Raw genomic sequence first — 72089 nt, 5'->3', positions numbered from 1 at the left:
CTTCAATATGCAGGTGGACTGGGTAAATAATGCTGCCAGTGGACCCAAGCAAAGGGAATTCATTGAATGTTTACAGGAGGGCTTTTTGGAACAGCTTGTGATGGAGCCCACGAGGGAACAGGCCATTCTGGACTTAGTGTTATGTAATGAGCCAGACTTGATTAAAGATCTTAAAGTAAGGGAACACTTAGGAGGCAGTGATCATAATATGGTAGAATTCAATCTCCAATTTGAAAGAAAGAAGGTAGAATCAGATGTAAAGGTGTTACAGTTAAATAAAGGTAACTACATGGGCATGAGGGAGGTACTGACGAAAATCGACTGGGAGCAGAGCCTAGTGGGAAAGACAGTAGAACAGCAATGGCAGGAGTTTCTGGGAGTAATTGAGGACACAGTACAGAGGTTCATCCCAAAGAAAAGAAAGGTTATCAGAGGGGGGATTAGGAAGCCATGGCTGACAAAGAAAGTTAGGGAATGCATCAAAGCAAAAGAGAAAGCCTATAATGTGGCAAAGAGTGGTGGGAAGTCAGAAGATTGGGAAGGCTACAAAAACAGAGGATAACAAAGAGAGAAATAAGGAAAGAGAGCATCAATTATGAAGGTAGGCTAGTCAGTAACATTAGGAATGATAGTAAAAGTTTCTTTAAATACATTAAAAACAAATGGGAGGCAAATGTAGGCATTGGGCCGCTCCAAAATGACGCTGGTAATCTAGTGATGGGAGACAAGGAAATAGCTGAGGAACTAAATAAGTACTTTACGTCAGTCTTCACAGTAGAAGACATGAGTAATATCCCAACAATTCCGGAGAGTCAGGGGGCAGAGTTGAATATGTTAGCCATCACAAAGGAGAAAGTGCTAGAGAAACTAAGAGGTCTAAAAATTGATAAATCTCCGGGCCCAGGTGGGCTACATCCTAGAGTTCTAAAGGAGATAGCTGAAGAAATAGTAGAGGCGTTAATTATGATCTTTCAAAAGTCACTGGAGTCAGGGAAAGTCCCAGAGGATTGGAAAATCACTGTTGTAACCCCTCTGTTCAAGAAGGGAACAAGGAAAAAGATGGAAAATTATAGGCCAATTAGCCTAACCTCGGTTGTTGGCAAGATTCTAGAATCCATTGTTAAGGATGAGATTTCTAAATTCTTGGAAGTGCAGGGTCGGATTAGGGCAAGTCAACATGGATTTAATAAGGGGAGGTCGTGCCTGACAAACCTGTTAGAGTTCTTTGAAGAGAATTCAACGTGGGCAAGTGCGAGGTCTTGCACTTTGGAAAAAAGAATAGAGGCATGGACTATTTTCTAAACGGTGACAACATTCATAATTCTGAAGTGCAAAGGGACTTGGGAGTCCTAGTCCAGGATTCTCTAAAGGTAAACTTGCAGGTTGAGTCCGTAATTAAGAAAGCAAATGCAATGTTGTCATTTATCTCAAGAGGCTTGGAATAGAAAGCAGGGATGTACTTCTGAAGCTTTATAAAGCATTAGTTAGGCCCTATTTAGAATACTGTGAGCAATTTGGGGCCCCACACCTCAGGAAGGACATACTGGACCCCCCCTCCCCTTGCCCACTTAAGTCTTCTCTGCTCTCCTTCCCGGCTGCTCTCTAACAACCTCCCCTACCTCCCGAGGCCTGGCCTGCCAGGCCAGCCCTGCGCTTGGCCCTAGCCCGCCCCTCCTCTCCCTGGGGCCCCCTGACCTACGCTAGCTACGTTGACCCCTGCCCTTGGCGCCTGTCTGTCTCCCACCCGAGAACTCGGGCCCTCCCCCCACACACCAAGGGCCCATTAACCTGACTGTATCTCACCGTGCCCTTTCAAGTCCCTTAGCCAGCCCTTAGCCCACGCCCCTCTCCAAGGCTCCGATCTCCCACCAAAAGGTACGAAGCGCAGGGCCCCCTTTGCAGAGCCCCTCTCTCTACCCCCCTCCCCCTCGATGCTATCCCCCCAAAACACCCGACACAATGTGCCCTCCAGCCCCCGCTCTCTGTCCCAGCTGAAAACAATCTTGGATAGAACATTACAGTACAGGAAAATTTAACACACCGCTGCCACACAAAAGCTCTGAGAGCCCAGAGTCCTTTAGTCCAAGTTCAGCTTCTTCTTTTAATAAAAGTTCACACCTAGTCAGAGCAAATTAGGTTAACAGACCGCCGCCACTGTACAACACTGAGAAAGCTAAGTGTCCGTTAGTTCAAGTCCAGCTTCTTTTCTTTAATAAAAGTCCAAACCTGTTCTGGTGTCTCAAAGTAGCAATGGAGTTCCTCAAACGTAACCCAAAGCTTCGCAGGATACAGCATTCCAAACCTTACCTCCTTTTTGTAGAGGGCTGCCTTTACCTTGATGAATCCTGCACGCCTCTTGGCCAACTCTGTTCCCAAGTCCTGGTAGATGCGCACCTCACAATTCTCCCATCTGCTGCTCCTCTCCGCCTTGGCCCATCGCAGCACACGTTCCTGTCAGCCAGCCGGTGAAAGCAGACCACTAAGGCCCTCGGTCAGTCGCCCATCCTGGGCTTCCTTGCAGGGGCTCTATGCGCCCCATCCAACTTCAGGGATCGGGAGATGGCCTCCGGCCCCATCAGCGCCTCGAACATACCTTTCACGTATGTACCCACATCCGATCCCTTGCAGCCCTCGGGGAGGCCAACGATCCTCAAATTCTGCCTCCTGGCTCTGTTCCCCAGCTCTTCAAGCTGCTCCTGCATCCTCCTCTGGTGGGCTATCAGCTCATCCACCTCGTGCTCCAGCCCCACCACCATATCCACCTGGCTGGAGAGCTTCACCTCGACCTACCTGAATGCCTTCTCCTGGACCGCCTGCGCCTCGACCGTTCGGTCCATTACCGCCCTCATCGGGTCCAACGTGCCCCTCTTCAATTCGGCGAAGCAGTTCTTAAAAAACTCCATCTGCTGCTCCCTTGGCCATTGAGCCTCCGCTCCCTGGTCCCTGCCGTCCGCCATGTTTTGCCGTCTGGCCTGGGGTCCCCGCTGCTCCCACTTCGAGCCCTGCTGCTCCACTCGACCACCTCTGGTCCAGCTGCTCATACCCTGGGGGAGGGGAAGCCTCTTCCCTATCGTCTTCTCAACCTAACCAGGTCGCCACGTCCCGCAAAAGTCCGTTTAAAAGGTCCGTTTGCCCATCGCGGGCGGGAGCGATCCAACCTGCGACCTTCTTCCACGAGCCACCCCCCCCCTTGCCTACTTAAGTCTTCTCTGCTCTCCTTCCCGGCTGCACCCCCCAACCTCCCCTACCCCCCGAGGCCCTGAGGCAGCAATGCTAACCACTGTGCCACATGTGAAAAGGATTGAAAGGATTTGGGTTTGATTCTTCCAAATAATTTGAAGTTTACGATTCATGTCGTACATGAATCGTAGGCAGTACACCGGGCAGAAAATGTTTTACGAGCACTGAATGCATCTTTTTTTGCATTGGGATATAGTGTTCATCTTAAACTCTATAAGCAGCTGGTATGCCCACATCTGGATTATGCATCCAAAGTTTGGAATCCACACTTTCATAGAGATATATAGCTGATAGCGAAAGTGCAAAGTCTTGTTACCAGGAAAATGGAAGGCATGAATAGGGTGGCATGGTGGCACATTGGGTGACTGTGTGGAGTTTGCACATTCTCCCCATGTCTGCATGGGTTTCCTCTGGGTGCTCCGGTTTCCTCCCACAGTACAAGAATGTGCAGGTTAGGTGGATTGGCCATCCTAAATTGCCCTTTGTGTCTAAAGGTTAGGTGGGATTGGAGGGATAGAATTGGGGGGAGCGGGGGTGGGCTAGGGTCTAGATAGGGTGCTCTTTCAGCAGGAGCGATGAAGACATGATGGGCCGAATGGTCTCCTTCTGCACCGTCGAGATTCTATGATTTTATAAAGTGAATCTTCCTCCTTAAGAGGAGCATTTAAGAATTCTTGGATTACAATATTTATAAAAGAGATTGATTTTTTATTTTGTTGAAGTTTATAAATTGATACATGGCCTTACTGCCTCGAAGCCTGAAAAGTTCTTTACTCGTAATTAGAGCGTGGTCATCAGTATAGACTACAGAAATTTGGTTCATGTCTTGATATTCGTTAAAAAAACTCCCAGACAGAATTGTCATACTTGGAATGCTTTGCCTGATTCTGTTGTGAATGCTGAAAACGTAGTGACTTTTAGAAGAGTTGTTAGAAAGATCGTGTGATTTTGATGAATGTAGTGTCTGATGTTGTTGCTGATGTTCTTGTTTTTAATATTGTGCTTATGTGCTTCTCACTGTATGGCAGTGAAGATAAATAAAAATAAATAAATAAATATTAATGCACAGAGGATAAGCAACAAATATAAAGAACTTGATTAAAACAGTAAATCTGAAATTTTATTGGGATGGAATACAAGAAAATATAGGTGCCTTAATATTAAATGCTAAGATCAAAATTATACTTACAAGCATTTACGTGTTAAAGTAGTCAACTGCACAATCGCGATCATGATAAACATACAGTGAGAGGCTAACTAGCACTATTAACATTCTTCCAACTTCATTGTTGCCTTATCTATACGATATTGCATGAGTAATTACCTTTGTTGATGTTGAAATATTGATATGGGCCAAGAGCGGTTTGCTGAGGAACCACTGCTAATATGCTCTGCCAAACAGAATATCTTTCTCCCTGAACAATCGTTATGATCCATCCTTTCCTTTCACATTATCTGCTGGGATTTTCTCTTTTCTTCTTATGATTTAGCATATCATTTTGTTAAACATCACAGATGCTTTATTAGCCATCCTGGATAAGTGAAACATTCCTTTCTTTCATTCCAGCAAAACATTATGAAGGAGGCTCCACTGCATAAGATTGTTTTGATGTACAGTTCTAATTCTTCTCAAATTAGAAGAGATAACTCATAGCTACAAGCTGTGGGCCCTGAACAGTCACGAATCAGTAATCCCATTTTACTGTCTGCTTAACACTGTTCTAATATATTCATGCATCTAAATATAATTCTGTATGTAAAGTATGTTAATCACCGTTGCACATTTGAAAGGTTACACAATATATCTTTGTCTTACTCACTTCTAAACAACCACTCTGACAAAAACACATTTCTTTCAGGGACCGGAACCTGAGCAGAAATTTAATATGTATCATGTTTGCTTTTGGACAGTTAACATAAGAATATTAAGATCATGGGCTGGATTCTCCAAAAATGGGGCTATGTCCCACGCCAGCGTAAAAACACTGGCGTTTCACGCTGCACTTTCCATAAATTTTTTTACAGCTATTCACCGACCTTGAAGGGGCTGGCAGGGCCCCGGAGAGTTTCTCGCAGTTTCAGCTGCACGAACGGGTCTCCACTCTTCCGGTTGCGAGTCCGCACATGCACATGGTGGCGGCCTGCGGCGGCGGCGCCGAACGCAATGGCGGACTCAACCGCCGGACCTGGACCAACAAAGAATGTCCCAACGATCTGCCCCACGCCCCTCGATCTATCCCGCCCGATCGCCGCCGTGGCCGCCTATAAGGCCCCCCACCCGGTATTTGATCCCCCCACCAGGACGGCCGTGGACTGAGTCCACAGCCACCACGCGTGAGTCCCAACCGGCCATACGTGGATAGAACCATGCCGTCGGGAATTCGACTGCTCGGGACCGGAGCATCGCTGGGAGGGCCTCTGGCAATGGCCCCCCAGCCGCGCTGCGTAATTAGCACGGGAGAGATTCTCCGGGGACCGGCGGGAGCGGCACCGGGCGATCCTGTCGTAAAAGTGGATTCTCTGCCCCCACACCAAACGCGATTCCGGCGCGGAGCTGCGGAGAATCCAATCCCACATGTCCCTTGTATCCAGCTGCGTCTAAAATCGCTTCGTGGCTGTGTCACGCATTATGTTTCGGTTTTGATATTTTATTCTACATAGCAATCCCTTGAAGCATTCTCTCAATGGATGTGCAGATGAAGCTGAGTAGAATCCTCAGTGAAGATTGCACAGTGTAGCATTGCAGAATCTCAGCAGAAATGAAGAATAGTTCACTGCCAAACCTCCACAATGTAACACATTAGGGAATATCTAACGTAAGTGAAAGTTGTACACTATACGAGAATGCAGCATGATACACATTTTAAGATCCTCAGCTGGCACATCACTGCCAGTATAAAGGTGCTGCTCATTTCAAAATCTCCCTCAGTAATGAACTTTTACTGCATGTCATGTCAATACACAGAAGAAGACAGCGCACTGCAAACTGCACCATTCTGAAGCATATTTTCATCATCAGCAGAGACAAAAGTGATGCGCTAAATACACTGCCCCACTTCTGGGAGATGGTGATTAATTATCTAAAGAGGGGCTTGAAAAATACAGATGTTTTCCCACATACTTCATTTTGTATATTTTGTGACGTCCGAATGCAATGCCATGTGTGACATGCAATAGATTTTGATTCATGAGTCTACTGAAAATGATCACTGAACTATTAATCTGTAATATGTGGATTAAAATGCATGAAAACATGTCTTTATCATGGTGTGTATCCTCACTGTTTAATCTCCTGAAAAATGTACTTCAAAAATATTTCCAGATCTTCAATGATATTATGTCCTCGGTATCGAATCAATCCCTTATCTTCACTCTTCAGCTCTTGCCAAAGACTGTCCATAGAAACCCACTGCCCTAGCAATACAGCAACCCTTGTGTTCCAGAGTATCTCAGCCTGTTCTGTTCTAGTCACTGGTATCCGAACCAATATTTCCTCAGCAGCAAGGAAATGGCTTAGTTTCTGAACAGTGTTTGTCAGTGAGGAGTGACCCGTGAGAAGATCGACAAAATGTTCAAGTACTTTGCTTTCAACCAGCACCAGTAAAAACAAATTATCTTGTCATTATTCCATTACTATTTGTGGGACCTTGATGTATGCAACTTGATGACTCTCTTTCTTAAGTTGTAACTTAAGATTTACCACGCATTTGTTTTATAATAAATTGTTTTAACTAGTCAAGAACTAGACGTTCTGTAGTGCATCATTCCAATCGGCCAACGCACAACTGCATGTCAGCAACATTGCAGGTACACATCAAAATTGTAGACCAGTCGGTTACGTACACATCAAGATGACGTGTGACAGGCTATGACTTGTCAGTAGCGTGGGATTTCTTCCCTAGCAGGGGCAGACACACAGCATCAGCATGTAAGAGCTGCTAAGATTGTTGAATACACCCTTCTGCTTGTTAGTCCCCTGTCGTCAGTCTATATAACGCAGCAACTTCTACATGGTGTCAGGAGCTGACCAAGATGGCACAGGGACTTCGCCGCATCGACCCATTCATCTTCGATGAAAACATTGCTGATAATTGAACCAAGTTTTCAACAAAATGGTGCATCTACTGTCGTGCCAGCCTCTCTGCAAAATCAAAAAAGGTACAAGCATATACACTGTTAAACTTAGTGGGTCGATAAAACTTAATCCTGTGTCTTCCAAGAGGAGGAAGAGAAAAAAGACCTGGAGATATTGCTGAAGAAATTTAAGTAGATATGCATGCTGGTGAAAAATATCATATTGGAGATTCATGTGTTTAACATGATTAACCAAAAACTTGACAAGTACATACAGTTTTATAGTGTGACTTCAAAATTCCTTGCCAAGAAGTATGCGTTAGGGCACTCCCACATAAGAACAAGGTTTTACTTAGAGGCGCCTTCACTAATGAACTTGTGAGAAGTCGCATTGCCTGTGGAATCCATAGTGATGTTGTGCTTAAAAGGTTGCTTCAAGAGAAAAATCTAACGTGAGAATCCGCCATCAGCATCTGCATGCTAAATGAGCAGTTGGAAAGGAGCACCAAAGAGTTCAGATGGGAAACAGAGGTTTTGCGCTACGGAACATGCCCTGCTCCAACTGCAGCGGCCATCACTCACAAAACAGAAGTGCGTGCTCCACAACCAATAAATGCTGTAACCACTGCGGAAGGTGGAACCGCATTGCTCAATGCTGCAGCATTGAGTCCACGTCACAGCCATCTGTTTCTGTAACTGTCGATAGTGCGTCTGATTACTCCTCCAGGGTTCAGAACATGAAGCAGGTGAATGAACTGGAGTTTAATCAGAGAAACCGGAGCATTGAGCCTCTCAAAACACTATATTGCCAGAGAGTTGATTCCATGAAGGGGATAAGCTGAAATCTTTGCTGTTTTAAACGCTGCCTGCAACAATGCAGAACTCAATGTCAAGGTCTACATTGGAGCAAAGTGCAAAGTCCTGCCCAAGTAGCTGCTGGGAGAAATTGACCCATGTGCTGCACCAGATTCCAGCACCAACATGGCATATGGAGGACAAGTCATCCGTACGGAAGGTGTGGCTATTCTCGGTTGCGTGCAGGGTTACTTTCAGTTTCATGTGGTCGGCCATGAGGTAATGCCACGATTGGGTCTCCAGGACAACATTGCACTGGGACTAATCCACCTTGATTCTGATGAACAGGCTCAGTAACACCAGACATCAGAGATGCTAGAATATAAAGACCTGTTTAATTGCAACATTTTTAAAAAATGATTTCATGGATTGTGGGCATCGTTGGCAAGTCCAGCATTAGTTGTCCATCCAAAGTGTCCTTGGCCTGAGTGGCTTGCTAGGCCAGTTCTGAGTCAACCATATTGCTGTGGGTCTGGGGTCACATGTAGGCCAGACAGGGTAAGGACAGCAAATTCTCCCCCCCCCCCCCCCAGCAAGACATTAGTGAACCAGATGGTTGTTGTTTAATGAAAATTAATGAGCCTTTTATGGCCACCATTACTGAAACTAGCTTTATATTCCAATTTATTGAACTTAAATTCTACCAGCTTCCATGGGTGGGATTTGAACCCATGTTCCTAGAGCAATAGCTTTGGTCTCTGGATTACTAATGCAGCAACATTACCACTACACCACCGTTGGGAAACTACTTGTGGTATATCATATGAGCTTGGATGACTCGGTAACACCCGCTGTTTGCGCTCTAAGAAGAGTGCCCACAGAAAGTAATCAATAAACTGGATCGGATGACAGTGCAAGGTGTCATATACCTTTTAGACGAGGCCACAGATTTGGTTTTAGCGATGGTAACTGTGGTAAAAAAAAGACAACGCAATCAAGATCGGCATGGACTCAGTTCACCACAACAAGGCACTGCTGAGACCTCATCACCCTATGAACAGGTTCTGGCTGACACGCCCAATTCCAAGGTTTTCAGTGACTTGGATGTGAAGCTCGGGATTTGGTTAATCTTGAAGCTCACTACGTTCATGTCTCAGGTAGGCATTTCTCTGCATGCCATATGGGATCTCCACTGTCAGTGAGGTCTTCCAACAGTACATGGAGCAACTCTTTGCAGGTCAACCCTGTGAGATCATTGTCGATGACAAACTGTCTGGGGTTTTACAATGCAAGAACATGATGCAATCTTTGTTTTGTCCTCGACAGAATTAGGACTATATAGTTAAAGCTCAACTCTGTTAAATGCAAATTTAGGGTCAACCAGTTTTTTTTATGTGGTTACTTGCCCACAGTGGATGGTGTGAAGCCAGATCCAGACAAGACAATGGTCAGACGGTAAATGCCCATTCCCGAGGACAAGCATGCTTCGCAGCACTTCCTTGGTATGATGAATTATTCATCGATATTCATTCCATGCTACAGTGAGGTGACTGGACCATGCTGTTAGCTTCTCCAGTAAGATGCTGAATGGTGTTGGCAGGAATACCACATTGTTGCATTCAACAAACACAAACATGCACTCTCAGCCCCTCCAATTCTACAATACTTTGACATTCAACACTTGCACTCTTATCAGCAGATGCCTCGCAGCACAAACTTGGCACAGTCTGCATCCAGATTGGCAGACCAGGAGGCTTTGCATCGAGTGCTGTCACTAACACTGCAACGCGTTATGCCCAGGTCGATAAACAACTCCTTGTCCTAGTCTTTGCTTATCAGAAATTCCACAACTTCATCTATGGCCATCCTGCCAATGTTGAAAGTGATCACCAGTTGCTCATAACTATTCTCAGAAAGTCTCTTAAGACTACATCAGCACGACTACAGCGGAAGAATGCTCAAACTATAACACTAAACCTCAATATTCTCTATAAGTGCAGTAAAGAGTTGTGTTTTGCTGATGCCCTCTCCGGGGTTTACTTGCCCACCACTTAACAAGCAGATTGTGAGGAGGACAATGATATCATTGTGTTTCAAGTCCTGTCATCTCATGGAACTGATCAATTAAAAGCTTCCCTCCTGGTGGATCTCATATGCAGACAGCTCCATGATTTCACAGAACACAGAACATACAGTGCAGAAGGAGGCCATTCGGCCCATCGAGACTGCACCGACCCACTTAAGCCCTCACTTCCACCCTATCCCCGTAGCCCAACAACCCCTCCTAACCTTTTTGGTCACTAAGGGCAATTTATCATGGCCAATTCACCTAACCTGCACGTCTTTGGACTGTGGGAGGAAACCGGAGCACCCGGAGGAAGCCGACGCAGACACAGGGAGAACGTGCAGACTCCACACAGACAGTGACCCAGCGGGGAATCGAACCTGGGACCTGGCGCTGTGAAGCCACAGTGCTATCCACTCGTGCTACCGTGCTGCCCTCAAAATTTCATTATGAAAGACTGGCCCAAATCATCAAAGGATCGTCCCCAAGGGCTCCGCACCTTATTTGCTATGAGACATAAGTTAACTATGCAAGATGGACTGCTACTGCATGGCCAGACATTCGTTATCCCCACCTCTCTGCTGAGGTACTAAACCCAGCAACTCTGCTAAGGGTACCAGGGTCGGATGCAGCACGATATAAGGCAAAGGAACCCTTTTACTGGCCCTCCATGTATGTGCACACAGCGAAGGAAGTGTCCAGGTGTGGGCCATGTAGCACGCTCCAGTACAATCAAATCAAAGAACCATTGTACCTACATGAGGTCCCGAACCTCTCCTGGCCTTTCATGAGTGCAGACATATCAGAATGGAATGGAAAACAGCACTTGGTCCTGATTGACTCGAACTCTGGTTGGTATAAAATTGACTACCTGCCTGATCTGAAAAGATACACAGTCATTGGTAGCCTGAAGAGACATTTTGTCACATACGGCATCCCCCAAAGGATAATCATAGAATTTACAGCGCAGAAGGAGCCCATTCGGCCCATCGGGTCTGCACCGGCCCTTGGAAAGAGCACTCTGCACAAGCCTACACCTTCACCCTATCCCCGTAACCCCACCCAACCGTTTTGGACACTAACGGCAATTTAGCATTGCCAATCCACCGAACCTGCACATCTTTGGACTGTGGGAGGAAACCGGAGCACCCGGAGGAAACCCACGCAGACACGGTGAGAACGTGCAGAATCCACACAGACAGTGACCCAAGCCGGGAATCGAACCTGGGACCCAGGAGCTGTGAAGCAACTGTGCTAACCACTATGCTACCGTGCTGCTCCAATGATAAATAACGCTCAGCAGTTTGCCTCCAGGAAGTTTAAGGACTTTGCGCAAACATGGGACTTTGAGAACATCACAAGCCTCCTCAACCCAATCGAATGGTCCGGCAGATGGGTGGTTTGCTCAGCAAAATATCTCCTTGAGAAATGTGCCTGAGAAAACATGGACTTTTATGCTGCGAAACCTGCCAAGAAAGGGCTTGCCCTCGTCAGCACAGAGAATATTCTCCAGGTATACCAGAACCACAATCCATGTCACCAAATCTTACAATACCCGGTTAAAGTCCAACAGGTTTGTTTCGAATCACTAGCTTTCAGAGCACAGCTCCTCAGATTCACCTGAGGAAGGAGCTACCCTCCGAAAGCTAGCGATTCGAAACAAACCTGTTGGGCTTTAATCTGGTGTTGTAAGACTTCTTACTGTGCTCACCCCAGTTCAACGCCGGCATCTCTACATCCTGTCACCAAATGTGGTGACAAATGCACGGGCCACCCTCATGAAGAAGCGACAAAGAGGTTAAAGGAACTATGACCAAAATACACACTGGCTCAGCACTCTATAACAAGGCCAAACAGTCAGTATCTAAACCACATATGGCTACGACAAACTGATGGTGGTGCAAAGCCATGCACGCCACTAAATAGCTATACGGTTGCTCGGATGGGCTCTCTATGTCATGAACAGGCATTACATGTTGCGGGCACCTGAACTAGCACCACCAACCACTACAGAGTCCAATGCACTGAGTCTGTAATCTGCACCCTCTGCACTGGTGGAAATGGAGGCCCCTCCTGAAGCCAATGCAACAAGTCCTGCAGCCACTGGGCATGCCACAAGGCCACCTGATGCTATTCACCCTGAGAACAACCACCCAAGAGTATCCCAAGCACAGCAAAATGGCACAATCCTATACACAGTGCTCCTGAGCATGTCAATGTAAAGGACAGGATTGGCAACTAAACATTCCAGGATTTAGATGCTTCAAGCAGGATAGAGGGGGATGCAAAAGGGATGGGGGTGTTGCATTATTGGTGAAGGAGAATATCACAGCTGTTCTGAGGGAGGACACCTTGGATGGTTCAGGCAGCAACGCAATTTGGGTAGAGCTCAGGAGTAGGAAAGGTGCTGTCAAAATGTTGGGGATTTACTACAGACCTCCTAAGAGTCAGTGAGAGATAGAGGAGCAGATATGCAGACAGATCTTGGAAAGATGCAGAAACAATATGGTTGTTGTGCTGGATGATTTTAACTTTCCCTATATTGACTGGGACACACTTACTGCTAGAAGCATGGATGGAGCAGAATTTGTTAGGAGCATCCAGGAGGGTTTCTTGAAACAATATGTAAATAGCCCAACTCGGGAAGGGGCCATATTAGACCTGGTGCTGGGGAATGGGCCCGGGCCAGGTGATCGAAGTTTCAGTCGGAGATCATTTCAGGAACAATGATCATAATTCTGTAACTTTTAACCTGCTTATGGAAAAGGACAAGAGTGGTCCTCAGGTGAAGGTGTTAGACTGGGGGAAGGCTAATTACAACAGCGTTAGGCAGTATCTGGAGAGTGTTGACTATGCGAGGCTGTTTGAGGGAAAATCAACATCCGACATGTGGGAGGCTTTCAAATGCCAGTTGATTAGAATTCAGGACTGGCATGTACCTGTGAGAATGAAAGATAAGGGTGGCAAGTACAGGGAAACCCGGATATTATGAACCTTGTCAAAAAGAAAAATAAAGCATTCGGCAGGTTTAAAAGGCTTAGGACAGATGAAGCCCTTGAAGAATATAAAGAAAGTTGGAAGGAACTTAAGGTAGGGGTTAGGAAGGCTAAAAGGGGTCATGAAATGTCATTGAAAAACAGGATTAAGGAAAATCCTAAGGCGTTTTATACATATGTAAAGAGCAAAAGAGTAACCAGAGAAAGGGTTGGTCCATTCCAGGATATTGGAGAGAATCTATGTATGGAGCCAGAGGAAATGGGATAGATACTAAATGAATACTTTGCCTCAAAGAGAAGGACTTGGTGGATGAGGAGTATAGGGTAGAGTGTGTAGATATTCTGAGTCATGTTGATATTAATAAAGAGGTGTTGGACATCTTAAAAAGCATTAAAGTAGATAAGTCCCCAGGGCCTGATGGGATCTACCTCAGAATACTGAGGGAGGCAAGGGAGGAAATTGCTGGGCCTTGACAGTAATCTTTGTAACTCATTGGCTACAAGTGAAGTTTCAGATGACTGGAGAGTAGCCAATGTTGTTCCATTGTTTAAGAAGGGCAGCAGGGATAATCCTGGAAATTATAGGCTGGTGAGCCTTACGTCAGTGGTAGGGAAATTATTGGAAAAGATTCTTAGAGACAGGATTTACTCATATTTGGAAACAAATGGACTTATTAGTGATGGTTTTATGAAGGTGAAGTCATGCCTCATTAATTTGATTGCATTTTTTGAGCAAGTGACAAAGATAATAGATGAGGGAAAGGCAGTAGATGTTGTTTACATGGACTTCAGTAAAGCCTCTGACAAAGTACCTCATGGTACTCTGGTACAAAAGGTGAAGTCAGACAGGATCAGAGGAGAACTGGCAAGTTGGATACAGAACTGACTTGGGCACAGAAGACAGAGGCTAGCTGTAGAAGGGTGTTTTCCTGATTTGAAGGCTGTGGCTAATGGCGTTCCACACGGATCAGTTCTGGGGCCTTCATTGTTTGTGATGTATCTAAATGATTTGGAAGAAAATGTAGCTAGTCTGATTAGTAAGTTCGCAGACGACACAAAAATTGGTGACGTTGCGGATAGTGAAGAGAATTGTCAGAGGATACAGCAGGATTTAAACTGGCTGGAGTCTTGGGCGGGGAAATGGCAGATGTGTTTAATCCGGACAAGTGTGAGGTAATGCACTTTGGAAAGTCCAATGCATGTAGGAATTACACAATAAATGGCAGAACTCTTGCGAGTACTGGCAGGCAGAGAAATCTGGGTGTGCATGTCCACCGATCACAGAAAGTGGCAACGCTTGTAGATAAGGTGATCAAGAAGGTCGGGGCATTGAATATAAAAATTGGCAAGTCATGTTGAGGTGTACAGGACCTTAGTTAGGCCTCATTTGGAATATTGTGTAAAATTCTGGCCGCCACACTACCAGAAGGATGTGGATGCTTTGGAGAGGGTACAGAAGTGGTTTATAGGATGTTGCCTGGAATGGAGGGCATTAGCTATGAAGAGAGGTTAGACCAACTCAATCTGTTCTCACTGAAACGACGGAGGTTGAGAGGAGACCTGATAGTGGTCTACAAGATTATGAGTGGCATGGACAGAGTGGATAGTCAGATGCTCTTTCCTAGAGTAGACTAGTCAAGTATGAGGCGACAAAGGTTTAAAGTGCTTGGGGAAAAGTTTAGAACTGATGTGTGAGGCAAGTTTTTTATACAGAGGGTCGTAAATATATGGACAACGCTGCCTAGGAGGGCGGTGGGAGCAGGTATTATAGCGGCATTTAAGGGGCATCTGAACAAATATATGTATAGGGTGGGAATGGAAGGATACGTACTCCGTATGTGCATACGGTTTTAGTTTAGGCAGGTACCATGGTCGGCGCAGGCTTGGAGGGCCGAAGGGCCTGTACCTGTGCTGTTCTTTAAGAAGTCTTACAACACCAGGTTAAAGTCCAACAGGTTTGTTTCAAACACTAGCTTTTGGAGCACTGCTCCTTCTGCAGGTGAGGAAGGAGCAGTGCTCTGAAAGCTAGTGTTTGAAATAAACTTGTTGAACTTTAACCTGGTGTTGTAAGACTTCTTACTGTGCTCACCCCAGTCCAACGCCGGCATCACCACATCATGTATTATTTTTTGTTCTTTGTTCTTTGACAATCCACTGATCTGGTCTACATATAGACTGTTTTTTAGAAAGGGGGTGGGGAGAAGGGATGTGATGGTCCATGTGTCAGGTGTAGTAGTCCACGTCAGTGCTCTGCATATTTTAAATAGTTTATGTTCTGTTGCCCAAGTTTGTGTGCTGTACATCGTGAGTAGTTTATAACCTGTCACTGCTGGCTTCCATTGTCATATTACTGGTTGTTCTAACTTAAATGGGGAAGATGTAGTCCGGGTGGTCATGTATACATCGGGATGACGTGGACATAAGAAGTGACGTGTGAGTAGCAAGCAAGTTCTCCCTCAGCACGGAAATATAGGAACTGCTAAGATTGTTGAATAAACTCTTCTGCTCTTTAATCGCTTGTCATCAGTCTGTAAAACTTTGCAACTTCGACCAAAAGTGTTTCCTTCACTGCAGAATGTTTTACAACTTCCTGAGGTGCAAAGAAAATGCAATACAAACACAAGTGTTTTTTTTCATTCCTTTCATTATTTTTAGTGCAATATTGTACCCCATTTTACAATCAGATACTTAAACACTTTGCAGCTTAATGTGTATTGCATCAACTGCTATTTCTGGGAGACATATCCAAGATTGTAAAGCAAAAAAAACTGTTTTATCACTAGCTTTGCAGGAGGCTTCTTAATTTTACACACTTCATCTAAGTATCTTACACGGCAAGAATACAAGAATAAGATACTTGTGTGACTAAGTAGCACAAAGTCCAGCCAAAAAGCAGCCTTAGCTGGTGCCTTAAGTTGGCAGAATACATTTGCATTGTCGACTTCTGTTGTCAGTATATTTAAAGGTTCATTTAAGTAGCAAGGAAATGGCTTAATTCCAGATCAGCAATTGTCAGTGAGGCATGATCTGTAAGAAGACCTGCAACATGTCAAATATTCATGACGGGCTTGTGGTAGAGAAAGCTCAACATGAGACTCAAAAGAACCAATGCAAAGACTCCAGTGATGTGATGTTTATTGATGTATATCTAACCATTGTTTGATGCAGACGTAGCATGAACACATTTGTGACATCTGGATTGATGTTTGGTGGTGAGGTTTTGGACTGATTGCACTTGGTTCTATTGCAATTGTTCAATAAAACCCAGACTAGCGGTAATGTAGCTTTACACCAAGCTCTCTGTTTTTCTCTCTCCAACAGTGGTCACAAGAAAGACATTCTTCCTTTGCACAGTTGGATGATTTCTTTGTTGAATTTTTCATGAAGTAGTTGATGTCGGGTTCTTTATGATAAGCACAAAATACTTGGCACTTCCTGCGAAGTCAAGGGCTGAAATACCTAATTTTCTTTAGAAAAAAAAAACGGGCAACACATTTGTTTCTGTTCAAATTGATGACCTACTAATGAGACTGCAGTGATATACATTTTTCAAATGTACACTTTCAGAGAGAGCAATTGCTATGCGGGTGATGAGGAAATTCAGCCAATCGTGACCAAACCACAATAATGATACGTTCACATTTCTCAATCAGCTAATGAACTGCTAATGGGTATAAATGTTGAGAAGTTCATTAAAGCAGCTGTGGAGTGTGCAATCATATTATCACTGCTAGCTGAGTCTGTACCAATTTACCAACTAGGTGCGACAAGTCCTGGTGAGCTTTTCAAAGGAACATTGCAGAAGCTTTTATGATGAGGGAGGACAAGTTTAAATAGGTAAAAGAGGAAATAAAAGCTTGGTCATTGGTAAAGGACCCAGTGTCAACAATGATGAATGAAAAAGGTGCACAACTTAACAAGAGTACAATGATGAAGAATAAATATTACTGTGAAGTAATAGAACATATGTGGTCAGAATGGAATGTTCTCTTTGTAAAAATTGTATGTAGTGAACCGGAGTGACAGAAAAAATGTCAATGAAAATATGGAAGTAAAAGCAAAGGAGTTTGTTTCAGTTCTAAATGGGATGGGAGCATTGTTGGCAACGTCAGCATTTGTTGCTTATCTCTGATGATCCTTGAAAAAGGGATGTTGAGATGCCTTCTTGAAATGCTGCAGTCCACCTAATGGAGGTACACACACAGTGCTGTTAAAGGGAGTTCCAGGATTATGATCCAGTGACGGTGAAGAAACAGCAATATAGTTTCAAACCAGGATGTGTGACCGAATGGGGAAGTTGCAGATTGTGTTTTTTTCCCTACATCTGCTACCTTTGTCCTTCTCGGTGTTGGAGGTCACAGGTTTGGAAGCTGTTGTCGATAGAGCTGTGGCTGCGGCCAAGATAACGTACACCCAGATCGAAAAAGAAGCTCAAGCGGTCGTATTCTTCGTAAAGTGATTCCATTAATACGTCTATGGCCGCCATTTGTATATCATCACTGATAACAAGCAATTGCTAGGCCTCTTCCGTGAAGACAACGCAATCTCAAATCGCATCTGCAAGGATTCAGTGATGGGCTCTGTTATTGGCTGCTTACAAATACTCTTTCGAGCATCACCCAGGGACCCAGACCGCGCATACTGATGCTTTGAGCTGATTTCCCCTAAAGAACAAATCTGTGAACCCTCCTATGGCAGATAAAGTGATTGCTGTCCTGAACTACATAGATTCCTTGCCTGTCACTGCCTCATGTGTTCATGACTGAATGCAAAGCGACCCTGTACTTGCCAAGGTGCGTCATCTGGTGCTGTATGGTGGGCAGCAATGGCAGCTACCAGTGGAGTTGAAGATTTATCCTCAAAATTTTCAGAGTTGACTGGGGAGGATGGCATCCTCCTGTGCAAGACCAGAGCGGTTGCGCCTGGGTTAGTCAGGATAGCGTGATGTTGGCCCAGCAGTGCTCCATCTGCCAAGAGCACCAGAAACTCCCCGCAGAAGCACCTCTTCAGCTTTGGGAGTGACCTGGGTGCCCTTGGGCTCGGATACATGCAGATTTTGCCGGTCCCTTCCTGGGTTCCGAAGATACCCATGACCAATAACAGGGCCTCTTCCCTGAGTGAAGAGTTTGCCACTTTTGTGAAGAGCAACGTCATTCGCCATCCCCGCCCCATACCATCCGGCTTCAAATGGATTGGCGGAGAGGGCCATGCAGATGGTTAAACAGGGGCTCAAGAAACATATGTTTGGCTCAATGGTCACACGACCGGATCGATTTTTATTGTCGCACAGGATCAGGCCACACGCAGCAACTGGTTTAGCCCCCGCTGAGATGTGAATAGGTCGTAGACTTCGTACATAACTCAGTTTGATTATACTGGACATTGGTGCAGAGGTGAGTCATAACCAGGATTTTGAAGGGCATTGCCCGGTTCAACGGCAACCTTTTGCTGCTTCGATCCTAATGCCGCGGTTTTCATTCCAAATTTCAACCACGGTGCTCGCTGGCTCTCTGGGATTGTCGTCTGTCAAACGGGACCAGTCTCATACCAAGTTTGGGTCCGGGGGCAACTAATGAAGCAACTCCTGGATCTCATTCGCTCGTGGCGGTTATTCCCTTCTGAAGTGCCTCGGAAGGAGCCTGCCCTGGATATTCCGGCTCCATTGCCGGACCAGCCTGCGGTGACGCCTCCAGTCTCTCTCGGCGCCAGCATGCCCGACGTTGTGTTGTCCGTAGTTCAGCCACCTCCTCATGATTGTCTGCCACATCGTTCCTGCCGCTAATGTCGTTCACCGGTGCGGTATACGTCAACTGATCCGGCACATCAGCTCCATGAGAACTTACTGGAGCCGAAGAGACTCCCCCAACACTGCACCACTAACTTTGTGGAAAGTGCAGGACCTAGTGCTCTGAAAGGTCTAGAGCACACACTCTGATCTCAGGACTATGTTTCTGAAGCAGGATAATATATTATAGATTACATGGCACAACACTCCTGCTCACGTAAAGCAGCTTCTCATCTAATTTACTGCAAGCAGAGTATTTATGCTCCATTGGCAATAAATCAAAATTCTTAATTAACGCATACGCGTTCTTGTGGTCAAAGCAATAAATCTGCCGTGGCTTTTAGCTTTCAATTTCCCAGAAACCGGTTAAAAGCTTATTTCACTGTCTCCTTCTTCACCAAAACTTTTCCAAAATTCAGGTCCACTGGCAGCTTCTGATTTATTTTAATTTCTACATTGAGGAGTTTCGGAATTTGCAAGTTACATTCCAACTCACGGCAAAAAGTATTGCAGAAGATCTTTCGCTCTATGAATGTGTTTCAGTTAATGCAATGATTTTATTACATAGTTTACTTCATATATTTTTGTTATGCAAAATTTCTGATTTGAGGTGTAGTGATATTTGTTTGGCAATAAAAAAAGCTAGATTGGCACAGTTTCCCCTTATCAATCCCTTCCCATGCCGATTTCCAATATCTTTCACTAAATCTTTCAGTGTTTAAAAATGTGACATAAAACACATTCAGTTGCTGCAGAATTTTCACAGTCCACTAAATTTTACATTACTTTAATATCTGCAAATTAATACTGTCAAGAATATCCTGATTAGCACTGTCTGGCAGTAAAACAGCTGCATAATTCTTTTGGTGAGCCTCATTGCTACTGAAGTTAACTAAAAGGAAAGATTTTAAGTCATTCTTTTGCACTTTTGTTCATTGGAAGCTTTTATCAGACCTCAAAATGTATCAGCCATTATCTTTGTAAAATACGCAATTCCAAATTATGGATTTCGGATTAACTATTATTTTTCTTCAGAAGGAACTCCATCACTTATATGCTTCCAATATAATTGACATTTAAATAAATTCACATAATCTGTCTTGTACATGAGTGTTGAAAGAGAGTTTCATTGGTATACTGAGGATTGCGTCTGATGAACGGAGTTCTGTCTTATTTTGCAAGCTGTATGGAAATTCTTCCAGTTTATTTGCACTGCAGAAACTCATCAAGGCTCCTTTGACACCACCTTAACCTGTGACCTCTATCACCCAGAAGGACAAGGGCAGTAGGTGCATGGGAATCCGTCACATGCAAGTTCACTTCCGCCACGCACCATCCTGATTTAGGGGTGTGAAAATATTTCCTCACTGTTGCTGGATTGAAATCGGCAACAGCCCTATCCCCACACCACATGGACTGCAGCGGTTCAATAGGGTGGTGTTATGTTCGTGTACTATGATAATAAATGAATCAGTTTACAACAGAACATCTAGTTCAAAGCAATTATTTAATGTTAAATAAACTCTGGGCAAACTAAACTGTTGCTAACCAAACTGGAAAATTTTACCATGCTACCAACTCTGATCAAGACTGGCTCTGTTCGGTTCCAGTGTCCTGTTCCTCTTACATGACACCTAATGGTTGGAGGCTATTTGCACTTTTATATACACTGTTACTGCATATCATTACAGGTGAATCACCATTAAATTAGCCATGGATAATTAAAATACTGGGTTTCCAGGCCAGCAATATACACATCCCATAAACAAATAAAACATGTCCACACATCACTTTGGCCACGGGCAGAGTGCTGAAGTCCTAAAGAGCATTAGGTTTTTCCCACGCTGCAGACTTCCCCAATGCCATTGGCTGCATTCACACGGCACTGTGTGATGCCAATTGGCAGACTGGCAATTTTTCGCAACAGTAAGAGACACTGACAGTTTTGTTTGTTACTGCACATCATTTAGGTCTTCACCTTGTTTCTTGGCACCATTCATGGTTCCTTCATCCTGCACTGCGTAGCGTTTATTGCAACCAGGTCATCAAGTCTATTGGTGTCAAGGAACAGCTTCACTGGATGTCCCTCATTACTCCTGTCAGTAACCCAGGCAGAAAGGCAGATCAAACCTCCAACAAAAGTCATGCCTCACCAACAATATCAGCAAACATAACTGTTGGCATTTACAAGTAATGATTCTGAGCCCGGGCCATTTGGGAGAAGATCTGCAGGAACAGCCTTGCATGGTATCCAGATTTGTGGTTCTTTGCTGCATTACTTTGTTGTGCTGAAGTGCTAGCTATTTACCGTTACCTGGGCAACAAGAATTGGAGGAAGAAGAGGGGCAGGAACAGAATCACTTGCCAATGCCCTACCTTCAAGAGCTCCTGAAGAAAAACTCATCAACACTTCATCTGAACCATAACTAATTGCAGAACCATTTTAGTTAATTAATTCATGGATGTGGGTGCCGCTGATGGGGCCAGCATTTATTGCTCATTCCTAATTGCCTCTGTACTGACTGGCTCGCTGGACTATTGTAGGGGGCTTTTTAAGAGTCTACCACATTGTGAACCTGTTAAGGATGACAGATTTCTTTCCTTCCCTAAAGGGCATCAGTGAACCAGATGGGTTTTTACAACAATCAACAGTGGTTTCATAGAACATAGAACACAGAATATACGGTGAAGAAGAAGGCCATTCGGGACATCGAGTCTGCACCGACCCACTTAAGCCTTCACTTCCACCCTATCCCCGTAGCCCAATAACCCCTTCCACCCTTTTTAGTCACTAAGGGCAATTTATCATGGCCAATCCACCTAACCCGCACGTCTTTGGACTGTGGGAGGAAACCAGAGCACCCGGAGGAAACCCACGCAGACACGGGGCGAACGTGCAGACTCCGCACAGACAGTGACCCAGCGGGGAATCAAACCTGGGACCCTTGCGCTGTGAAGCCACAGTGCTAACCATTTTCATGGCTATCTTTTAATTCCAAACATTTATTGAATTCAAATTTCACTATCTGTTACGGTGGGATTTGAACCCGGGTCCTTGGGTTACCTGGCATTACCCTGGGTTTTTGGATTACTAGTCTAGTGACAGCACCAGTATGCCACTGCCTCCCCCATTGTCCTTAGTAGTACCATCAGACTGCATCTTGCCAGTCTAGCCTCGTAAACGTTACTGTCAGTTCTGTCAAATGACGTCAAATGCAGAAACTTCACTACAACAGCTCACTTCAGATCTGAATAACGGCAGATGAATGAAAAATTGTCCTCTGCAATCTCCTTGTGCCTGTCTTATGTGTTGGATTGCCCCCTCCTGCTGTTCTTACAAATTGTTTCCCCAATGGCTTCAGCTAGGGAGGTGGAAAACTGCCAAGTCCCACTGAAGACATCTCAGCTGGGCAGTCATAGGCAGTTTGGCCCTGAGGAGCTGGCTGTATTTTAGGTCTGTCCGGTCCAGCTTTTCGTGTGGGAGTGACAAGAACACTGGGTGGCAGGAGAGTGGATGTTATCCTGAAACAGGAAAGCTGGTCCCTCTTCTGTGGAAGCTCTGATGATCGTCTTGCCCACAACGGCTCCTACAGCTCTGCATATGCCTCTCTGGGAGCCCCTGTCAATGCCAATCCCCTGAGTCAATAAGACAATGGTCTTTGATTCTGTGGTAGTATTGTGAGCTGCCATGAAAATGGTTAGAACTGACACTAGCGGCACCTTCGTGCCTCTATTCATGAAGCTGATCACTCACTGTGTGCTTGACAGAAGCTTCTCCATGGTCCGACCTGACACAAGCTGAAACTGAGCACCTTTCTGCTTCTCAGCCATTGCGCTCCCCTCGAGTGCATCTAACATATCCTGCTTTCTGCTCTTCAGCCTTCTTCAGTAGAGTAGTCCTTGAATTCAACAGCCACATTCTTAGAGCTAGTATAAAATCTCACTCCTGAATGAACAGATACCTGTGGCATTGTGTCCCCCACCTTAGACCATTAATCATTTGATGTCTCCTCCTCTGTCCTCTAGAGTTAGTGTGGAGCCAGGCACTGAGCTGGTGTTTGCTGTGGTCAGTTAGATGAGAAAGTCGGAGGCATGGTTAGTAAGTTTGCAGATGACACCAAGATTGATGGCATAGTGGATAGTGAAGAAGGTTATATAAGATTGCAACAGGATCTTGATCAATTGGGCCAGTGGCCGATGATTGGCAGATGGAGTTTAATTTGGATAAATGTGAGGTGGTGCATTTTGGTAGATCAAATCAGGGCAGGACCTACTCAGTCAAAGGTAGGGAGTTGGGGAGAGTTACAGAACAAAGAGATCTAGGGGTACAGGTTCATAGCTACTTGAAGGTGGACAGCGTGGTGAAGAAGGCATTCAGCATGTTAGGTTTTATTGGTCAGAATATTGAATACAGGAGTTGGAACGCCTTGTTGAAGTTGTACAAAACATTGGTAAGACCACACATGGAATACTGTGTTCAGTTCTGGTCACCCTATTATAGGAAGGATATTGTTAAGCTAAAAAGAGTGCAGAAGAGATTTCCGAGGAGGCTACCAGCACTTGATGGTCTGAGTAATAAGGAGAGGCTGGATAGGCTGAGACTTATTTCCCATATAAGACTTATAGGAGGCTTAGAGGTGATCTTATAAAATAAAACTCTATAAAATAATGAGGAGCATAGATAAGGTGGATAGTCAACAACTTTTTCCAAAGGTAGAGGAGTCTAGAACTAAAGGGCATAGGTTTAAGGTAGAGGGGAGAGATACAAAAGAGACCAGAGGGGAAATTTCTTCACAGAGGGTGATGAGCATCTAAAAGTCGTAGAGGCGGGTACAATTTTGTCTTTTAAATAGCAGTTAGACAGTTACATAGGCAGGGTGGGTATACAGAAATATGGGCCAAATGCGGGCACGTGGGACTAGCTTAGTGAAGGAAACTGGGCGGCATGGGCAAGCTGGGCCGAAGGACCTGTTTCCATGCTGTAAACATCTATGACTCTATGAGTCCTTCAGCTGTCTTCTTTTTCCTTTATTGGAATGGGGGAACACAATGTTTTCAGTGCTTGAAATAATTGAGGAGGACAAAGAATAGCTTTTAGTGTGAAGCATAGAGAGATGAATGGCTGACAAAAAAAAACTGTAGTTTGGCGTGAAGCATAGAGAGATGAATGGCTAGCAAAAAAACAATTGTAGTTTGGTGTGGAGAGTCGACAGGACAAGGCAGAAATGAGAAGAGGGAAAGAAGGCAAAGTGTGAAGTGATACTATTTGATGCCTCCTCTGTCTCCACTCACAATAACCATGACACTGCTCCTGTCCATTATGTACAACACATTCTCCTGCTTAGGGTGTGACAATTCTTTTAGATAGTACATGACGCTGAGACTGTATATGATGACTTTTTTACTGCTCTTTACCAATCCTCTGTCCCCACCTGACCCGTTACGTCACCATCTCTCCGAGCCTCTCCTGCCTTTCTACAAGTCCTCCTCTTGCTGTAGTTTAAACTTTGAGTGATGGTATTCATTCGCTATTTGTACTTCTCATGTGATGGTTATGGGTGAGCCTTTGGAAGGAGAGAGCAGGCATACGAATGGTTTACACATCTGGCCCATATGAATGCTTGCATCCCATGACAAGCGAAGGGTACCCCTTTAAAAGTTGTGCTGTTAAAAGCTAGCCAGAACATTAGTAAAAGGCTAAGTGATTGACTGGCTGACGGTTAAGAATCATAGAATTTACCGTGCAGAAGGAGGCCATTCGGCCCATCGAGTCTGCACCGGCTCTTGGAAAGAGCACCCTAGCCAAACCCACACCACCCTATCCCCAGTAACCCCATTCAACCAACACTATGGGCAATTTTGGACACTAAGGGCAATTTAGCATGGCCAATCCACCTAACCTGCACATCTTTGGACTGTGGGAGGAAACCGGAGCATCCGGAGGAAACCCACGCACACACGGGGAGAACGTGCAGACTCCACACAGTCAGTGACCCAGCCGGGAATCAAACCTAGGACCCTTGAGCTGTAAAGCAATTATGCTAACCACTATGCTACCGTGCTGCCCTTAGTTGCTTGAGTGTTTTAAGGTTGCCCTTTGCATTAATGGATTTTCCAGACCCTTGCTGCTGAAATAGGAAGAGGACAATTGCTAATGAGGTGAATGAAAGCATCATGAGTCATTAAAAATGTAAAAATGGCCTTAGTGCCAGGTTTATCAAGTATCCTTGTGCAGTCAGTGAAACTGTGTGACAGAAGTGGTGGGGGTTGCACTGATTGATCTGTCACCTCCTTCCATAAAGTCAACAACTTATGGGGCTTCCTGCCCTAAGCACCCAATAGCTCAGACCAGCAATATTTCCAAGGAGGCATCCTTGGAAATCTTCGTGCTGCTGCTTGTTCACCTGATTATGGCTGTTTTAAGGTTGTAACAGAGTTGGATTCCACGCCCTGTCCATGCTGGTCCAGCCTGATCAGGAGTGTTATTCCTCACAATGGTTTGGTAGCAGCTTCCCATTGAAGAAAAGGAGGATTCTGCCCAGTATTAACCAATAGTCAATCAATTAACACCCAGAATCACAGAATTGTTACGATGCTGAAGGAGTTCATTTGGCTCACCTTTATTTTCCCCAGTGTGTCTGCGCTGGCTCTCCAACTGAGCATCATGGCTTGCTGCTATTCCGCTGTCTTTTCCTGATGCTCCTGCACTGAGTGCCTCAAACAGAATAAAGGAACATTTGCCTGGGTTCCTGGGGGTCTGGACCCTCAACAGAAGTTCGCACTTTCAGGAAAGAAAGATCAATATTTAGAAAAAGGCATCGGCTTCGATAAATGTTTTTTTATCATTCACAATTATGGGCGGCACGGTAGCACAGTGGTTAGCACAGTTGCTTCACAGCGCCAGGGACCCGGATTCAATTCCCGGCTTGGGTCACTGTCTATGGGGAGTCTGCACATTCTCCCTCTGTCTGCGTAGTTTCCTCCGGGTGCTCTGGTTTCCTCCCACAAGTCCCGAAAGACATGCTGGTTAGGTGAATTAGACATTCTGAATTCTCCCTCAGTGCACACGAACAGGCGCCAGAATGTGGCGACTATGGAATTTTCACAGTAACTTCATTAGTTTTAATGTAAGCCTTCTTGTGCCACTAATAAAGATTATTATAAATTAGCACCATGGTGGAGACAGTGGGGAGCCTCCAGCACTGGCAGCTCCAGATAACACAGAGACCTCTATAGCTCACTTCACTTGCCCCTCCTTCCCATGGAGGCCCCCAGGGCCATACGGGCACCGTCAGAGAGGAAGCGCAGGGGGCCAACCCAGAGCCTGCCGCCAAGGGGACAAAGGCAGTCACCAGTTCTTCCGAATTCCACCCGTCCTGACAGTGGTGAATCCCAAGGGCAGCAGACAGAACAGGGTGGCAAGGTGATGCCAGAGACACCGGTAAGTCAGACAGATTCCCCCCTTCCCTTTCAGATGCATCAAAGGCCTCAGCACGCAGAAGGCAGCGGTTTGTCCCAGCCTCTGATGTATATCCTGGGGTCACTGGAAGGGAAATGGTGAGGACGGGGCGATGGAGGGAAATTGGGATGCGGGAGGGAAAAGGGGGGAAAGCGGAGGAGGAGGGGCAGGGAAGAAAATGGTGGAGGAGTGGAGGGAGGGAAATAGGGGGACAGAGCGGATTGGGAGGAGGGTGGGTTGAGCTGATTGACGCAACCTAAGGAAATCTGGAGACGATGAGGGCCTTCCTGGTCCTTCGCGTATGTCGGAGCCTTGCCGCCTCCATCCTCCGGCTCCTCCTTGGGCTTGCCTGTAGCCCTTCCTGGTCCACCACCTTCCCCCTCAGGAGAGGTCACATGTCCTTCCACCTCCTCCTCCTCCTGCACGTCACCCAGCTACTGTGGCAGGTTGTGCAAGGCACAGCAGACCACCGCAGAGTGGGAGACCCTCTGAGGGGTAAACTGCAGGGCACCAGCAGTCATCCAGAGATCAGAACTGCATTTTCAGCAAGTGGCAGTGTGGGTCTCATTATAACGGATCTCCGCCTCAGTCTCAGGCCTCCGGACTGCCATTACCAACCAAAACTTCAGTGGGTATCTGTTGTCACCCACGAGCCAACCCATCATTCTGGGATGGTCCTCAAAGATACCGAAGATCTCCGAGTACCCCAGGATGCACAGTTATGCATGTTCCCAGGGTAGCGGGCACTCACGTGCATGATTCGGAGATGATAGTCGCACATGATCTGAACATTCAGGCAGTGGAACCCTTTCCTGTTAACATAGGGTACTCCCTAGGGCAGCATGGACGTGCAGTGGTTAGCACTGCTGTCTCATGGCACCGAGGTCCCAGGTTTGATCCCGGCTCGGGGTCACTGTCCATCTGGAGTTTGCACATTCTCCTCCTGTTTGCGTGGGTTTCGTCCTCACAACCCAAATATGTGCAGGGTAGGTGGATTGGCCATGCTAAATTGTCTCTGAATTGGAAAAAATGAATTGGGTACTCTAAATTTATTGAAAAAAACATAGGGTACTCCCTGATGCCCTAGAGCTCACAGGGTGACATGCATGCCATCGATCACCCCTGGACCTGGGGCATCCCAGCGTTGGCAGCAAATCCTGCAACCCAGGCATCTTGGTAGGCCTGGTCCATCTCAAAGGTGGTATAGCCTGATGTCCAGGCATACAGGGCATGGGTCACCTCCCGAATGCACCTCTGTGTGGAAGCTTATGATAAGACAGGTTCCCGCTCCAGCCCAGGAATGACTCACGGTATGAATGTTTACAGCTGCAATGACCTTCATAGCCAGCAGGAGTGTGTTTCCTCCTCCTCCATGGGTACCATGTCATGAGATGCAGTCTCATATGCTTTCTGTCAACTCATGGATGGACCATCAACTCCTGTACACCTTGGGCCGGGGCTGGCCTCCCCTTTTGGCTTCTTCCTCAGTCAGATGGGTAGCTGGGTCTTCAGGGTGTGCGGCGGCCCCCTACACATGGGATTCCGCCTCCAGCCTGTGTTGGCCTTTTTGCGGTCTCCAGAACCTGCTCTTCTCGGCTGCCACCAGCACAGCGAGGGCAGCCTCTGTAGGATAAATTCCAGCAAACACCATTATGTCTGGAAGGAACTGGAGAAGGAGGGAGACTGACAATCAGTTCAGGCTTCCATGTCAGGACCTTCAAATCCATCAAGCCTCCCCCACCTTTACCATGACTGTCCTACCTTCTCTCAGAGAGCCATCCAGCGAGCCAGATGTGCTGGCAAATCTTGCTCTGCACACTCACCCCCGGCCACATTAGGAGCCCCTAGAACCCAGACCTCTGCTGGGAATATTTAGGTGGTTGTGCTCTGCTTCCCTCTGCTTATCCATACACTTACCCTATGACCGCGAGAGAATCCTCCGTACTGAAGTCCTGCTCTCTAGTGTTTGATTGTTGGCAGCTGCCTCTATGATGCTGATGCTCCTGGAGTTCAGGCTCACTGTACAGACATCAATGTTTGCTGGACATGGATTGCACTTATCACCCTGTCAGACATGGCATGTGTGCCCTCGAGGAGGTGCTTAGGAATTGAGGAGTTTGAAGTGCTCTACTAACATGGCCAATTCCTCTTTAGCCTTAATCTGTGAAGCTAGAGGCTGTTCACAGTTAAAGGGAGTGAAATTGACTTTGAGGATAGAAGTCACAGCAGGGCTCTGTCCTGGAAGCATTTGGTAGGACAGACAGGCCAAAGCTGTGGTTCCCCCAGTTAAGGGTTCCACAATATTATAAGATGGGTTCAAGTTCTCACAGACGCAAGACACCTCAGCCTCCCCCCCCAACCTAGCCCCTGGCCAAGCCCAACCCCCTCCTCCCTGAGCAATGATGCAGCAGCTCAGGTGGCCTAGAGCTGCATGCCAGTCAATGGAAAGGGCTACTCATCTCCTCACGTCCCCTCAGAAATCATCATGCCAGCTTCACGTTTTTGAAAAGGTGCACTAAACAACACTTGTGTGACTTTCCAATGGGGAGTTGGGTCATTCCGTGGAGGCTGCTGCATTTGACTTAAATCTCTCTGATAAGATTGAAATAAATACAAATTAATTTGTGAGCACTATTGTGCTCACCAATGCAACCAGTTGTGATAAAAATATGTGTTGTTAGCCTTCTTGGTTAGGACTGGCTTAAAGAAATAAAGTTGAATTGGCCTAAGATTTTTCAAGTGCAGGAAGGGGGACTGCCTGAACTGATAAGAAATATGGATCTTCTGTGATGAATTGGTCTTCAAAGCATCTTCTGTGATGAATTGAGAAAAATCAAAGGATTCCAAGCTAAGATTTATGTGGATCCTAAGGCAACTCCCCAATTCATTAGGGCAGGTCTGGTACTATATGCTTTACGAGAGAAAGTGGATATTCTAGTGTTCAATTCTGGTCGCCACACTACCAGAAGGATGTGGAGGCTTTAGAGAGGGTGCAGAAGAGATTTACCAGAATGTTGCCTGGTATGGAGGGCATAAGCTATGAGGAGCGATTGAATAAACTCGGTTTGTTCTCACTGGAACGAAGGAGGTTGAGGGGCGACCTGATAGAGGTATACAAAATTATGAGGGGCATAGACAGAGTGGATAGTCAGAGGCTTTTCCCCAGGGTAGAGGGGTCAATTACTAGGGGGCATAGGTTTAAGGTGAGAGGGGCAAAGTTTAGAGTAGATGTACGAGGCAAGTTTTTTACGCAGAGGGTAGTGGGTGCCTGGAACTCACTACCGGAGGAGGTAGTGGAGGCAGGGACGATAGGGACATTTAAGGGGCATCTTGACAAATATATGAATAGGATGGGAATAGAAGGATACGGACCCAGGAAGTGTAGAAGATTGTAGTTTAGTCGGGCAGTATGGTCGGCACGGGCTTGGAGGGCCGAAGGGCCTGTTCCTGTGCTGTACATTTCTTTGTTCTTTGTTCTTTGTATTGAGTTAAACAAGTTGGAAAAACTAGACATTATCCAGCCAGTTCTGTTCTCAGAATGGGCAGCATCTATAGTCCCTGTGTTGAAACTGGATACGACCTTCTGCATTTGTGGTATTTATAAGCTAACAGTTAATCAGGCTGCCTGCTGGACAAATATCCAATCCCAAGAATTGAAGACCTGTATGTAAAGCTGACAGGAGGTCAATTTTACACAAAGCTGGGTACGAGAACCGCGTACCAGCAACTCAAATTAGATAGTGCTTAACAGGGGTATGTCATGATGAACACACACAAAGGCCTGTTCTGGTACACATATCTGTCTTTGCCGTGTCTTCAGCATGTGAAACACTCCAAAGAGCAATGGGCAGTCCACTACAGGGGCTACTGTGGGCTGTAGTAATTCTTGATGATGGTCTCATAACTGGATCTATAGAGGCCAAGCTGCTAGCAAACTTAGAGAAGGTTTTAAAGAGATTTCAGGAGGCTGAAACTCATCTCAGGAAAGAGACGTTCGCCCATCAAGCCACTGAGGTGACCTACCTGGGGCATCATGTAGATGTACAAGGATTACACCCCATGGAAGACAACCTTAAGGCAATAAAGGCTTTCTCCCACAAACACGACTGCACTCAAATCACTTTTGGGGATGATAAATGACTATGGACATTTTTTTACCAAACTTATTGATGGTATTGTCCCCCTTGCTTATTCTTGCAAATAAACACTATTGTTGGTCTTGGGAGGTTCCCCAGGAAGAGGTTTTCAACAGAGTAAAGCAATTTCTGCATTCTTCAAACCTTTTAATAGACTTTGACCCACCTAAAGAACTAATATTGACCTGCGACGTCTCTCCATATGGTGTTCATAGAATCCCTACAGTGAAGAAGGAGGCCATTCAGCCCATCAAGTATGCATTGACACTAACGACAATTTATCATGGCCAATCCACCTAATGTGCACATCTTTGGACTGTGAGAGGAAACCGGAGAAGATATTGTTGGACGTTCACTGGCATGCTTGGCCCTTGAAGCTGTTCAATATTGATCTTTGTCTGAGCTGGTTCTTCACCATTGCTTCTGGTGGAGTTTGACATAGAGGAGCGGATAAGCCAGTGGCCTATCCAGCAGTCATCTGCACTGGTCATCGCTTTGGTCAGAAGGACATAATTTTGGTCTCGTGATCGGGCAATGACAAAGTCAATCATGTGCCAGTGCTTTGAACTTGTCTTTTTAGTGGGACAATCTGTTAGTGATGAATTCCCAACTCCTTCCTTTCCAGAGTTGGGAATCCTTTCCAACCCTGGCTTTGAAGGAGGACTTATCTTCCTTCAGAATGTTGGAGAGTATAGTGTCCAGGATAGAGTAGAAGCCTTCTTTTGACTCATGACTGACATCAAGCGGGCAGCATGGTGGCGCAGTGGGTTAGCATTGCTGCCTCACGGCGCTGAGGTCCCAGCTTCGATCCCGGCTCTGGGTCACTCCGTGTGGAGATTGTGCATACTCCCCGTGTTTGCGTGGGTTTCGCCCCCACAGCCCAAAAGATGTGCAGGTTAGGTGGATTGGCCACGCTAAATTGCCCCTTAATTGGAAAAAATGAATTGGGTACACTAAATTTATAAGAAAAAAAAAAGAATGACTGACATCAAGGGTGTTGGGGCGCAGGCATTCACGACTGTTACCTGCCGGTTCTTGGCAGGTTGTAGATGGAGGATCATGAGGCAGTCATTGATGCCGACAGGGAGCTCCGAGAGTCGGTTGATCGGTCCGTTATTGATAGCGCATCCAATTCCATGCATCCTGGGTTATCCTCGGGTTTTCCTCCATCTTGCCTGAGCTGCCATTCACCTGCTTTTTGAGTCTATTGCAGGGCGGTCACGTCGATGGCTAAGTGCCTGAGTTCACGGGCAACAAGGGCTTTTACATTCGGGTGGACTGTCTTGCTCATCATCCATGACGGTTCGTACATTCCAGGTTTCAAAATTGAGTAAAACTTTGATTTTCGGACCACAGGTTGATGAACCTGCTGGATGAGGTTTTCCAGACAGATTGGGTACAGAACAGATGATTTTTAGGGCACCTTTTCCAGCCCTTTCATGCGAGGTGAGCAGGGTGGATCTTGAAGACGGCTGCTCAGTTGTGTAGATAACTGTCAAAATGCTCTCCTGCTCCAATTCCAAGAGGGACACAACTGAATCAAACTCCACCGCCTATGTGCTGATCTAAAGTTAGGGACTTCCAGATCTCACGGTGCTGTCCACATCACCTCTCGCCAATCACTGCAGGGTTTGTTTTTGTGGGGTAGAGGGGGGGGGGGGCGGGGGGATAGTGTTTACATTCCTCTCGTTAAACGCCTGGTCCGGGGCATCTTTTAACGTAGGTATGTCATTGCACATCAGCAGACACGCGGTCCTTGACAGAAGGTAGGTCCAGTTCCAGGGGCAAGGGAACCTCGATGACTGGGTATCTCCCTACTGATGCAGCCTTCATCCATTAATACCATATGAGTATCTTCATGATCTACCTGATCTAACGTAGAGGACAAGTTTTGGATTGAGCTTTGTCTGGCCCCTTCCCTCCAACATTATCGTCATGGGTTGCCCTGTCTGGAGTTGAAGACTCCCGATGGCATTGCTCTTGGTATCAATGGAGAGGTCAAGCCTCTCCACCATGGCTAGGTCCAAAATGGCAACGCTGTCTTCCATTTAGTCCTGAACACTGATTGATGCCATGATTTTCTTGTTTTTCATGTTGTCGGTGGATGGTAGGTTCATGCGCATTAACCCCTTTACCTTTGATTCCGACTGGTCAGGTCCTTATTGGTGCTGGAAGGGATCTTGCACAGACATTGCTCCACAGAGAAAAACTAAACTTGTATTGTGCACTCACTAATCAGACAGATTCAGAATGTTTCTGTTGTAGCCTTTGGATCAACTAATTTTATTTTGAACATCACAAATTGATATACTTTTTAAGTTATGCTTGACTTTTGATGAACGTTTAAAATATAATTTTGATTCAAATCTATTATAAAAGAAACCTTTATTTGTAAAATTCTGTTCTGAGCACAAGGCACTTTGCAATAATTTTTTTTTTAAGAACTTGCACTTATGTATTGTCTCCACAGGAGACCTGAAAGCATTTTACAAGCATTGAAGTTGAATGTCAAGTGTAGTCACTGTTGTAAGTGCCAGAAAACGTGCAGCCCATTTGCACACAGCACGGTTCTATAATCCACTGATGGCCAGATGATCTGTTTTTGTGATATGCTGATTGAGGGATAAGCGGAGAAAGACTGTCCTCTTCTGTGAACACTGCCATGAGATCTTTAGATCCATTTGAAAGGCCAGACATCTTGGTTTATCATCTTGTCCTCCAGTAATGCATCACTCCCTTAGTACAGTACTGGAGTGTCTGCCTAGAATTTGTGCTCAAGTCTATGGAGCCCTCTGACTCAGAGGTGAGAGGGCTAGCAACTGAGCCATGGCTGATACATTTTTCACCCTGACACATTGAGCTTCCAGCCCAGCACATTCCACCTAATCTTTTTGACTGACAGGATTGCATTCGGAGGAACCGCACAACATCATATTTATTTAAAACACGGTCTTTAAAATGTAGTCACTGGGGAGAAAAAAAAGCAGTCTTATTGTTATTGCCCTTGGTGCCTGTGCATGCAATCAATATTGCAGTCAGCAAATCACAAAGATCTTCTGCAGCAGAGGGCAGCAACACCTCATAAACAGTTATATTATCGAGCCCTCGGCGTTAACGCAATGCTTGCCTTTTGTGTTCACATGATGGCAGAGCAAATTAATTGCGCTCATTTGTTTTTGGAGCAAGTGTTTCACTGTCACTAACAGGGCTGACTGTGAATCATAGTACAATGGGACAGCCTATTTACTTGTACTGGCAGGTAGTAAGGTGTCAGTCATTCGTGATGCAGGCTTTCTGCAACACTGTGGCTCTGACACATTGCTCTTACACTCATTATTAAACAGAAATTTGCACACTGTCTGGCAAGCGACAGCTAAAAACCACTCCTGTTTTAACCATTCAGTTTGATAAATGGGCGTGAACATGATCGATCTCACGCTGTATTAAGCAGAGTGCTAGTTTACTGTTTGTGCATTATGTACGAAGAAACAGAAATGGGATCATCACTCATGGGGGGTATAATTACACTATTTACTTCAAGTTCATTTGCATTCGAGTCTAATTGGAATATGGTGAGTGAGATGCAGTGCTTTGACTCAATCCCATCATCAGTAACAATAGAAGTAGTGTCAAACTATTCCACTTCTGTACTTCGGTTTTCTGGTGAGGAGGTAAGAGACAGTTAAGATCACAGGGCAGGGTTTTCCGGCCCTTCCCGGCGGTGGGACGGGTGAGCCATTCAAACTGCCATTGACTTTGGCGGGAGCGGTAGATCTTCCGGCTCCCAATGGTGAGCCACCTCCACCGCAGGAAAGTTCAGACCATAGAATCCTGGAATGGCTACAGCACAGGTAGAAGCCCTTTTGCCCGTCATGTTTGTGCCAGCTCTCTGCAAGAGCAGCTCAGGTAGTTGCATTCCACTGCATTTTCCCCATAGCCCTGCATTTCTTTCTCTTCAGATAATTCTCCAATTTCCTTCTGAAAGCTATAATTTAGCATTCTCCATCACACTCTCAGGCACTGTATTCCAAATCGTATACACGCACTGCAAAAAGAAAAACATTTCCCATGTCACCTCTGGTTCTTTTGCATTCAACTTAATTCCATGCCCTTTGGCTTTCAACCTTTCTACCAATAAGACCAATTTCTCCCTATCTACTCTATCCCGATCCCTGATGGGTTTCAACACCTCTATTAAATCTCTCGCCTTCACATAGAATCCCGACAGTGCAGAAGGAGGCTATTTGGCCCATCAAGTCTGCACCGACCATCTGAAAGAGCTCCCTACCTAGGCTGATTCTCCCGTGACACCATAGCCCCACCTAACCTCTGGACACAAAAGGGCAATTTAGCATAGCCAATCCAACAAAATCTGCACATCTTTGGACTGTGGGAGGAAACCGGAGCACATGGAGGAAACCCCCGCAGACATGGGGAGAAGATGCAAACTCTACACAGTCACCCAAGGTCGGAATTTAACCTGGGTCCCTGGCGCTGTGAGGCAGCAGTGCTAACCACGTACCAGTTCGTCATCCCTCAAACCATTCTCCTAAATCTCTTCTGTGCACCCTCTAATGCCTTCATATCCTCCTGAAAGTGTAGTGGCCAGAATTGATGGCTAACCAGCATTTTAGAAATGTTTCACCATAACTCCTTTGCTTTTGTATTCTATGCCTCTATTTATCAGAACCAGGATCCCCGATAACTTAGGAACTGTTATCTCCACCTGCTCTGGCAACTTCTACAATATGTGCATAATGACCCCAGGTTGTAACCTTTCTTTGAAACTTCCTGTCAAAATGGAGCACTTCACACTGGACATACTTGCTAGATTCTTTTCTATCTTCCTTTAAATCTATCTGCAGGACCTCCTCCATTTATCTACCAATGCCCTTGGTACTGATAAAGACTACGACTGCTGGCTGTTCACATTCCCTATTCAGTGTGCTCGACAACCATTCAATGACATCCTTGACCCCAACATCAGGGGGTCAATATGCAATCTCAAATTCAAGTCTGACGCCACAGAAATAGCTTTCTGTTCCTACTATATAATCTCCTTATCAGTGTTGCTTTCCCAATTTTCTTCCTGCTCCCCATTACAGCTGATCCAGCCACTGTGCCATGGATTTAGCTCTGACTGCACTCTCCAGAAGAATCATCACTCTCCCTAGAATTCATAACTAAAATAATAGTTGGAGAGTAAGGTACATTCAGTGGAATTCGACACTACCTGCCTGGTCCTACTTAACTGCCTGATTGTGGGATATATCTGCAGCCCACCCCCCGCCCCACACACCCACTGTGGCTTCCTTCCAACCCACATGTTCCCTTAAACTCATCACCACTGCCCCTCTCCCTAACCTAGCCAACTCCAGCCCAAGACACCCGGCTCGCCTGCTTCAGGGATCCAAGATCTTCGGGTCCGCTCTTCACCAGGACTCCCAGCAGCGGCCATTGAATTCTGTAGCCATCTGGGATGGCCACGTCCCGATTACAAAATGGACACTTGCAAAGAATGCAGGAAAAATTGGACAATACTAAGAAACGAGGAGGTGCAAGGTCTGTCTGTTGATTAGAACCTTAAGCTCTCAGACAGGACAGAAACTGCTAAGCAATCTACATACTAATGAGCCATCTCCGGGGACAAAAGGGAAACATTTAGATACACAATGTTAAGGCAGACACCCCAGCGCTAGAAGAGACTAAAACAAAGCAGACCAACGGTCACCAGGACACACCCAGCAATCAGGGAACCACCCCTCTATTGGAGGAAGATCGATACGAATGATTGGGAAATACCCAATTAATTGAGGCCAAGTTCAAGACCCGCCCCAAATCTCGCGAAGCCCTTTTTAGTATAAAAGGTATTCCCCAAGGGAGAATCTTTCTCCTTTGGCTTTGGCTCTCAGCGAAGAGAAGACTAGCCTAGCAGCTGCATCAGACCAAGTAAGTTCCAAGTCAACGCACGCTACGAGATAGACGCTCCTAGTTGCTACCCTGTAAACAGCTCAACCCAGCAGCCTCAGAACCGAGCAACGGCCATTGTTCCTCTGAGTGAGTGGGCACCCAAAGCTAAATATAGGCTTTAGTAATAGTGGTAGTTTAGTTTGTAGAGTTTATGCATGAGTAGATTTGACTGTGTGTAAATAAATAAACTAACTGGTGTATCGAGTCATTGATCTGTATTCGGTTCTGAACCTTGTGATGGTGTCGAAAGATACCTGGCGACTCTTGAGCAAACGTAATTAAACAGAGCTAAATTAAGAAACAGCCAAAGTTCGCAACAATTCTACCTGGTGTTGTTAGAACTGATGAAACTGCTGGACAATTGGAGCTCAAGAGGGCGGGACTTCTGTCCCAATGAGGCGCCGAAGGCCTACTCGATGCTCATGGATCAGCTCCGCAGCACTTTATGGCTGCAGAGCGGGTCGGCAAAGAATGTGTTGGCTCCATACCAATGTAGTTTCTGGGGTGTTGTACCATATACCCGGGGCGGGATTCTCCGAGCCCCGCGCCGGAGAATCGCCGCAACCGTGCCACGCCGCCCCGATGCCGGCACGCGATTCTCCGAGTGGAGAATCGGCGCCATTTGCGCCAGCGCGTTTGGTATGGCGCCGGTCGCGGGCCGCTGTACCACGGCTGGGCCGCCGATCCTCCGGCCTTCTTGGGCCGAGCGGCCGCGCGGAAATGGCAGCCGGTGGGAACTCTGCGTGCAGGGTCGTGGGGCGGCCTGTGGGGAGGGGGGGCTCCTTCACCGGGGGGGGTCTCCGATGGGGGCAGGCCTCTCAAGCCCCGGCCCTATTGTGTTACGTGGCCGGCCCCTGAACCCCCGTGCCATGTTGCATTGGGGCCGTCGCGTTGAGGAAGTTCCCCACGCATGCGCGGGCTAGCGCGGAACCACTGAGCATGCGTGGGTTGGCGCGGCACCCAGTTGGCACCGGGAACATAGAACATTACAGCGCAGTACAGGCCCTTCAGCCCTCGATGTTGCGCCGACCTGTGAAACCACTCTAAAGCCCATTTACATTATTCCCTTATCGTCCATATGTCTATCCAATGACCATTTGAATACCCTTAGTGTTGGCGAGTCCACTACTGTTGCAGGCAGGGCATTCCACACCCTTACTACCCTCTGAGTAAAGAACCTACCTCTGACGTCTGTCTTATATCTATCTCCCCTAAAATTAAAGCTATGTCCCCCTCGTGCTAGACGTCACCATCCGAGGAAAAAGGCTCTCACTGTCCACCATATCCAATCCTCTGATCATCTTGTATGCCTCAATTAAGTCACCTCTTAACCTTCTTCTCTCTAACGAAAACAGCCTCAAGTCCCTCGGCCTTTCCTCAAAAGATCTTCCCTCCATACCAGGCAACATTCTGGTAAATCTCCTCTGCACCCTTTCCAATGCTTCCACATCCTTCCTATAATGCGGTGACCAGAATTGCACGCAATACTCTAAATGCGACCGCACCAGAGTTTTTTACAGCTGCAACATGACCTCATGGCTCCGAAACTCAATCCCTCTACCAATAAAAGCTAACACACCGTACGCCTTCTTAACAACCCTCTCAACCTGAGTGGCAACTTTCAGGGATCTATGTACATGGACACCGAGATCTCTCTGCTCATCCACACTGCCAAGAATCTTACCATTAGCCCAGTACTCTGTCTTCCTGTTATTCCTTCCAAAATGAATCACCTCACACTTTTCTGCATTGAACTCCATTTGCCACCTCTCAGCCCAGCGCTGCAGCTTATCTATGTCCCTCTGTAACTTGTAACATCCTTCCGCACTGTCCACAACTCCACCGACTTTAGTGTCATCTGCAAATGTACTCACCCATCCTTCTACGCCCTCCTCCAGGTCATTTACAAAAATGACAAACAGCAGTGGCCCCAAAACAGATCCTGTGGTACACCACTAGTAACTGGACTCCAGTCTGAACACTTCCCATCAACCACCACCCTTTGTCTTCTTCCAGCTAGCCAATTTCTGATCCAAACTGCTAAATTTCCCTGAATCCCATGCTTCCGTATTTTCTGCAGTAGCTTTCCATGGGGAACCTTATCAAAGGCTTTACTGAAATCCATATACACCACATCAACTGCTTTACCCTCATCCACCTGTTTGGTCACCTTCTCAAAGAACTCAATAAGGTTTGTGAGGCACGACCTACCCTTCACAAAACCGTGTTGACTATGTCTAATCAAATTATTCCTTTCCAGATGATCATACACCCTATCTCTTAGAAACCTTTCCAAGGTTTTGCCCACAACAGAAGTAAGGCTCACTGGTCTATAGTTACCGGGGTTGTCTCTACTCCCCTTCTTGAACAAGGGGACAACATTTGCTATCCTCCAGTCTTCTGGCACTATTCCTGTTGACAAAGATGACTTAAAGATCAAAGCCAAAGGCTCAGCAATCTCCTCCCTATCTTCCCAAAGAATCCTCGGATAAATCCCATCCGGCCCAGGGGACTTATCTATTTTCACCCTTTCCAGAATTGTTAACACCTCCTCCTTATGAACCTCAAGCCCTTCTAGTCTAGTAGCCTGAATCTCGGTATTCTCCTCGACAACATTGTCTTGTTCCTGTGTGAATACTGACGAAAAATATTCATTTAGCACCTCTCCTATCTCCTCGGACTCCAAGCACAACTTCCCACTACTGTCCTTGACTGGCCCTACTCTTACCCTAGTCATTCTTTTATTCCTGACATATCGATAGAAAGCTTTCGGGTTATCCTTGATCCGACTTGCCAAAGACTTCTCATGTCCCCTCCTGGCTCTTCTTAGCTCTCTCTTTAGGTCCTTCCTAGCTAACATGTAACTCTCGAGTGCCCTTACTGAACCTTCATGTCTTATCTTTACATAAGCCTCCTTCTTCCTCTTGACAAGTGTTTTGACTGACTTAGTAAACCACAGTTCCCTTGCTCGACCACTTCCTCCCTGCCTGACAGGCACATACGTATCAAGGACACCCAGTAGCTGTTCCTTGGACAAACTCCACATTTCCATTGTGCCCAACCCCTGCAGTTTTCCTTTCCATCCGATGCATCCTAAGTCTTGCCTTATCGCATCATAATTGCATTTCCCCCAGATATAAGTCTTGCCTTATCGCATCATAATTGCATTTCCCCCAGATATAACTCTTGCCCTGCGGTATATACCTATCCCTTTCCATCACTAAAGTAAACGTAATCGTATTGTGGTCACTATCACCAAAGTGCTCACCTACCTCCAAATCTAACACCTGTCCTGGTTCATTACCCAGTACCAAATCCAATACGGCCTCGCCTCTCGTTGGCCTATCTACATACTGTGTCAGGAAACCCTCCTGCACACACTGGACAAAAACGGACCCATCTAAAGTACTCGAACTATAGCGTTTCCAGTCAATATTTGGAAAGTTAAAGTCCCCCATAACAACTACCCTGTTGCTTTCGCTCCTATCCAGAATCATCTTTGCAATCCTTTCCTCTACATCTCTGGAACTTTTCGGAGGCCTATAGAAAACCCCTAACAGGGTGACCTCTCCTTTCCTGTTTCTAACCTCAGCCCATTCTACCTCAATTGACGAGTCCTCATCAAACGTCCTTTCTACCACCGTAATACTGTCCTTGACTAACAATGCCATCCCTCCCCCTCTTTATCCACCTTCCCTGAGCTTACTGAAATATCTAAACCCCGGCACCTGCAACAACCATTCCTCTCCCTGCTCTATCCATGTCTCCGAAATGGCCACAACATTGACGTCCCAGGTACCAACCCATGCCGCAAGTTCACCCACCTTATTCCGGATGCTCCTGGCATTGAAGAAGACACACTTTAAACCACCTTCCTGCCTACCGGTACACTCCTGCAACTTTAAAACCTTATTCATGACCTCACTACTCTCAACCTCCTGTATACTGGAGCTACAATTCAGGTTCCCAAGCCCCTGCTGAACTAGTTTAAACCCTCCCGAAGAGCATTAGCAAATTTCCCCCCCAGGATATTGGTACCCCTCTGGTCCAGGTGTAGACCATCCCGTTTGTAGAGGTACCACCAACCCCAGAATGAGCCCCAGTAATCCAGAAATCTGAAACCCTCCCTCCAGCACCATCCCTGTAGCCACAAGTTCAACTCCTCTCTTTCCCTATTCCTCATCTCGCTATCACGTGGCACGGGTAACAACCCAGAGACAATAACTCTGTTTGTCCTAGATCTAAGTTTCCACCCTAGCTCCCTGAATTCCTGCCTTACATCCCTATCCCTTTTCCTACCTATGTCGTTGGTACCTATGTGGACCACGACTTGGGACTGCTCCCCCTCCCCCTTAAGGATCCCGAAAACACTATCTGAGACATCACGCACCCTGGCACCTGGGAGGCAACACGCCAACCGCGAGTCTCTCTCGTTCCCACAGAATCTCCTATCTATCTCCCTAACTATGGAGTCTCCAATGACTAATGCTCTACTCCTCTCCCCCCTTCCCTTCTGAGCAACAGGGACAGACTCTGTGCCAGAGACCTGCACCCCATGGCTTACCCCTGGTAAGTCCCCCCCCCCAACAGTATCCAAAGCGTTATACTTGTTACTAAGGGGAACGACCACAGGGAATCCCTGTACTGACTGCTTCCTCCCAGCCCCTCTCACCGTCACCCATCTATCTTTATTCTTTGGAGTAACTACATCCCTGAAGCTTCTTTCTATGACCACCTCTGCCTCCCGAATGATCCGAAGTTCATCCAGCTCCAGCTCCAGTTCCCTAATGCGGTTTCTGAGGAGCTGGAGATGGGTGCACTTCCCACAGATGAAATCAGCAGGGACACTGTCAGCGTCCCTCACCTCAAACATTCTGCAGGAGGAACATTGCACTACCTTCCCTGCCATCCCCCTAGATAAAAAAGAAAAAGAAAGCGCTTACCTGTTATTCACTCCCCTTCCCAGCAAGCACTCACTCAGCAACCTCTGCGCCCTGCACGATAACACCTGAGGGAATATAAAAGAAAAACTACTTACCAGTCACCAGCCAATCCCTACCTGCAGGCTGTGGCGTCACGGTTCAACTTCTTCCTGACCTCAAGCCTTCCTCTTGATCTTTACAGCGGTTGGGTTTTTTCGGTTAGAGAAGGGGGTAGGGAGGGAAACACTGAAGAAGTGTTTCGTGTTTAAGTGTCACTTGCCAACAGCTCCTCCACAAACTACCTTCAAATTAGGGTGACCACGACGGAGGTATGCAAATTGCCCTTACAACACCAATCAGCAGCTTCACTCTACTGCCCTCTGCTGGATGCTTGTCTTCACTCGAACAACTAGGGTCTTTAGCTCAGGTACACCTTCAAGTTAGGGTGACCACGACGGAGGTATGCAAATTTCCCTTGCAACACCAATCAGCAGCTCCGCTCTACTGCCCTCTGCTGGATGGAAGAGGCGCTGAAGCGGCGTAAACCGCTCCAGCGCCGTGCTGGCCCCCTGTTGGGGCCAGAATCGGTAGTGCCCGCGCCCGTTCACGACGGTGTGGACACTTTGCCTCCATTTCGGAGAATCCCGCCCCCTGTCTGACTCACCCCCCCATCACCCTTCATTCCCCTGCCATATTTACCAGCCCCTTGTATTTCCCACCTGGAACAGGATATGCATTGCATTCCACTGCCAGCAGCATGGTTCAATTCCCGTAACAGCCTCCCCGAACAGGCGTTGGAATGTGGCGACTAGGGGATTTTCACAGTAACTTCATTGAAGCCTACTTATGACAATAAGCGATTTTCATTCATTTCACTGAGATACCCTGCTATACCTCGATTTATTATAGTATTAACTGATTGAATAGAAATAAACACAGCATTTAAATAAGTACCAGCTACACAGCAGTCAACCACTTCCCTGGTGCTGATATCACATTATTTTGTAAGGAGTTAACTTAAATAATTTTACTTCATTCTTATCATCTAGACACAGTAGATTTTAATTTAATGGAAAAATCGGTATCTCTTGCAATGTGGTTTTAAATTCATCACCTGGATTTGATTAATTAATTGAGCATTGATTGTAATTATATGATAAAATATCAAATTGGATTTAGGCCTTGTGCTAATTAATAGACCTAGTCTTTCTTTACAACTGATTCATTTAAATTAAATTAAAGGTTTACCAGTATGTGAAACCCATGGGACTCTTTGTCCGATGACATCACTTTATTAGATTTTTTCTCCCTGTCCAATCATAGAACATAGTGCTTCTCCATTCTGCTCCTGAATTCCCTGCACAACTGTTCTGCTGTGCTCCTGGCCTCTCCTTTTAGAAGCTCCACTCTGCTCTTGTCTTCTTATTTTTCATGGTACCACTCCATTCTTGGCTTCGTCTTTTATGCTGCTTCACTCTTGGCCTCTCCTTTCATGCTGTTCTTCTCCACCCTACTCTCAGCCTCTCCGTTTTATCCCCCTTCCCTCCATTCTGCGCTCAGCCTCTTCTATCATGCCGCTCACTCCATAGATTCAGGAGTTGTGCATTCAGATTGGAAAACTGAGCATGTCCCTCCATTATTTCATAGAACATAGAATTCCTACAGCGCAGAAGGAGGCCATTTGGCCCATCGGGTCTGCACTGGCTTTTCGAAAGTAGGTTCAATCCCCACCCTATTCCTGCATCCTAAGGGGCAATTTTTAGCATGGCAAAACCACTTAACCTGTACATCTTTGGACTGTGGGAGGAAACCGGAGCGCCCGGAGGAATCCCACGTAGACACGATTTCTGGAAAGCTGATGATCTCTGCTCATTCAGGCCCCACCCTGACAGCATGACGACGTGGGCCATGCCTCCACGATTTCTTTTTTTGAAGTGCTAGACAATGTGGTCAGAAAAGTCGGCTGTGACTCCTGCCCTGAGACAAGGCTCCCTTTGGAGCGCATCTCCTGGGACGACCTGGCCTGGTGGGCCCGGTCGCTGCTCGGGTGTCATAGGTGGCCTGGTGCCACCCTGTTCTGCCCGCTGCTCATCCGATTCACCGGGGACAGGAGCGGGGCAGTCCGAGGTGCTGCGGTGTTCCGGCATCTCTCCTGTGGGAGGCTCCATCACCTCCTCCTCCCTCGGGATACCTGATGGCCCTCGGGCTACTCCATTGGGGTGTGAGCAGAGCCATCCCCTGAGGACCTCCGCCACCTGGAGCTGCCAGTCCTAGAGGCCTGCTCTGGTCTTGACCAGGGTCTGCACACTTGTGGCCATGGAGCATAGGGAGTGGACCATCTCCGTCTGGGATTGCACAATATCACGCTGCAACTGTGCCACATCAGCCAGTGACTGGGCCACCTCCCTCTGGGACAGGGCCACTCCGCCCAGTGTCTGCGCAATGTTGGCCAGCGCCTAGGCAATGCCGCGAACATTCTCAGCCATGGCTGTGACTGGCCCATGCTGAGGAGCGCCCTGCAATGCCCAGGTGGCTCTTGCACATGGCAGCCTGTGAGAGGGCAGCCGTGTCCTGAGCCTTGGCCACCGCCTCCACAGAATGCCCCAGACGTTGGACACGCTGATCGATAGCTGAAACCATCGCCCCCCAATGCCTCCACTGCGGACGCCACCCCTACGGTGTCGGCCTGGGTGGCACGCATGACCGGCACCCCACCCTGCTCCTGCACGTGGATGGACTCCTCCGCCTGCTGGTGCTGTTAGCCCACCGTCATCCCCTCTTGTGGTCCCTGGGTCTCTGACTGCATCTGCACTGTCGCTGGGACTGGATGTTCCAGAAGCCCAAGACCCGTCTGGTTCCTGGGGCCGGCCTGCCCTCTGACTGTCCAGCCCCTCGGCTGCTCCTACCTCCACCTGCTCTACCGGATGTGATGTGTGGTGCGCACCAGTGAGTGTCCCAGGGGCCTCTTCACTAATCTGCCCAACCGAGCTGATAGTCTCTGGGAAGGTGAAGGGTGTAGAAGTCTGCTGTGATGGAACATCAGTGTCATCCTCCAACCCGAGCTCCGGGGTGTCCTGAGTCTTGGGCGGAGGGCTGGTATTCTCCCCTTCAGTGCTTGGCTGTCTGGGGGGTGCTGGGCGGGGGCGGGGGGTTCCGGATGGACCCGCCCCATCTCTGTCAGGTCCTGTAAGACAGAAGACGCCATGCATGATTAGACAGCGGGCCAGGGTCAGGGGTGCATGTGGAGGGGGGGGGGGGGGGGAATGGAGGGTTTGAGGGGGATGAGGGGTGAGGGAGGCTGGGGGTGAGGGGGGGATGAAAATCCAAGGGCTCTGCAAAATACCCCCAATGTTGTCTAGACACATTGTGATGTTCCAAAATATTACCTTACCTGCATGATGGGTGCCTGTCCCTTTAATTTATGCTTGTGCAGGGCGAGAAGAGTCATATTGGACTCGAAGCATTAACTTTGTTTCTCTCTCCACAGATGTTGCCAGATCTGCTGAGTTTTTCCAGCATTTTCTGTTTTCACCTCAAGCGAAAATCCATGGATTTTTGTTTGGTACGGTGTCAGTCATGGCTCAGTTGGTAGAACTCTTGTGTCTGAGTTCAGGTGTTCAATCAGAAGCCCATCTCATCCCCTCAGGTGAATGTGAAAGATCGTAAGGCACTATCCCACAGAAGGGCCGAGGTGTTATCCACAGTGTCCTGGCCAATAGCTATCCTTCAATCGACATCGCAAAAATGTGAGTCATCATTATCTCATTGCTGTTGTTACGTCTGCCCCCTCTCCCCAGGTAAGGTTACCCAAATTGAGGTAGGATGAACTGGCTCCCTTTCTTTATTCAACCCATTCAGTTTCACAACAAGATTAATGGACAAAGGATCCCTTCCCTGACAGACCTTTTCCCAGGCCAAGATTTGTGTCTTAAAGAAAGCCACTTTAACCAGACTTTCTTGAGTAAAAGAAAGAGTCATTTGCTGCTAAATGAGGGGGCGGCAAGGTGGCACAGTGGTTAGCACTGCTGCCTCACGGCGTTGCGGACCCAGGTTCGATTCCGGCTCTGGGTCACTGTCTGTGTGGAGTTTGAACATTCTCCCCGTGTCTGCGTGGGTTTCGCCCCCTGATGCACAATCAATTACTCTCGAGACAAGGTGAGTCATAACTAATAGGCTTTAATCAGCTAGAACTGTTCCCAGCAGCTTCGATACAGAAAGTGAAGGCTGCTGGGACGGCATTGGTTCTTATACTCTGCCTCTCAGGGCGGGGCTATGTACATTAGCCAATGGTAGACTCCTGGGTCTAGCCAATGGTCATCCACCTCTCAGGTACTGCAATACCTGGTATTACCACATTCACCCCCTGTTAAAAAAGAACCCGGCGCGGTGATGGCCAGCGTTAATGTCGCCTTTCGCATGTTAGGACCAGGAATGGAGGTACCGTGATGTCGAGGGTAACAGAAAAATGTTCATGGTGCAGCAATCAGTCGATCGGATGGCCTGGTCGTCCTTCTGGAGCATCTGAGCTTCGGCGATGATCCTGGTGGGGGCCCCGGCGGTTGCGACTCCGGGAAATTGGTGTCTTCCTCCCAGGCAGCTTCGTCACCCCTAGGCGGTGCTGTTGGGGCGAAAAGTGGGCAGGGGGAGTGGCGCTTGTAGGGGGTGTCAGTGCTTGTTCAGCGCTGGGTAGGGGCGGCGGCAGTACTGACCCTCGGGTCAGGTGCTGTGGGGAGAGTGGGGGTGGGGGCAATGGCGTGGGTGCACGTGGGGCTCTGGCGGGCGGCAGGTCCCGAAGGGAGACCGTGTCTTGGCAGCCGTCGGGGAACGCTACGTAGGCGTACTGGGGGTTGGCATGCAGCAGATGGACCCTCTCGACCAACGGGTCCGACTTGTGCGCCCTCACATGTCTCCGAAGCAGGACGGGTCCGGGTGTCGCTAGCCAGGTTGGGAGCGAGGTCCCGGAGGAGTACTTCCTGGGGAAAACAAGGAGACGTTCGTGAGGTGTCTGGTTTGTGGTAGTGCAGAGCAGCGACCGGATGGAGTGAAGGGCCACCGGGAGGACTTCTTGCCAGCGGGAGACTGGGAGATTCCTGAACCGTAGGGTCAGCAGGATGGTCTTCCAGACCATTCCGTTCTCCCTCTCAACCTGCCCGTTTCACCGGGGTTTGTAACTGGTCGTCCTGCTCGAGGTGATGCCTTTGCTAAGCAGGAATTGTCGCTCATAAAGGAGGACCCCCTATCACTGTGAATGTATGCGGGGAAGCCAAACAGTGTAAAGATCCCCTGGAGGGCCTTGATGACGGTGGTTGTGGTCATGTCTGGGCTGGGGATGGCGAATGGGAAACGGGAGTATTCATCAATCACGTTCAGGAAGTACGTGTTGCAGTCGGTGGAGGGGAGGGGGCCTTTGAAATCCATGCTGAGGCGTTCAAAGGGGTGGGAAGCCTTTATTAGGTGCGCCCTCTCTGGCCGGTAAAAGTGCGGCTTGCAGTCCGCGCAGATTTGGCAGTCCCTGGTGACTGTCCTGACCTCCTCGATGGCGTAGGGCAGGTTGCAGGTCTTGATGAAATGAAAGAAATGAGTGACCCCCGGGTGGCAGAGGACTCATGGAGGGATCGGAGACGGTCCACTTGTGCGGCGGCACAAGTGCCGCAGGACAGGGCATCAGGAGGCTCGTTCAGCTTCCCAGGACGGTCCAAAATCTCGTAATTGTAGGTGGAGAGCTCTATCCTCCACCGCAAGATCTTGTCGTTCTTAATCTTGCCCCGCTGTGCGTTATCGAACATGAAGGCAACCGACCGTTGGTCCGTGAGGAGAGTGAATCTCCTGCCGGCCAGGTAATGCCTCCAGTGTCGCTCAGCTTCTACTATGGCCTGGGCCTCCTTTTCGAACGAGGAGTGGCGGATTTCGGAAGCATGGAGAGTGCGAGAGAAGAAAGCCACGGGCCTGCCCGCTTGGTTGAGGGTGGACGCCAGAGCTACGTCGGACGCATCGCTCTCGACCTGGAAGGGGAGGGACTCGTCGATGGCGCGCATCGTGGCTTTTGCGATGTCCGCTTTGATGCGGCAGAAGGCCTGGCGGGCCTCCGCCGACAGGGGGAAGGTTGTGGACTGGATCAGTGGTCGAGCCTTGTCTGCGTAATTGGGGACCCATTGTGAATAATAGCTTAAGAAGCCGAGGCAGCGCTCTAGGGCCTTGGGGCAGTGAGGGAGGGGGAATTCCATGAGGGGGCGCATGCGCTCAGGGTCGGGGCCTATGACTCCACTTCGCATTACGTAGCCTAGGATGGCTAGACGGTCGGTGCTAAACACGCATTTATCCTTATTGTAAGTCAGATTAAGGATATTTGCGGTCTGGAGAAATTTTCGGAGGGTGGTGTCATGGTCCTGCTGGTCATGGCCGCAGATGGTGACGTTATCAAGATACGGGAACGTTGCGCGTAATCCGTATCGGTCAACCATTCGGTCCATCTCACGTTGGAAGACCGAGACCCCGTTCGTGACACCGAAGGGGACCCTTAAAAAGAGTTAGAGCCGCCCATCTGCTTCGAAGGTAGTGTACTGGCGGTCACCATTACGGAGGGGTAGCTGGTGGTAGGCAGACTTGAGATCCACCGTGAAGAAGACCTTGTATTGCGCAATCCTGTTTACCAGGTCGGCTATACGGGGGAGAGGGTACGCATCCAGCTGCGTAAACCTGTTGATGGTCTGGCTATAGTCGATGACCATCCTATGTTTCTCCCCGGTCTTTACCACCACTACTTGAGCCCTCCAGGGGCTGTTGCTCGCTTCGATGATCCCTTCCTTCAGCAGCCTTTGGACCTCTGACCTGATAAACGTCCGGTCCTGGGCACAGTACCGTCTGCTCCTGGTGGCGACGGGTTTGCAATCCGGGGTGAGGTTCGCAAACAGGGAAGGCGGGTCGACTTTAAGGGTCGCGAGGCCGCAGACAGTAAGGGGGGTATAGGGCCGCCAAATTTAAAGGTCAGGCTTTGCAGATGGCACTGGAAATCAAGCCCAAGAAGGATGGCTGCACAGAGGTGCGGCAGGACGTACAGGCGGAAATTGCGGAATTCCCCGCCTTGGACAGTGAGGTTCGCTAGGCAGAACCCCTTGATCTCCACCGCGTGTGACCCGGAGGCCAGGGAGATCCTTTGGTTTACGGGATGGGTGACAAGGGAACTGCGCCTTACCGTGTCGGGGTGCACAAAGCTTTCCGTGCAGCCGGAGTCGATCAGACACGACGTCACGTGGCCGTTAATGGCGATCGTTGTAGTGGCTTTCGCTAGCGTCCGGGGCCGACTCTGGTTCAGAGTTACAGAGGCCAGCTGGAGTAAAGGAGAGTTCTGGTCGGGCAGCTTGTAGTCGGCTGTGCTGGGGGCCTGAGGCCGCATCCAAGATGGCGTCAGCCATGGGTCGCACATGGAGTCCGGGGATGCCTAATATGGCGGCGGCGAGGGACAAAATGGCAGCGCCCACCCGTCCAGCGTGGTGGCCGGGGGGCAAAATGGCCCCGGCCGTGGGTCGCACGCGGCCTGGGGATAGGAGGGTGGCGGTGGGCCTTGGACGGCCGGGACCTGAAAGAAAGGCTGCCGATAGTCGCTGGCGACCGCCAGCATGGCGCGGGCCTGGCAGACCTTCTTGCCGCACCCTTTGTTGGCGGCGATGCGGGCCGGGCAGCGCGGGCGGGGATGATTCGCCTGCCCGCAGAAGAAACAGCATTGGCCGGCGGCGATAGCGGGCCGTCTCGCTGCGCAGGCGTGCGGGGCTAGCGGAAAAGTCTGGGGGGCTGCCGCGACGGGGTGCCACGCAGCCCAGTGGGGCGCCGCGCGTCTGGGGGCAAAAGACAGCACGTTTTTATACGCAATGTCCATGGACCCCGCTAGGGCCCGTGCCTCAGTGAGACCCAGTGTGTCCATTTCAAGGAGCCTTCTGCGGATGTCGCGGGAAGTCATACCTGCCATGAAAGCATCCCTAATTAAAAGTTCCGTGTGCTCGTTCCCCGAAACTAGTGGGCAGCCACAGTTTCGGCCCAGCACTAGCAGTGCCCGATAGAAGTCTTCCAGTGGTTCTTCAGGGCTTTGCCTTCTAGTTGCCAGCAGGTGACGAGCGTAGACCTGGTTCACAGGACGGATGTAATGTCCTTCTAGCAGCTCGATAGCTGCATCATAGTTCACCGCCTCCTTGATCAGAGGGTAGATCCCAGGGCTGACCCGCGAGCGTAGAAGGTGCATTTTCTGCCTTTCCGTGGGGGTGTCGGCGGCCGTGTCGAGGTAGCCCTTAAAACATGCCAGCCAATGCTTGAAGATAGCAGCGGAGTTGTCTGCGTGGGGGCTGAGCTGAAGGCACTCCGGCTTGATGCGGAGGTCCATCCTTTCAACTGAAGGTGTAGCAGATTAAATTGATGCGCAATCAATTACTCTCGAGACAAGGTGAGTCATAACTAATAGGCTTTAATCAGCTAGAACTGTTCCCCAGCAGCTTCGATACAGAAAGTGAAGGCTGCTGGGATGGCATTGTTTCTTATACCCCGCCTCTCAGGGCGGAGCTATGTACATTAGCCAATGGTAGACTCCTGGGTCTAGCCAATGGTCATCCACCTCTCAGGTACTGCAATACCTGGTATTACCACACCCCCACAACCGAAATATGTGCAGGGTAGGTGGATTGGCCACGCTAAATTGCTCCTTAATTGGAAAAAAATAATTGGGTAGTCTAAATTTTTTTAAAAATTGCTACTAAATGCAAGAAACATTATGGGTGCGTTCTAAAGGGAAAAACACTCGGTGCCGGAGCGGGGGCAACTTCCCGACGGCCAACCCGGCAAAACTATAGCCCGTACATAACGGCAATTAGTGCCGGAACTGGTCCCCTATGGACTTCACGGCGGAAATGGCTGTGTCCCCAGCGGATTCACCTGGAACGTGCCCGGCTGCTCTCCGCTAAGAAGGGGAGCAGGTCATAAACGGCTACCTCTGAACACACTTCAGTCAGCACACAGCCGCACCACCACGGAGATCTGCTCCACGCTACGGGGAGGCCGACCTGACTAGGCTACTGGATGCCATGGCGGCGAGACGGGACACCTTGGGCGGGATTCTCCGACCCCCCGCCGGGTCGGAGAATCGCCGGGGGCTGGCATGAATCCTGCCCCTGCTGGTTACCGAATTCTCTGGCACCGGAGATTCGGCGGGGGCGGGAATCGCGCCGCGCTGGTTGGCGGGGCCACCCCGGCGATTCTCCGGCCCGGATGGGCCGAAGTCCCACTACTGGAATGTCTGTCCCGCCGGCGTGGATTAAACCACCTCTCTTACCGGTGGGACAAGGCGGCAGGGGTGGGCTCCGGGATCCTGGGGGGGTCGCGGGGCGATCTGGACCCGGGGGGTGCCCCCACGGTGGTCTGGCCCGCGATCGGGGCCCACCGATCCGCAGGCGGGCCTGTGCCATGGGGGCACTCTTTTCCTTCCGCCTTCGCCATGGTCTCCAACATGGCGTAAGCGGAAGAGACCCCCTCCACTGCGCATGCGCGGGGATGCCGTGAGCAGCCGCTGACGCTCCCGCGCATGCGCCGCCCGGCAATGTCATTTCCGCGCCAGCTGGCGGGGCACCAAAGGCCTTTCCCGCCAGCTGGCGGGGCGGAAATTAGTCCGGCGTGGGCCTAGCCCGTCAAGGTTATGGCTCGGCCGCTCAAGATGCGGAGGATTCTGCACCTTTGGGGCGGCGCGATGCCGGACTGATTCGCGCCGTTTTTGGCGCTGGTCGGCGGACATTAAAGGGGTTGGATGATCAGCCACTGGGGAGGCAGTGGCAGCAGCCATCAGTTTGGGCAGTACCAGGCTGCACGGCTAAATTGACACTGGCCCCCTGGCATTGGCTTCACTTGCCACAACCCCCCACCATGAGTTGGCAGCTGGCATCTCATACCACTACCCCCCCCAGCATAATACAGAGCTATGCCCCAGCACACCCTAGCACCCACCAGCACAACCCCATATGCCCAGCAGCGGCGTTCATACCTGTGACCTGCCATAGAGCCCCGTTGATACGTCAAGTGTGTGGCTCATGATGCCTTCTCTTTGTCCCCACAGGAGAAGTTTGCACATAAGAGATGACAAAGGGCTCAGACAGGCAGTGTTGTGCCGGACATCAATTCTCACCCCATATGAAGAACGGGTCCAGGAGTTTGCGGGATTAACCGAGTAGAGAGCAGTCACTGACAGCGAGTTTGGCCTGCTGCAGAGGTGAGGATCCACTGCCTCTTCACCCAGATGACCTGTCTCAAGTGAGTTGTTCATATCAGACAAAATGATCCTCTCACTGATCACGTGTCCATTGTCTCACAGGTTCTCCATCTGATGGGGTCAGGAACTGTTCCCCTCCCAGCCACCCAAAAGACCTGGAGGAGAGCTCTGAGGAGAGCACCATCGAGGCATCTCAGCTATCACTCCCCCACCTTCCACCAGCGCAGAGACACACCTCAGTGGAACATTAGCAGAAAGGCTTCTGGGGCGCAATTTGACGAGCAAAACACAGTTGCCGATGCACATTTGATGGAGGCAGGAATATCCATGGGAGTCAGCAGTCGGAGGTCTGCTGGATCCCTGGACTCAGCTGGCTCCCGGCCAGATGCCGAGACTCTGGACAAGGTTATTCCGGAGCTGATGCAGAAGCGAGAAAAATGGTCGGAAGGTTCAGGAGGGGATGTCAGCGACACTCCGGTGAGTGCTTAGCTGATTGATGGAGTCCCTAAGGCTACAGGCGCAGAAGATGGCATCGACAATGCGTGGCACCGAGGTCAACAATGCTGGCTGGTGACCGCAGTGGAAAGTCTGGAGCACGACATCAGTGCCATGAGTGGAGGTGTCCAAGGCATGGCTCAGTCAGTGACGGCCTTGGGTGAGGGCCTCGACAGGATGTCGCAGTCGCTGGGGGACATGTCACAGGGCAGGTGGACATTTCAGGGGCACTGCAGAGCATGTCCCAATCACTGAAGAACATCGCTGAGGGTGTCGACACCATGGTACAGACAATGGGGAGCTGCCAGGGCCGGCAGGGCCGAATGACAAAGGGACCTCTGGAGTTCACTCCAGCTGCCACTCCATCCCATGGAGTCCTCCAGAGCCCCACAGGCACCGTTCGGGAGGAGGGAGTGCTGGAGGTGGATCAGGAGCCATACACTAGGGAGGTAACCATAGTCTCCAGTGCTTCCAAGTCTCCCCCTCCTTACTCCTTATGTCACAAGGTCAGCGTGCAGAACAGGATGGCATGGTGACATCTGTAACTCGTAAGGTGGCCGGAGTCCTCCGGTCCCAGGCCCTCCAGAGGATGCTCACCGGGGCATCAAAGGCTACAGGGCTCAAAAAGCAACAGGCTGCCTTCACCTCCGATGTGCATCCTGCGGATACAACTAGACACAGCAGCAGAGCATGGAATCTTAAAAATCATAGAATCATAGAATTTGGCCAATCGTGTCTGCACCCACCCTCTGAAAGAGTACTTCATCCAAGCTCACTCTCCCGTCGATCCCAATAACCCTTTAATCCAACCTACACATCTTTTTTGGACACTAAGGGGCAATTTAGCATGGCCAATCCACCTGCCCTGCACATCTTTGGACTGTGGGAGGAAACTGGAGCACCTGGAGGAAACCCACACAGACATGGGGAGAATGTGCAGACTCCGCACAGACAGTGACCCAAGCCGGGAATCGAACCTGAGACTCTGGAGCTGTAGGGCAACAGTGCTAACCACTGTATCACTGTGCTGCCTTAAGAAGATTGAGGATCACTGAGTAGGCACTGGGGAGTTGGGAGGGAGGGGGGGGGGGTACTATTGGTAGCACAAGTCTCCGCTCTTGCCCTTCTCGAACCATGAACTGGTGGCATAAAAGCTCTCGGCTGCGGTGACCCCCATGGCCACCGGGAGCGGGTATCATCCACAGGGTGCCAGGTTTGAGGACGTGGAACAGTTGCCTCACCATCTCCTTGCTGAGGCGGAGCCTCCTGCGGCACATGCTGTCCGGCATCTCCCCGAATGACAAATGATGCCTGTACATCTTGGGCCGTCGCTGGCCTTCCCCTCTGGGTCTATCCCCAGCGTGATGGGGGTCTGGCTCTGCAGGATGTGCGGCAGCCCCCTGCACATGGGGTGCCACCTCCAGCCTGCATCGTCACTGCTACTTTCTCTGGCATCTCGCTGCCTGGGCTGCCACCAGCACCCCGAGGGCAGCCGCTGCGGGGTTGCCAACACCATCCATATTGTTACGTCTGTAAGGAATTGGCGAGGGGCCAATCAGTTAGGGCCTCCATCCCGGGACCCTCAAATCTCCCAAGTCTCCCCAACCTCACATGTCCCACCTTATCTTAGTGCCATACGGTGAGCCTTTTGTGCTGGGGGACCCTACCCTGCACACGCACCCCCAGCCCCTGGACCCTGGACCGAGCTCAGGCATCCACCCTTGATCCACACATTCACCATCTGGTCGCGGGGATATCCCCAGTGCCGAAGCCCACCTCCAGAGTGTTTGATTGTTGGCTGCTGCCTCTGTGATGCTGATGCCGCCATGGTTCAGGTAAAGTGTCCAGGGGTCACAATTGATTGGAATGCTCGGCAATGAGGGTATAGAGGGTTATGGGCCAAGTGCGGGCAACTGGGACTAGCTTAATGGTAAAAACTGGGCGGCATGGACTTGTTGGGCCGAAGGGCCTGTTTCCATGCTGTAAACTTCTATGATTCTAATGGAACCCACCTGAGACATGGCACATGTACCCATGAGAATGGGCTGAGAATATTTTGTTTATTAAACGGTCCACCTTCATGCGGAAAAGATAAAAGACAAAGATAAAAAACCTAACAGTCCATATATCACATTAACCATTAATCGACAATGCAGAGGCACAATGCCATACCCACACAAGCACCATTTTGTTACAGAATATCGGTACAAACACAAAGCTGTACAAACACAAAGCTATTACAGTGCATTTATACAAAAAAAACAAATACATGTTAAACAGTAACCAGGCAACAGTAGAACATAGAACATACAGGGCAGAAAAAGGCCATTCGACCCATCGAGTCTGCACCGACCCACTTAAGCCCTCGCTTCCACCCTATCCCCATAACCTAATAACCCCTCCTAACCTTTTTGGTCACTATAGGCAACTTATCATGGCCAATCCACCTAACCTGCACATCTTTGCAATAACGTCATCAGCAGTCTGCAAAAGCATTTGGTCAATGCCCCATCGAGTTGCTCATTTGAATAGGTATACCTCCCTCTCTCCCTCCTGCAGCTTTCAGCAGTCGACTCCACAGCAAGGAAAAGGTCACACTGACACGGGACACATCAGAAGGGAGAAAGAGCTCCCCTTCCCCTCTCCAGCACTGGCAGCAGGTCACAGATCCTCCAGTTCCTCTCAACAGACCACAGAAGCAGAAGAGGAGGAAGCAAACAAACACACGGCAGTCAGGCATTGGCGGCTACCAGCAGGAGCAAGCAGCAAATATAACCTGAGATTTTCATGACGTCCCAACCAAGGAAGCTAAAGTAACAAAATTAAGGGACAAAGCAAAAGGGGCACTGCCCAAATTAAAACAAAGACTAACTGAAGCTTAGAAAACTTAACCAAAATGTGAGTTTGTAATTGTTTTAATTCATTTATGGGATGTGGGCATCGCAGGTTAGGCCAGCACTTATAGCTTCCTTGGTTGGGACGTCATGAAAATCTTATTGCCCATCTTTAGTTGCCCTTCAAAAGATGGTGGTGAGTTGCTTTCTTGAACCACTGGACTACATGAGGTGTAGGTACACCCAAAGTGCTGTTTGGGAGGGAGTTCCAGGATTTTGCTCCAGCGACAGTGAAAGAACGGCGATATATTTTCAAGTCAGGGTGGTGGGTGACTTGGAGGAGAGCCTCCAGATGGTGGGGTTCCCAGGTATCTGCTGCGCTTGTCCTTCTAGGTGGTAGTGGTCGTGGGTTTGGAAGGTGTTATCTAAGGAACCTTGGTAAGTTACTGCAATGCCTCTTGTAGATGGTACACACGGCTGCCACTGTTCATTGGTGATGGAGGATTTGAATGTTTGTGGAAGGGAGCAATCCAGGGGGCTGCTTTGTCCTGGATGGTGTCGAGCTTCTTGAGTGTTGTTGGAGCTGCACTCATCCAGGCAAGTGGAGAGTATTCATTGTGCTCCTGATTTGTGCCTTATAGATGTGGACAGACTTTGGGGGTTAGGAGGTGAGTTACTTGCTGTATTAATATGTCCAGTCCAGTTCAGTTTCTAGTCAATGGTACCCCCCAGGATGTTGTTTGTGGGGGATTCAGCGATGGTAATGCCATTGAATGTCAAGGGGCGGTGGTTAGATCCTCTCTTGTAGGAGATAGTCATTGCGTGGCACTTGTGTGGCATGAATGTAACTTGCCACTTGTCAACCCAAGCCTGGTTTTTGTCCAGGTTTTGCAGCTTATGGACATGGACTGCTTCATTATCTGAGGAGTCACAAATGGTGCTGAACATTGTGCAGTCATCCGTAAACATCCTCACTTCTGACCTTATGATGGAAGGGAGGTAATTCATGAAGCAGCTGAAGATGTTTGGGCTAAGGATTAAAAGGTCTATAAAGCACCCCAGATGCGTTGCCCACCAGGCATGGAAGGCCATAATGGTGCCAGTGGACACCACATGCTGCCTCCCCAGGCTGAAAATTAAGGAGCAGAAGAAAACATAGAAAACATAGAAACTACAGCACAGAACAGGCCCTTCGGCCCACGATGTTGTGCCGAACCTTTGTCCTAGATTAATCATAGATTATCATTGAATTTACAGTGCAGAAGGAGGCCATTCGGCCCTATGAGTCTGCACCGGCTCCTGGAAAGAGCATCCTACCCTAACTCAACACCTCCATCCAACACCAAGGGCAATTTTGGACATTAAGGGCAATTTATCATTGGCCAATTCACCTAACCTGCACATCTTTGGACCGTGGGAGGAAACCGGAGCACCCGGAGGAAACCCACGCAGACACGGGGAGGACGCGCAGACTCCGCACAGACAGCAACCCAAGCCGGAATCGAACCTGGGACCCTGGAGCTGTGAAGCATTGTGCTATCCACAATGTTACCGTGCTGCCCTTAAGAACAAATACATCTACACTATATCATTTTACCGTAATCCATGTACCTATCCAATAGCTGCTTGAAGGTCCCTAATGTTTCCGACTCAACTACTTCCACAGGCAGTGCATTCCATGCCCCACTACTCTCTGGGTAAAGAACCTACCTCTGATATCCCTCCTATATCTTCCACCTTTCACCTTAAATTTATGTCCCCTTGTAATGGTTTGTTCCACCCGGGGAAAAAGTCTCTGACTGTCTACTCTATCTATTCCCCTGATCATCTTATAAAGCTCTATCAAGTCGCCCGTCATCCTTCTCCGTTCTAATGAGAAAAGGCCTAGCACCCTCAACCTTTCCTCGTAAGACCTACTCTCCATTCCAGGCAACATCCTGGTAAATCTTCTTTGCACCTTTTCCAAAGCTTCCACATCCTTCCTAAAATGAGGCGACCAGAACTGTACACAGTACTCCAAATGTGGCCTTACCAAAGTTTTGTACAGCTGCATCATCACCTCACGGCTCTTAAATTCAATCCCTCTGTTAATGAACGCGAGCACACCATAGGCCTTCTTCACAGCTCTATCCACTTGAGTGGCAACTTTCAAAGATGTTTGAACATAGACCCCAAGATCTCTCTGCTCCTCCACATTGCCAAGAACTCTACCGTTAACCCTGTATTCCGCATTCATATTTGTCCTTCCAAAATGGACAAACTCACACTTTTCAGGGTTAAACTCCATCTGCCACTTCTCAGCCCAGCTCTGCATCCTATCTATGTGAAGAGGGGCAAACAGTGAGACTGGATGACCCCCTCGATCGCCCACTGCCTGAAAGTCGAGGCATAAAGGCTTGGGTGGCACTTTGCCTTCTCTGGGGGGGTTACTCCTCCCCATCTCCAAGGAGTGGCGCATCTTTCAGGAGGTTGCATGTACGAGGGAGACGGCCATCACTGGGGATTGCCCTGCAATACCCCCCATGCCCCTGACACACTGCCACAAGCATTGTGGTTTGTGAACCATGACCACCGGCTCAAGGTCACGCATTGCACCGCCATCAACCCTGGGGACCCATGCTGGTGTGAGGACTTGAGTGTTTGTGAGAAAAAGCCATGAGGGTGGGGCGGGGCAGGGTGCGGATGATACTCTCTTCCTGATGTGAGGAGGGGAGGGTGGGATGGAGATAGAGGGCGGTGGGGTGGGGGTGGAAGAGGAGGCACAGGAGGGCGGGCATAGAAGAATGGCCCAGGGCCCAAATCCGGTGGAGAGGAGAAGAGGGGTTGGCCTGCAGAAAGATCTTTTGGTGCAGTCCTGCAGTGCAGTCGGTGCATGGGAGGACATGATATCACGTGCAGACTTCAGCTCAGACGGGACCCAGAAAGTAAAGTCTCTTGGTTCTTGTAGTTCCCACTCCCACCTATGGTTCATCACAATCGGCAGAATGATCAAAATGAGACTGACAAGGTATCAACCTTTCTCTCTCATTCTTCTGCTGGCAGTTATTGTTGACCTCCTAGCCCAAAAAAGCCACCTGCCTCTCCCTCCATTGCAGGCTTCCAGGCCTTAGGCCCCCACAGCTGATGAAAGTGGCTGCCCGGGCTTCTTCCGCCCCCTCTGTTGCAAGTGTCACAGATGAAAACAGGCTGTTTGTAAATCCAGTCCCAAACTTAGGCCCAGGTTCAGGGCCCCAGCCACAGGACTGCCTCTCTCTCCCTCTACCTCCAGCAGCTCCCTGCAGCAACCTCTTCAGTAGGCAGAATTGCCCAGATCCAGAGCAGGTAAGCATAAAGGGAGAAAGAACTTCCCTCTCCTTCATTGTTCCTCTTGCAGGTTACAAAAATAGAACACAGCAGCCAATAAGCACTCGGCTCTGGCAGCCTGCAAGCAGTTGCAACCCACAGGCAGGAGTAATTAGCAATCACACCCTTCACAGCCACTTGAGAATATTTTGTTGATTAACGGTCAACAATACCTGAATACGGGCAGCACGGTGGCGCAGCAGTAGCACTGCAGTCTCGCGGCGCCGAGGTCCCAGGTGCGATCCCGGCTCTGGGTCACTGTCCGTGTGGAGTTTGCACATTCTCCCCGTGTTTGTGTGGGTTTCACCCTCACAACACAAAGATATGCAGAGTAGGTGGATTGAACACGCTAAACTGCCCCTTAATTGGAAAAAATGAATTGAAATTAAAATTAAAATCGCTTATTGTCACAAGTAGGCTTCAAATGAAGTTACTGTGAAAAGCCCCTCGTCGCCACATTCCGGCGCCTGTTCGGGGAGGTTGTTACGGGAATTGAACCGTGCTGCTGGCCTGCCTTGGTTTGCTTTCAAAGCCGGCGATTTAGCCCAGTGTGCTAAACCAGAATTGGGTACTCTAAATTTTAAAAAACCAATACCTGAATACAAAAGGATAAAATCAAACAACTCAACAGTCCACATATCACATTAACCATGAACCGACAAGGAAAAGGCACCATGCCATGCACACTGGCATCTGTTCAGTACAAAATATCAATACAACCACAAGCCAAATACACATTAAACATAAAACAGTCAACAGCACAAAGAGGTTACCAGTATCCGAATCAACCCGCCGCTCACTCCCCCTTTAGCAGCTCCCAGCAGCAGACTAACCGGAAAGTCACACTGGTGCAGCGCATGGCACATGAGCAAAAGAGCAGCCAGACTCCTGAAGCAGACAAAAGTGTCTCCAGCAGACAAACATATGATGGCCTCCAGACAGGCAACAGTACAATAAGGTTACCAGCATCCAAAACAAGCCACTGCTGTCTCCCCCTCCTGCAGCACCCAGCAGCAGGCTCGCATCCGTGGAAAGTCATCTGAGGATAAAATCGAGATTTAGTGTTGCGTGTAGTGAGGTACAGTGAAAGGTTTTGGTCTATGTACAGTCCAGGCAGTTCCAGACATGAAAACATAGGACACACAATAAATACACAGAGTAAATGCATAGAAATAGACATCGGGTAAAGCAGTCGGCGTGTAGTACTACACAGTAGAGAAGATGTGAGGAGAGATGAGTTCAGTCCATAAGAGGGTCACTCAGGAGTACCAGTGGGGAAGAAGATGTTTTGAACATGTTAGTGCCTGGTCTCAGGCTTTTGTATCTCCTGCCCATTGGAAGAGGTTGGAAGAGAGAATACCCTGGGTAGGAAGGGTCTTTGATTATGATGCCCGCTTTCCCGAGGCAGCACACACGAAAGCCACTTTGATGCAGAGCATTGCGCAAGAGTGAGAGAGCACACCTTTCCAGACTACCGCCACAGTCAAAAGGGGATGCAGCAGGCACACACACGGCCTCCAGATATCAAACAGTAAACAATCAACAGTACAATAAATCTCCCCCTGCTCCCTCTTCCCCCGCCCCCTGCACTTCCAGCAGTAGACCCGCATCAGTGGAAAGTCGCTCAAAGATGAGCAAAACAAAACACCAGAAACACCGACACAGAGCATGGTGAAGAGCGAAACATCACCCCCTCTCCAGCACTGGTGGTGGTTGAAGACTCCAGACAGCAGAAGTAAAAAGGGCTACAGAAAATAAGCCCACAGCCTCCAGGCATTAAAAAGTAAACATTACAATAGCAAGCAGACATTTTTAAATAGGTGTACTAAAGGGTGCATAACCTCCCATTGAGGAGAAGTATAGATTGCGGGAGGCCGTGAGATAGAGTACCATCTTGTTAATGAGATGGAGATTGCAATTAATTGGTGATAATTGGTTTCTCGCTACATCCAGACAGGTTCCCAGATCCACCAATGGGAGCGGGCCAATTAGATCTCAAACAGATTGGCACCCAGCACGGAACACAGGGCGGGATTTACCGGCTGTTCACACCGATGGACAATTCTGTCCTATACCGGCGCATGTGTTTCCTGGTGACGAGGGATGCTGACAATGGTGGGACCGGCAGATTATGCTGGCATGCCGCTGCGGCCACTGAAAAACGTGCAGCGGGGTGGTCGGTAAATCCCATCCCAGATTTGGACCTCTCCGCGATCTAACTAGCATGCACCAATCCATGCCGGGAGCAATGCGGCCATTAAATTGTGCCCTATAAAGCATATACATATATATTCGCACAGGGTAATGAGTAGCGACTCCAAAATAAGTTTTTAAATATGCAAATAAATCTGTGAAGACTAGATGGTGGAACATTATGGCTGTTGCAATTTGTGATTCCAGTCGTATTGACTTGAGCAGGTGAATTGTTGGTTTTGAGAAACCAGTGTTCAGTACTTTGGCTGCCAGCATGCCCTGTTTCCTTTACAGTTGAGGCTTTGCTGACTTGGCTTGCTTCAACAATTAGAGAGAGAGAGAGAGTTACCAGCAAAAGCTTTTGCAGGTGTCTGTTGGTTGTCTTTACTCGACATCGGCAGCACGGTAGCATTGTGGATAGCACAATTGCTTCACAGCGCCAGGGTTCCAGGTTCGATTGCAGCTTGGGTCTCTATCTGTGCGGAGTCTGCACATCCTCCCCGTGTGTGCGTGGGTTTCCTCCGGGTGCTCCGGTTTCCTCCCACAGTCCAAAGATGTGCAGGTTAGGTGGATTGGCCATGGTAAATTGCCCTTAGTGTCCAAAATTGCCCTTAGTGTTGGGTGGGGTTTACTGGGTTATGGGGATAGGGTGGAGGTGTTGACCTTGGGTAGGGCGTTCTTTCCAAGAGCCGGTGCAGACTTGATGGGCCGAATGGCCTCCTTCTGCACTGTAAATTCTATGAAATCTATGAAATCTGGCAGCAGTTAACCCTGACCAGGTTTTTAAGCCGACTTTTTTCCCCAGTCCTGGAAGGTGAAAATCCACAAACCAGTCTGGAGAATTTCTTTGTGACCGTCATTCCTGCTGAGGTGATAATAATCTCCAATTATCTCCACAGGAGATGGCATTTAGTTTCCATATGACTTTTGTGCTTTTAATGTATCCTTGTCTTGAAACAAGGGGTGTGATTCCATTCTCTCTCTCTCTCTTTGTATCACCCATCAGCAATTCTTCCAGTGACTGAATTTACATCCTCAGTGGCATAGTGGCACAATGGTTAACACTGCTGCCTCACAGGCCCGGGTTCAATTTTGACATTGGATCACTGTCTGTGTGGTGTTTTCACTTTCTCCTCGTGTCTGCGTGGGTTTCCTTTGGGTTCTCCGGTTTCCTCCCACAGTCCAAAAATGTGCAGGTTAGGTGGATTGACCATGCTAAATTGCCCCTCAGTGTCCAAAAGGTTGGGATTTGTTATGGGGATAGGGTGGAGGTGTGGGCTTAAGTGGGGTGCCCTTTCCAAGGGCCAGTGCAGACTCGATGGGCCAAATCACCTCCTTCTGCACTGTATATTCTATGGTTCTCTGATCTTTGGTGTGTCTGCCCATTTTTTAAAACACATGTCCTATTTAAAAGTTCAATATATCTGCACGTAATGCAAAGTTTTTCTCCATATTCATGATACTGTGTGCCTACTAGCTGTCATGTTTCCTAAATTACAATGGTGCCGGGCAGCACGGTGGCGCAGTGGGTTAGCCCTGCAGCCTCACGGCGCCGAGGTCCCAGGTTCGATCCCGGCTCTGGGTCACTGTCCGTGTGGAGTTTGCACATTCTCCCCGTGTTTGTGTGGGTTTCGCCCCCATAACCTAAAGATGTGCAGGATAGGTGGATTGGCCACGCTGAATTGCCCTGAATTGGAAAAAATGATTGGGTACTCTAAATTATAAATAAATAAAAATTACAATGCTGCCTGTACCTTAAAAGTTATTTTTTGACTGTAAAGTGTAATGAGACATCCTGGTGTTGGCATTATATAAATACAGGTCCTTCTTCCTTTTATCATGGGATGTGGATTAAAGACGGGGGGTGTTGTACAGACGGTACAGCCATGATCTCATTAAATGATGGCTTGAGGGTTAGAATTAACTACTCCTGTTCGTATGTTTTGCTTTTTGATTACAGTAATGAAAGAAAATATGAAAGACATGTTTGTAAAATGAATCCAAAAGCATGGTCTGTGCGATATTCTTTAAAATAAGCTGTGGGCATTTAAATGAGCTTATATGGAACAAATGTTATGGGCCAGGGTTTAGAAACTTCAAAGTATATTATGGAGTTCACCTGACCGATAACGTTTTGTTGAATTTGGCTAGGGTGCGCACAAGAGCCTTCACTTGAGGTATGATTCAACAGTCTTCCTAGATATTTTAATCAAAATAAGCTTTACTCGAAGAACTTAGTTGACATTTATATAAACAGACAGCAATCATGTTTATCAATTACATAAAGATACCCACAGCTATAATAATCTATACTTAATGAATTTCCCCTTAACTGTTCCAACTCAAAAACAAAATCCCATAAACCAAAACCCCTTTTCAAGGGCATGGCCCAGCACTCTGCATTCTCTCTTGAATTCTCACTTGAGTGGCATTTCCTGAGATTCTGACCCCGTCTCACCAGCAGGTTTAAACCCTTCCGGAAAGCAAACTACATCTAACGCCACCACCAAGGTGATTTTTACTGGAACAGATATTTAAAATGAAAATAGATACTTAAAGTGAAACCAGTAACAGCTCACAGAGCCATAGCCCAGCTCCACCCACACAATGACATTACTGAAGCTATGTGATAAGACAACAACCTTTCTTAAAGGGGACACTCACATGACACAAAGAACAAAGAACAATAAAGCACAGGAACAGCCCTTTTGGCCCTCCAAGCCTGTACCGGTCATGATACCAACCTTTGCCAAAACCCTCAGCATTTCCTTGTGCCATATTCCTCTGTACCCATTCTATCCATGTGTTTGTCAAGATGCCTTTTGAACCCCGTTAATGTTAATGTATCTGCTTCCACAACTACCCCTGGCAACTCGTTCCAGGCACTCACCACCCTCTGTGTAAAAAACCTGCCTAAGCCTTTCCCCATGGACCTTAAACCTATGCCCCCTGGTGACTGACCCCTTCACCCTGAGAACGTGTGTGTGCCCATCCGCTCTATCCATGCCCCTCATAATCTTGCAAACTTCAATCAGGTCACCCCTTAACCTCCATCATTCCAATGAAAACGATCGGAGTCGATTCAGCCTCTCCACATAGCTAACACCCTCCAGACAAGGCAACATCCTGGTAAACCTTCTCTGCACCCTCACCTTCTGGTAGTGTGGCGACCAGAATTGTGCACAATATTCCAAGTACAGCCTTACCAAGTTTCTATACAACTGTAGCATGACTTGTCAGTTTTTATACTCGATGCCCCGTCCAATAAAGGCAAGCATTCCATATGCTTTCTTGATTACCTTGTCCATTTGTGTTGCTACCTTCAAAGATCTGTGGACCTGCACGCCCAGATCTCTTTGACCTCTATATTCCTCGAGTTTTGCCATTCACGGTATATTTCCACTCTATGTTAGACCTCACATAAAATGCATTACCTCACATTTGTCCTGATCAAACTCCATTTGCCATTTCTCTTCCCAAGTCTCCAACCTATCTATGTCCTGCTGTATCCTCTGACAATCCTCAACACTATCTGCCACACCACCAACCTTGGTGTCATCCGTGAACTTAGTAATCAGACCAGCTACATTTTCCTCCAAATTGTTTATGTACATTACAAACAACAGAGGCCCCAGCACAAATCCCTGTGGAACATCACTAGACACAACCTTCCATTCAGAAAAACACCCTTCTACTGCTACCCTTTGGCTTCTGTGACCGAGCCAGTTCTGTATCCATCTTACCACCTCACCTCTGATCCCGTGTGACTTCACCTTTTGTACCACTCTGCCATGAGACACCTTGTCAAAAGCTTTACTGAAGTCCATGTAAACAACATCCACTGCCCTCCCCACATCAATCACCTTTGTCACCTCCTCAAAAAGCTCGATCAAGTTAGTGAGGCACGACCTCCCCTTCACAAAACCATGCTGTCTATCGCTAATGAGTCCATTTGTTTCCAAATGGGTATAAATCCTGTCCCTGAGAATTCTCTCCAATAATTTACCTACTACCGATGTGAGGCTCACCGGCCTATAGTTTCCGGGATTATCCCTGGGTTACCTTTCTTAAACAGCGGTACCACATTAGCTATTCTCCAGTCCTCTGGGATCTCACCTGTAGCCAGTGAGGATACAAAGATGTCAGTTAAGGCCCCAGCATTTTCCTCACTTGCTTCCCTCAACATTCTGGGGTAAATCCCATCCGGCCCAGGAGACTTATCTATCTTAATATCTTTTAAAAGACCCAATACTTCCTCCTTTTCGATGTTAACATGATCCAGACTGTCCACATACCCTACCCAAGAATCATCTTCCACAAAGTCCCTTTCTTTGGTGAACACTGATGCACAGTACTCATTTGGTACCTCGCCCATTTCCTCTGGCTCAACACATAGATTTCCCCCACTGTCCTTAAGTTGTCCAATCCTTCCCTGGCCACCCATTTGCTTTTTACATATGAATAAAAAGCTTTGCGATTCACCTTAATGCTACTTTCCATGGCCCCCCTAGCCCTCCTAATTTCCTGCTTAAGTACCTTCCTACTTTCTTTATACTTCTCATGGGCTTTGACTGTCCTCCCCCTTCTAGACCGTACAAGAATCTCCTTTTTCTTTTTGATAAGGTTCACAATATCCCTCATTATCCAAGGCTCCCTCAACATCCCATACTTATCCTTCGGCATCTCAGGAACGTGACTTTCCTGAGTGCTAATCAACTGTCACTTGAAAGACTCTCACATATCCGATGTAGATTTACCATCCAACAGTCGCACCCAATCCAAATTCTTCAATTCGTGTCTAATGTTATTGTAACTTGCCTTTCCCCAGTTTAGCACCTTAACGTGAGGGTTACCTTCATCCCTGTCCAAAAGTAGCCTAAAACATACGGAATTCTGGTCACTACTCCCAAAATGTTCCCCCGGCTGAAACCTCAACCACCTGTCCATTCCTCATTACCAGATCCAATACGGCCCCTTCCCTAGTTGGACTATCTACATATTGCATCAAAGAGCCTTCCTGGATACACCTTACAAACTCTGCCCCATCCAAGCCCCTAACACTAAATGAGTCTCGGTTAACATAGGGAAAATTAAGTCCCCGACCACAACAACCCTGTTACTTTTGCACCTATCCAGAATCTCCCTATCTACTCCTCTATAGCTCACCGGCAGTTGGGGGCCCTGTAATAAACCCCCAACATTGTGATTGCCCCCTTTCTGTTCCTGAGCTCTACCCAGAGGGCCATATTGTATGAGCCCTCCGAGGTGTCCTCCCACAGTACAACTATAATATTCTCCTTGTGGTGAATGTATTCACCAGAATAAGTTGTCTGTAGAGTACTGTAATATGATCCCTTTTCCATGAATGTACTGGAACCCTGGTGGGCTCCGCCTTTGGCTCCGCCCCCCCGGACGGTATATAGACTGGTCGCCTGGGGCGGCGCTCAGTTGTTACAGCAATCTCAGGCAGGCAGGTTCTTGTGTAATAAAGCCTATGTTCTCTCGCTCTCATCGTCTAGCAGTGAATTAATGGTACATCAATTTATTACACAAAGACATCACTATGGAAGCCGCTCTGAAGCCTGATAAATTGGAACTCAACGCACGAGCAGCAGAAGCTAAGGAAATCTTCTCCCACTGGCTTCGCTGTTTTGAGGCCTACCTCGACTCCTCTGCAACGCCTCCCTCCGACGCCCTCAAGCTGCGCCTCCTCCACGCCTGGGTGAGCCACCGAATCACGGGTACGATTCAGGACACAGCCACGTACGATGCGGCAGTGGCGATTCTAAAGAGACAGGTCGTGAAGCCCGTGAACGAAGTGTTTGCGCGGCACCTCCTCACTACCCGCCGTCAACACGCCGGGGAATTGCTGGACGAGTACCTGGAGAGCCTGACTCTACTTGCCCGCAACTGCAACTACAACGATGTGAAGGCCGTCGAGCACATGAAACTGATGATCCGGGACACCTACGTTGCTGGGGTCCGGTCTAACTACATCCGGCAGCGGCTGTTGAAAAACGGGGCCACTGACCTACAGGACACGGTAAAGCTAGCCTCCTCATTAGAGGTGGCCTACCAGAGCCTCAGCGCATTCCCGGCAGACCCAGCAAACCCCTCGTGGGCACCACAGACGCAGCCTTCACCATACCCGACTACATCACAGGCCTGTGCCGCGTGGCTGCCCGTTCAGCCCGGGGATCGCCTTGCTACTTCTGCGGTCAGGGCCAACACCCCCGGCAGCGTTGCCCAGCCCGCACCGCGACATGCAGAGACTGTGGCAAGAAGGGACATTTCGCCAGAGTCTGTCTGGCCCGATCCAAAGCCCCGAAGACGTAAGCATACCAGGCACGACCCACGGACTCACAGGCCCGCAGACCCCAAAACGTGCCTGCGTGCCTGCCGGCACCACCCCCTTCAGATGCATCATCTGCCTCGTGCAGCTCGTGGGGGCCGCCATCTTTAACCCAGCCCGACAAGTGCGACCCGTGGGGGCCGCCATATTGGCCGCCATCTTCAGCACCAACCGACACGTGCGACCGATGGGGGCGGCCATCTTGGTCGCCATCTCCGACCCAGCCCGACACGTGCGACCCATCTTATGACCCCAATACCTCCAACCACGCAGACTACCCGCAGCTCGGTGCAGTCACCCTCGACCAGTCGCAGCCAAAGCGCTTGAAGAATTCGATAATGGCCATCCGGGTCAATGGGCACGCGACCCCCTGTCTTTTTGACTTCGGGGGCACAGAGAGCTTTGTCCACCCCGACACAGTAAGGCGCTGCTCCCTCCACATCTACCCCGCATCCCAGACAATCTCCCTCGCCTCCGGATCCCATTCGGTACAGATCCAGGGGTACTATGTTGCGAACCTCGCGATACAGGGCGCTGAGTACGCCCGTTTTAAACTGTATGTCCTCCCTCACCTCTGCGCCCCACTACTGCTTGGACTCGACTTCCAATGCAGTCACCGAAGCCTGACCCTAAAATTCGGTGGACCCCTACTCCCCCTCACTGTATGTAGCCTTGCAACCCTTAAGGTCACCCCCCTTCGTTCTTCGCGAACCTCACCCCCGACTGTAAGCCCATCGCCACCAGGAGCAGGCGGTACAGTGCACAAGACATGATTTTTATCAAGTCGGAGGTCCAGCGACTCTTGAGGGAGGGGGTCATCGAGGCCAGCAACAGCCCCTGGAAAGCACAAGTGGTGGTCATCAGGACCGGGGAAAAGAATCGGATGGTAGTGGACTATAGCCAGACCATTAATCGGTTCACGCAACTTGATGCGTATCCCGTCCCCCGCATAGCGGAGATGGTCAACCAGATCGCACAGTACGGGGTGTTCTCCACGGTAGATCTGAAGTCGGCCGACCACCAACTCCCGATCCACCCGGTAGAGGGCCACTACACTGCTTTTGAAGCAGCCGGCCGACTCTTCCACTTCCTCAGGGTCCCGTTCGGCGTCACGAATGGGGTCTCGGTTTTCCAGAGAACGATCGACCGAATGGTGGACCAGTATGAGCTGCGGGCTACATACCCGTACTTAGACAATGTTACCATCTGCGGCCATGATCAGCAGGACCACGACGCCAACCTCCAGAGGTTCCTCCAGGCCGGCCAGTCCCTCAACCTCACATATAACAAAGTGAAGTGCGTTTTCCGCACAACCCGGCTAGCCAGCCTCGGCGATGTCGTGGAAAACGGGGTCCTAGGGCCCGACCCGACCGCATGCGCCCCCTCACAGAACTTCCCTTTCCCCACAGCCTCAAGGCCCTCAAACGCTGCCTGGGGCTCTTTTCCTACTACGCCCATTGGGTCTGTAAATATGCGGACAAAGCCTGCCCACTTATCAAAGCCACGATATTCCCCCTGATGGCTGAGCCCCGTGTGGCATTCAGCCGCATCAAGGCAGATATTGCCAAAGCTGCGATGCACGCGGTGGACGAGTCCGTCCCCTTCCAGGTAGAGAGCGATGCGTCAGACGTCGCCTTGGCCGCCACCCTCAACCAGGCGGGCAGGCCAGTAGCCTTCTTCTCTAGAACCTTCCACGCTTCCGAGATTCGACACTCCTCTGTCGAGAAGGAAGCGCAAGCCATTCTGGAAGCTGTGCGGCATTGGAGGCACTACCTAGCCAATAGGAGGTTCACCCTCATCACCGACCAACGGTCGGTTGCCTTTCTGCTCGACAACGCACAAGGGGGCAAAATAAAAAACGACAAAATCTTGAGGTGGAGAATCGAACTCTCCACCTATACGTACGATATTAAGTATCCTCCTGGGGAGCTCAACGAGCCCCCAGATGCCCTGTCCTGCGGCACATGCGCCAGCACGCAAGACGACTGACTTCGGGCTATCCACATTGACCTCTGTCACCCGGGGCCACTTGGCTTATCCACTTTATTAAAGCCCGCAACCTGCCCTGCTCCACCAAGGAGGTCAGGGCCATGACCAGGAATTGCCAAGTCTGTGCGGAGTGCAAGCCGCACTTCCACTGACCAGACAAGGCCCACCTGGTAAAGGCCTCCCGGCCTTTTGAGCGCCTCAGCATCGACTTCAAAGGGCCCCTCCCTTCCACCAACTGTAATATATACTTCCTGACCGTCACTGACGTATACTCCCGCTTCCCCTTCGCTATTCCATGTCCCGACATGACCTCGGCCACCGTTATAAAGGCACTGCACAGCATCTTCGCCCTGTTCGATTTCCCTGTATAAGTCCACAGTGACCGGGGCACCTCGTCCATGCACGATGAGCTGCGTCAGTCCCTGCTCAGTAAGGGCATCGCCTCGAGCAGGACTACGAGCTACAACCCGCCGGAAAACGGGCAGGTGGAGAGGAAGAACGCAACGGTATGGAAGGCCGTCCTTCTTGCCCTTCGGTCTAGAAGTCTCCCGATTCCCCGCTGGCAGGAGGTCCTCCCCGACGCGCTCCACTCCATTAGATCGCTCCACTGCACAGCCACGAACGAGATCCCTCAAGACCGTTTGTTTGTCTTCCCGAGGAAATCCATCTCCGGGGTATCATTTCCATCCTGGCTGACAACTCCGGGACCTGTCCTTCTCCGGAAGCATATGAGGAGCCATAAGACCGACCCCCTGGTCGAGAGGGTCCAGCTGCTGCACGCCAACCCCTAATACGCCTACGTCGCGCACCAAGACGGACGGCAAGATACGGTCTCCCTCCGGGACCTGGCCCCTGCTGGATCCCATGCCAACGCGCCCCCCCCCCAAGCCTACCGCCACCCCCGCAACCCTTTACACCTCCCCGGGGCTCCTGTACTGTCCTGAGCCTACGCTGCTGCCATCAACCTCCCCCTTACCGCTAACCACCACCCCCCTGCCTACCCCCACTACTCAACCGTCGCCGACACACCGGATCGAAGCTCCAGACGACACGCTCCTGGAATCAACGACCATGTCGGCAGCACCCGCAGCACCGCCAGGACAATGAACAGTGAACCAAGATAGTTGCGCTCTCCTAGAATAAAAACATAATAATAATCTTGATTGTCACAAGTAAGCTTACATTAACACTGCAATGAAGTTATTGTGAAAAGCCCCTAGTCGCCACATTCTGGCGCCTGTTCGGGTACGCTGAGGGACAATTCCGAATGTCAAAATTACCTAACAGCACATCTTTCGGGACTTGTGGTGGAAACTGGAGCACCCGGAGAAAACCCATGCAGACGCAGGGAGAACGTGCAGACTCCACACAGTGACCCAAGCCAGGAATCATACCTAACCCTGGCGCTGTGAAGCAACAGTGCTAACCACTGTGCTGCCGTACATGTTGGTGTGATAATATGCAATTTTTCCAAACTTGAATACTTTGACTAAAGAAGGAAAAGAAAACTAGGTCTAGACGCAAAGGCAGAAATGACAGATGGAGCGAATGGATTATCGTACACAAAGGTACTCTTCTCTTCTCTATATTAAGAAGCATGATAACCTTTCCAGTTGAAGTTTATTTCTGGAGGTGTACTTAAGCTTTAGTGATATGAGCACTAAACACTAGTCTGCTGAGAGAATGCAGTTAAATTTAGACTTCATCCAATGCCATGTGAAACTTTAATTACCTCTCACTCAGTCTTTTATTTAGCTGCTTTCTGTGATGTCAGATGCTTAAGAAAGCAGTATTCTTTTTTTAACTTCATAAATAATGTTCAGTTTGTATTCAGTGACCTGTCAATCGCAAGTTTGATTGTTGTTAACTCTTTCAGAACACTGAAGGATTTGTTTTATTGCTGAATTTTTACTCAGTGGGAATAAAAGATAATGGTCCAGATTTTGCACTGACAGGGCATTTAACAGCGTCTGCTGTGAGACTTGCCCTCGCAACACGTGGCTTTCCACATTTCCTTTACGCGGCAAGTTGCTGCACGTGTGAGTCGACAATGACTCCGTAAGGGGACAGGGCATCTGAGGGCTGAGTGAATCGGATAATCGACACTGCATTTCCTTCACCAATCAAAATGAAGGAGTATGAAAATGACCCCGCAAGGCAGTGTGAATGGGAGTGCATGAATTCAGTGTCAAGATACAGAGAAAGGAATAGAAAGAGGAAAGAAATATTAGATGAAAGGAGAGAGAAAAAGAAGACCGAATGGCAAAATTTTAAAAGTGAAATCCGGGGCTAGATTCTCGGGTCTCTCAGCCGCGTGTTTTTGGGCGGTGCGCCGTTCGCTGGCGGTGGGGTTCTCTCTTCCCGTTGTTTGTCAACGGGATTTCCCATTGAAGCCTCCCTACACCAGTGGGAAACCTATGGGAACAGAGAATCCCAGCGGCTGAAGAATTCTGGCCCTGCCATTTTTAAAATCTGCATATAAAGCATGTAACTGGAAAGCAATATTAATATTTTGTATTGGCTAACTGTTTGATCAAATACATCAGAGTGAATAGTTAAACTTTGATAAGGCTCTTGTGCCACAATCCAATATCTTATTGTTAAATGTGTGAATGTGTGCCATGTTAACATGAGAAATATGAAGATGTTTCTCACAAAGTGCAGGCTGCATAGATGAAGACATTGAACAAGAGGTGTTGGCAGGCTTAAAAGTGGACAAATCTCCAGGTCCGAACAAATTGTATCCCAGGTTGCCATGGGAGATAAGGGAGGAAATCGCAGGGACCTTGATCCAAATGTAACATTCTTCTCTGGCCATGGAGAAGTGCCAGAGGACATAAGAACAGCAAATGTCGTCCCACTATTTAAGAAAGGTTGTAGGGATAAGTCAGTGAACTACAGGCCAGTTGGGAAACTAATGGAGAAAATTCTGAAGGAGAGAATCTATCCCCACTTGGCGATGCAAGCTTTGATCATGACTAGTCAGCATGTCTTTGTCAGAGCGACATCATGCCTAACAAATTTGAGTGAATATTTTGAGCACGTGATTAAGTGTATCGATGAGGGTAGTGCAGTTGATGTACTTTACCTGGATTTCAGCAAACCATTTGACAAGGTCCCACATGGGAGACTTATAAAGAAGGCCAAATGTACATAGGATACAGGGGAGCTTGATAAGATGGACTCAAAGCTGGTTGAGCTG

This window comes from Scyliorhinus torazame, chromosome 4 (genome assembly GCF_047496885.1).
Source record: "Scyliorhinus torazame isolate Kashiwa2021f chromosome 4, sScyTor2.1, whole genome shotgun sequence".
NCBI lineage: Eukaryota > Metazoa > Chordata > Chondrichthyes > Carcharhiniformes > Scyliorhinidae > Scyliorhinus > Scyliorhinus torazame.
The sequence above is the reverse complement of the archived record's forward strand: the minus strand, read 5'-3'. Positions refer to the sequence as shown.